Source organism: Hippocampus comes, unplaced genomic scaffold (genome assembly GCF_001891065.2).
Source record: "Hippocampus comes isolate QL1 unplaced genomic scaffold, H_comes_QL1_v1.1 scaffold348, whole genome shotgun sequence".
Lineage (NCBI taxonomy): Eukaryota > Metazoa > Chordata > Actinopteri > Syngnathiformes > Syngnathidae > Hippocampus > Hippocampus comes.
In genome coordinates, this window is record NW_017806071.1 from 358536 (window position 1) to 428471 (window position 69936).

The window sequence follows — 69936 nt, forward strand, 5'->3', positions numbered from 1 at the left end:
AATATTATTCGGCCAGATATTGGAATCGACGTGGGCCTCAAAAAAATCCATACGGGTCAAGCCCTCCTTCAATTTGTACTAAATTAAAAGTGACTTTTTAACATCACGGTCCACTTTTCTGTCTGGTTCAGTGAGTTGTGATTAAACCGATTCCGGTCCCTTCGAGGAAAAAAAAAATCTCTTTGCGATTCCGATCGGGGATGGTATGTTTGGAAACACTTGGACGGATACTCAAACTCTCATTGTTTTGATCGGCCAGTATAAGCGCTTTTAAAATTGGTTGATTTTGCTCTGTTATAAAAGTTAAACAAAATACTATTGGCCAAAATATTGTGAAAGAGTCAAATCCGCATTAGTATCTTTGTAAAGCGTTAAGGGACCAAAAAAGAAAACATTTTATTCATGATTTATTTCTTTGTAATTATTTTTAATCTGCAATTAATTTTAATCTGCGATTAATCTGCAAACGGAATATTATTCGGCCAGATATTGGAATCGACGTGGGCCTCAAAAAAATCCATACGGGTCAAGCCCTCCTTCAATTTGTACTAAATTAAAAGTGACTTTTTAACATCACGGTCCACTTTTCTGTCTGGTTCAGTGAATTGTGATTAAACCGATTCCGGTCTCTTCGAGGAAAAAAAAAATCAGTTTGCGATTCCGATTTAGCAATCAGAGGATGCGAGCTGCCTTGTCTGAGCGACTTGGTGTCTCCCAAGCCTGTCAGGTATACCGCACGTGTACTGTATGCCTTTTCTTGGCGAGTAGCCGTTTTCCTGCTCTAAAAAGAGGGACACCGAAAACTATGCCAGCAGCTCTACCACCTCAGACCATAAACAGCTGTGAATGTATCGAGCCAGCATCCGAGCATGAACGACCAGTGGGAGCACAAGCGGCGTCACGACGCAAAGGTCACGGCTGCAGCGTGCGAGCGCGCAAATATCCGCAACACTGGTCGTCCTCTCTCTCTCACTCTCTTTTTTTATTTATGCAAAACAACCGTCAGAGCATCGTCCGCACAGGTTCGTCGATTTAGTTTCTATGCTTACGTGATCCACACTGTGAAGAGGACGAGTTGCTCGGAAAACGGTTCAGGAAACGAGCAAGTTGTAGCCCACCGCTCACCTACAGGGATTTCAATGTTACACAATGAGAAGGCTTGGGTCCAAAAGTGCTCGGAAAGGCTGCAGTGAAGCTCTTGTGGTGTGAAAAGTAGCAGGAAGCTTTATTACCAATGTTTCTTTGTTTGTTTTTTGTCACTTTTCAAATGCCAAGACTGCACGCGATTGTCCATTCGCTTTGTCGTAGTCATCCTGAAACTGAACATCATCATCATAACCTAAAAAAAAGATCACTTTTTAAAAAGAAAATACCTCCATTTTAAAGACCAATGTGTTTTACCTCACTGTAAATATAGTCTCTATTTGTTTACTCCTATTTGTTTTTATTTCTATGAAATGCTTAAGAAATTAAAGAGAAGTTTGGGTTTCTTTCTTCTACGGTACCTTTTTTTTTTCGTCGCCCGACATCGTGTTGTGTTTTGTGAGTCCAAACATTGACTGAACGTTTCCACGTTGCCACTCATGCTCTGTGTGTGACCCACCTCGGTAGTGTTGTTCGACGTGAGCTGTACAGTTTAAAAGTGCTTTACAGATGTCAAACCCCATTTCTGAGCTCTGCTACAAATGCCTTGTTCAATATGCTCTTTGTCTTAAAAAAAAAATGGAAGGTGGAGGAAAAAAAGAAGTCAATGTGGTATTTGAGGAGCTCTCCTCGCCACATTGACCCTCTCTTGGATTTCTAAACATATTATCTTGACTTTTTTTTATATAGTGTGTACAGATGAATGAGAGTTCATAGGAACTAGAGGACTGAAACATGTTAACTTTTAACATAGCTGGAGTAGAAAATGGCGTGAATAAAGAATGTTTCACTACATCATTGGTGTTTTTATTTGTCACAACGGTGTATTAGCATAGCTAAGATCAGTGTTTACAACAGTTTAGTCGACCACGTTATGAATCTTTTTTCCTTCATACATTTACAGCTTTTCTAACATCGTGAACTGTAAATGCCAATTTAGCTCATCGGGTGCAGCAGTCATTCGCTGAAAATTTGTCGTCGACAGACCGTCATGAGTGTCAACGTGCGGTTGGGGGACGGACGGCAGCCGGAGGCCATGATGTCCAGGACCAGTCTGGAAATACACCGACAGTTTAGGGAAAATCTTTATATTTTTGCTAAATTCCTGATTTTTTTCATCTGAAAAGGAATAACTTTGAGGAAACAGTAAAGCTCCATTACATGTGCAGTCGCGGTTGATGTCGTGAAATGCTTTAAAAACAACAAATATATATGCGTTCACTTTTCAATCACCAAAGTCGGTTTCCCATACTATGTCCCCCTTTTTTTAAGCTTTAGAGTCATGCAGATAAATGAGCATTTGTGTGCTTCACTTCCTCTGCGCGCCCCACAGCAGAGCACAGCCGCATCGGAGCCAACATCCATACGCCGCCATCCATCACCGGCATACTGTCTGCAGCCTTGACAAGCAATTCTTCACGTCAGGACAAACAGTGCCCCTCCTTGCCTCGCAACTAACATTGCACAATCTCCATTTGCTCCCAAAGGCGTAGTTTGTGTTACGGTGCAATATCGTCATTACCCACAAAACACAGGGCAGAGAACTCAAAATGTTTGGCCTTGCAAGCGGAGGAAACCGAACGCCATAGTGTATTCTTAATCGGAAGTGCAAATGTATGTCAAGAAACTTGGTTCAGCTGTAGTTCGACTTTTCCCAGGGGAAATCTGTCCACCCACCGCAGCACATTAAGACACTGAATAAATGTGTGTGGCGTCTTAGACCAAAGACATTAGAAGGCGATGAAACTCCGCGGCCGCTCTTGCAGGGTAATGCAGCAGTAAGCAAGCGCTGCAGTGTGCAAACAGCCTCCTGAATGATCCACTGCATCCATTTGCGATCGACTTGCGATTCCCGCGGCATCTGTTATTCTTCACAAAAGCCGAGATGAGGAAAGTGAAAGGAACGAAGGGCAACGGAAAGCACGATCTGCACAAAAGAGTGCTCTTGATATTGGATGATCTTTGTCACATTATTTTGTGAGGCAAAAATAGTAATAATAATAATGGCGACTTTACAAGATATTGACGCTTTGGGCACACTTTGGACATTTTCACCTCGGGGTGTACCCACTTTTGTTCCCAGCGGTTTCGATGTTGATGAGTGTTAAATGACTTTCGGGTAAGTAAACTCCATCCTGTTGTACAAGCTGTGGACTGACCGGACAATATTACAAAACGCAATCAGTCAATGAATGATGAAGTAGTTAACAGCCAGCTGTTTAGTTCGAACTTTGTGGGAACAAATTATGGAACTCAGTCTGTTCCACTATGTCTATGCCAGTACACAAAGCAAATTCCACAAGGGCATCCGAGTTTAGTTAGTTGAGGTGTGATTTGTGAGTTGACAAAAATCCGTGATTCCGAGAGTAGTACGCAGGCTCCCTCTAGTGGTATGTGCGAGTATCACACGCTTTGTGTTCAAATTTCATAATGAGGTTTTACTGTGGCTTCTGCTATTTTCTGTGTCTGTGTTTAGCAAGCTTTCTCATGGGAAAATTGGAAAAGGATTCAACAAAGAAAGTTTACCAAAAATCCAGACCCCTTTTGTCATTTTCACCAACTTGACTTGATTGTTCATGAATGACTATAGCGAGAAACCGTCTCATTGCAGTTACAGTTACTCGCCGATAGAGGGTACTGCAGCTCAAGAGATCATTTCAACAATACAGCAGTTCAAAACATTGCTCTTCTACTTCCTTTATATGACTGGAGCAATATGCAGACATGGACAAATGGCAAGTATGTTTTTTTTGTAATTTATGTTTTTTTTTCTCGTTTAGATTATGCTTGGTTTGAATTCACATGACTTGTTTTCTTGTCTTGCTCGTCAGGTTCTTTGTGTCCACCTGGTTTTGTTAACCGGTTCTTTGTGTCAACCAATCAGCATCCTCAGTCACTCGGGCCTTGCCCAGGTGCACCGAGTTGTCTCATCACTTTGCTTGTATTTAGTTCCCAGGTTTTGTTCAGTTCTTGATGGCTCATTGTTGCTGCTACGTTGTTCTAGTCATGATATGGTTCATTTTGTTGTGATTTTATTCCCTGTGTTACTTTGTGTTTGTTTGTTTGATTGATTGTTTTGTTGTGTGTAGTTTTGTTGTGCAGCATATCTTGTTTTCTTTGTTGTTGTGATGTGTTACTTGAGTAAAATGACCTTTAAAAAAATGTGATGAATGAAGCCAAAGAACTGTAAGATACATTTTTATTTATAGTGCCAATTCACAGATAAATTCAAGACGCTTTAGATGTGGAGTCGCTCGACATACAGGCATGCCCCTCTTCCGTTTTAGAAAACTAAGTGAACACCAAGCACTTTGCGATCCAGGCACTGAAATCCTCCCTCTCATTGGAAGAAACCTCAAACACAACAAAGATTCAGTGTGGGGTGGCAATCTGCCTTGAGCAGTTGGGGATTAATTTTGGCGGATAATTTGTACAAGTAAGCCTACACTTTGGGAATATAGTGCTGAAGTAGGTTGATAAGGCAAAACAAGTGGTTAGTAGTACCTGCACTGTTTACAAAAAAAAAAAAAAAACAACTTGATTCACTGTGCACGTTTGACAAATCACATGTGGAATTAAACACTGCATCAAGCAAAAAAAAAAAAAATTATAGTCCAATTAGATCTAAGGAAATATGTGTCTAATTATTTTCTCAGTCACGTGCAGGTGAACGACACGTTTTGAGAAGAGGAGCTCATTTAAACAATTTAATTATCGATACAAAATAAGGCTATGTTACATTGATTGACATGCATACCTAATGATCTGGCAAGTGATGCTGCATCATCTGATGCTCGTGACCCTTGTACTGCAGAATCAAAATGGTCCATGCTGGTGAAAGGGAGAGGGGTGGGGTGCAAGTGCACTACGGAAGGATGGGTGGCGGCATGTGTGGATTTATTTGCAATGATGTCTAATCCCCGACAGCAAAGCATAATACACCAACACCATCTGCCACCATTCATGGTCGGAGTCGGCTGCTTGCACTGCGCTGCTGGGTACTGGCGGGTACTGATTGTTATAGGGATGACTTGAGTGGCGGTCGGGGGAAGGGGGTTAGATCTTCACCCGCAGTGTGTGTGTGTGTGTGTGTGTGTGTGTGTGTGTGTGTGTGTGTGTGTAGGAGGGTTGGCTTTTTATTTGTCGAGCGGCAGCCGCTGCAGGGTTTGAGGATGCTGGGGGACTGCAGCTGACGGAGGCTTCTTGTCCCGCCCGATCGCCCTGACTGCGGCTTCCAGTTTTCACTGACTGTGGAAGGGATACTGCAGGCTGGGGATAAGGGAGACGCAACTGGCTGCCAATATAGGATCATTCTCATCTATACAAACTCTGGAGACACCATAGCCTGTTCATCACAAATCGGTAATAGACAATTTTGCCTCAAAATGTCTTTTTAAGCGTTTGCGTTTGCAAAGTAAATGTAGGCCTGCTGAGGATGGAACACCGGTGTCAAACCGGATTGTGATGGTTTCCCTCAGAGAGATTATGGCTGTGAAACCATATAAATGTACTGTGTAATTACCTTCATCACATTATTGCATGTACACAATAAATTGGTGGATTAAGTAGTTTTCAAATCACGTGTCGGCGAAAATAAATTGTTCAGCCACTGTTCAATTTATTTTAATAAGGGATTTGATTCAAGTAAAAGTAAAGTTCTGTTGTGTTTAACTTGAGTTGAATGCAGTTGCATATAATGGAAAATATACTTTTCAGAATTAAAAGATCACATTTTCAATGAACACCGGATTTTAATTTCGATGATGATGGTTGTACTCGATTTAAAAACTTTGAGAACCATTACTACAGTCAGGTTACTAATATGTGAGGCCCACGGCTGGACGAAATAAGAAGCAGTTTAGTGATAAAACACTCTTCCGCATAGTTGAATCATCCAGAAGCAAACTGAGTCGCTTATGCAGTGCCAGTTAATTACTAATTTACACATGTAACAGTTTTGCATGCTAGTCCCCAAAAGAATAAAAATAAGGGCATGGATTTGTCTCTTCACGAACGCGTTTCTTTTTTAAATTGTTCCGGTGTGTCGGAGAATTTTGACCCTCTGGTTTTGCCGTAGGAATGGGAGATAACATGTCAAAGCGTCTGAAGCTCATCTCGGTGACGGAAGCTGAAATGGAGGAGCGTTCTTTCCCAAATCCTTACACCGACTGGGACCAAGGAGTCCTCACGTCCAGTTCTGGAGCAGAAGTGGATTACAATGAACCGTTTGACGGGGAAGGAAAAGTGAGCTCCTTTGTCGTTTTGCAGAATGTACGCCAACATAAACAAGGGCTGTCTAACTTGGACATTTTCAGTTTAAAGACCTCCTTTGTTTGAATACTTACTTATGTAGGTCTTCAATCGAATCTAGGCCATGTCTGCTTTTTTAAAATTCAATGCAATCATGCACGAATTTTTATGACGAAGTTATGGCGCATTTATAACTGTCAGTTGCGTACCAGTCGAGGGAATGCACTGAATTAAATGTAAAAATCCGTTCAGGTGAGCTCCTCCTTCCAAAGGAAGGTTCAGAGTAAGATAAAAGATCTGCTTCAGCAAATGGAGGAGGGGCTGAAGACTGCTGACCCCCATGACTTCTCGACGTACACTGGCTGGACAGGTCTGTCACTTGTGAAGATGTATGCAGTGCATCACAATCTAATGTCTGGTTAATAATCAACGCTACTCTTGAATGAATAGGTTCCCGCATAATTCCCTCTCTCCTATCCAGGCATTGCTTTACTGTACGTGCAGCTGTATCGTGGGTCCAATGACGTGGCGCACCTGCAAAGGGCGTTGGACTATGTCAAGAGATCAATGAGGATTCTGAATGGCCGCAAAGTGACTTTCCTCTGTGGTGACGCCGGGCCGCTGGCGGTGGGCGCAGTGGTCCACCACAAGCTGGGCAACGCCGCCGACAGCAGCGATTGTCTTTCCAAGTGAGTGTTCCTGAGTTAAGATACAGTTTTGCAGACACTTGTCCAATTACATTGAGGGGTTGTTTTTTCGCCCTCCTCAGGCTCCTCCAGCTGCAGCGGTCAGTGCTCAGTGCAGATTCGGAGATGCCGGATGAATTGCTGTATGGGCGAGCCGGTTACCTGTACGCTCTGCTGTATGTCAATAAGGAAATAGGAGGCGACACTGTGGACGAAGCCACCATTTCAAAAGTGAGACATGTTTTGTGCTTTTAAATGAACATCTAATTCACATGATTTATTTTTACGAGTAGATGCCAGTAGTATCTGAGGTAAAACTAACATTTTGTTTTGGAGTAGCAGGTTCCCGAAGCACTGCAGTGCAGGTCACCATTATTTGTGCTCATAAATCCGGCCTGGGCACCGCGGCTCATTTTCTTTATCAAACGGTTGCCTCGGGGTGCAGTTCGCGAGTGTTGTTCCCGTTGTATTTTTCTTGCCTTTCCAGGAGTCTGCAATTACCTTTGATCGTCGCTTCATTGGCCAGCTGCGAGCATTTCACTTTATGGCCTAGTGAAAATGTTTGATTGGAAGCAATGTTTCTTCATTTATTATTACCGTATTTTCCGGACTATAAGGAGCATCTAAAAGCATTCCATTTTCTCAAAAACCAACAGCGCGCCTTATAATCCGATGCGCCCTATATACTGTGTATATGTATATATATATATACATAAAGCGCTTGTTACAGCTGCAGCAGTTGTGAAAGGGCTTTATAAACAAAGCTGTATTGTATTGTATTGCTTTAGTGTAGCTCCATCTACTGGATGCATAATGCTACTGCAGCCACTGTTGTGGCTTCTATTCTATGCGCCTTATAATGCATTGCACCCTATATGTGAAACACACTTTTAAAAAAGGCCATTCATTGAAGGTGCGCCTTATAGTGCGGAAAATACAGTATTTTTTTTTTTTTTTTATACGCATAAGCGTAAATGTGCAGCACAATTGGGAATGATAATTTTGGTTTTGAATGATTAAATCAAATCTCAATCAAAGTACCATTGCATTTTTTTTTTCCGATGCGTTGGCCATCGAATTGCATTTTGGGGCTCTTCCTGTCACCGGTTCCTTTTTGACCCAGGTAGTGACGGCCATCATTGAGTCAGGGAAGAATCTATCAGCAGAGCTGAAGAAGACGGAGCGCTGCCCTCTGCTCTATGAATGGCACAAGAAGCAATATGTTGGCGCTGCCCATGGCCTGGCCGGAATCTTTTACATGCTCATGCAGGTAAAAGCAGGCTTGACGAAGTCCACTTTCTCTTTCGATTCTTTACTAGCCAATCCAGCAAGTGACGATTCAAAAGCATCCAAAATGTGCTTGTGTAAAATGTCTCTTCGTTCAGCCGGGGGCGAGGGTCCACCCAGACGTGCTGTCCGAGTTGGTTCGGCCCAGTATCGACTACATCCGCCACAAGAGATTCCGTTCGGGTAACTTCCCTTCGTCGCTGAGCAATGAGAGCGACCGACTGGTTCACTGGTGCCACGGGGCGCCCGGCGTCATCCACGTGCTCATAATGGCTTATAAGGTACGACAAATGAAGCCACTTCAATGTCATGCTCATCAATTGTCTTGTTTTGAATGGCCCCCTGCTTCTGACTCTGCAAAAAGTTGGCACGCAATACCCCTATTGCAAGCCTCATTGAACAGGGAGTAGTCCTCCCCCCTTCCCCGCCCCCTCCACAGTCAAACTGTGATTCATCAGTTTATAAAACACAGTCAGGGCGAAAGAGATGAGAAGACTGAGCAAGAATCCGTGCAGAGGATTTGTGCCACGCGCACGATATTTCATTTTTTGAACAGCCTGACTTGACACATCACCCACGCGCGGTTTAGTTATAAATTACGAGCGAATTCCCTCCCCGCTTTCCCTGGGAGCCGCTCGGCACACAATGTGCCGTTAGCGCTCTCGCTGCAGTCGGTGAGAGACGCATGAAGCTCAACATTGAAAGTATCCTTAAAGGGGAATCTATTATGAACAACGTCCGTCTTGTATTTCTGTCCCAGCATTGCAGAAATGATCAAAATAAATGTGACGTGCAAATTTGAAATAAATGTACATCATTTGACCTTCAGATGTATTGAACAGCAACATAGCAGACTGTCGACTGGGGTGTGTGTCCTCCCCCCCAGGTTTTTAAAGAGGAGAAGTACCTGAAGGAAGCCCTCGAATGTGGCGAGGTGATTTGGCAGAGGGGTCTTCTCCGAAAAGGCTATGGCATCTGCCACGGTACCGCCGGCAACGGCTATGCTTTCCTGTCCCTGTACAAACTCACCCAGGAGAAGAAGTACCTGTACCGCGCCTGCAAGGTAACAAGCGGATCAAAGCTACCTTTTTAAATTTGGACTTGTCTGTGTACTATAAATACACATGGGGGGGGCGCTTTGTGAAGATAATCAAGCGCACACATGAGCATCCAAAACGACCTTATACGGCAAAGTGGACATTTGAGCCATGACGTTCTGCTTCGTTCTTGTTTACTCAGTTTGCTGAGTGGTGTTTGGACTACGGGACTCACGGCTGCCGCATCCCTGACAGACCCTACTCACTTTTTGAAGGTATCGAAAAATCACTTGACAGTTGATACATTTTGCGGTCAGTATTTCTCTGAAAGGAATGAATCCCTGTTTTACCCATCAGGTCTGGCGGGGACCATCCACTACCTGTCCGAAATGGCCGCGCCCGAAGCTTCCTGTTTCCCCGCCTTTGAATATTGATCTGCTGGAGCCAAGAAGGGGCTAAAGTTTTGAGCAGATCTCATTTGTTTCACGCCGCCAAAGTGTTCGGAACCTATTTTTTGACCAAAGTACATGTTATAGGTCAACTATGAATGACTGTCATACATGAACTGGATGTTTCGTGAACATGTGCTATTTGTATTCACGTGCATGCTCAAGTGGTTCTTCATGTCCTGCCAGTGATGTGATTTTTTTTTTCCATCCCGTATGTCAAATGTTTGTCTTTTGTCTCAAACTGGGGATGGTTTTTTTTTGTTTTTGGGGTGTGTGTTTAGTAAGAAGCCATACACATGAATGCATGTTTGATAACAACCTAGAAATGAAATAATTAGCCTCTGAAATGGTGGCAAAAACATAAACTGGCTCATGAATAATTCATCCAGCGTTGTTCTGTTCAGCGGAAGTAGTGGGTCACAAAGTTTTTACAAAAGTACACCCTCGAAAACAACACTTGGCTCTTAAGTACCGACAATAGCGTTTAAAAAAAAATAAATACAGGAACTTAGTACTTAAATGAAGACAAAAGAAAACTATTTCAGCAGTGATTCAGTTAAAATGTTTTGCCCAGTAAAGTTCCATATTGCACCCAAATAAAAGGTTTGCAAACAAATAGTTCCGAAAGGTCACATGCAAATAAATTTAAAAAAAAGAAATGGTACTATACACTACATTCTGCTACTAACACGAAAGTCATTGAAGCCGACAGCGTATGAATGCACACAAATGCCTCATTCTCATGAAATGTTGTCCCTCACTGTGTTTTTATCCAAAACGTGTCGTGTTTGACCAGCCAGTGTGTAATGATATTGTAGAAACTGTGTAAAAAAATTTAACACTTGTTTTGCAGTAAATTTTACCAAAAAAAAAAAAAATCCACTGTGGTTCAAGTCTGTTTATTGTGTTTTGTAAATGGGACAAGAAGAACCAATGAATGTTTTGACAGTTTTGAAAGGAAACAAATGAGGGACTTAACCACGACCCTGTGGCACACCTAATTGATGTGGCGTTTGTCAGTTTGTCAGTGTTCAGGCTTTTTGTCCAGTCTGAATGGACTATAAAAAGGGAAGGCAATCATTTCAGGATGACATTTTCTCCAAACAGGGGAAATGGGAACAAACATGAGCCTGTCTTAACAATAATGTAATAAATGTATTGGGACCATATTTGGTTCCTGAAAAGGGACACTTGACCTTGTATTGTTTGGTCAGTAGAGTTCCTGCACACACCAAGTGTGTCAACACCAGTTTTTCAGCACATGTCATAAATTGCTAGAATATCCAGGGCTACTTTCAAGCAATGGCCAGACTACAGTACAGTGAAACACTCATTTGTAAACATTCCAATCTCCCCCAGGTACAATGCCATTGTTGTCACCTTTAAGACAAAAGGTTTTGTTGAATGTGAAGATTAGCGTTCGCTAAATGCATTAGCTTCTGATTAACAGCACACACTTAATTGGTCAAGTTGTCGAGACGGTCGTGGGGTGTTGCTGTTTGGTGACGGGTCTATTTGTCCCAAACACAACGTAGTGAACTTTTTTAGATACTGCAAGTGCCTCCATCTGTCAGAATTTACTTTTCACACTTTTTGAATTAGTGAAAAAAAAAAAAAAAACTTCTAAATACTCCCCAAAATATTAAAGCCGTCATGGTGGTAGCTGAAGTCGAATCGTATCGGTACATCGGCCTTCAACAAAACTTCTCTAGTTATTTATCTTTACGGCAGATCATTTGAAAATACTAAAAAACAAACAAAAGTTTTTATTGAGTCTAATGACATCCCGTTTTTTTTTTTGTTTTGTTTTTTTTTTAAATTACATGGCACGTTTTGATGGCATTATACATTGTGCAGCTGGGAGGCAAAAGGAAGCTGGTGAGTGTGAATCCAGCTGATCCACTTGAACGAAGAGAAAATAAGTGGTGAATGCAAATGAAGGTGTGACCGTGCATCTAGATTGCTGTGCCTGTTGCATTTTTATTTATTTCTTTATTTTTAGTCTTTTCTCCAGGATAACAAACAGGGTGCCAGTGTTCTCACACAAAAAGTAAAGGTTCCAACAAACGGCAGGCCTTCCTTCTTCCTTCTTTTTTGTGCTTGCAGATATTACTTCTTGTCCCCGTTGTGGAAAATTTGTTCATAGGACGGTGGTGGGTGGTTGCAGTAAGATGGCGGTGGCGGGTAAGGGGCCAGCATCATGTGGGCGGAGCCGGGCTGCGGCGGGTACGCGGGGTGCGTCATGGCGAGCGCGGGGTCACCGGCCGTCATCCCGTTCACACTGAAGCCCTGCACGCTTCCTGGCTGCTGGGAAACTACACAGAGCAGAGAAAAGAGATTGATCGATTACATGCTAATTTCCGTGAGCCCGTCAACAGCGTTTTGCATTTTATGTTAGCATTGAGCTGGTGGATTTTGTTTGCCGAGCTGATGTGCTTTGGGTGAACTCGGCATTTAAATATACAATGTTTAATTATTTTGAGCGGCGTGCATCAATTTGATCTGTTTACCTGGCGTGGTGACGGCGTGTCTGGTGAAGGACACGTTGAAGGCAGGCTCATCTCTCAGAGACGACGGGTACATCCTTCGACGGATGAAGAAGCCGGCGCCGCAGCAGAACAGCACGCCCATCATCAGCAGCACCCTGCGATGAAACCACAAAAAAAAAAGCAGATGGAGAATTGGGGAAATAAATGTTTGGGATGCGGTTCTGAAGGCAGAGTGCTCACCAGAAATACCAGAGTCTCTGGATGGACAGAGCTCTCACGCAGCAGCGAGTCCCGCAGCAGTCCTCGTATGAGCGACATCTGGATCGATCACAGATAACGTTTTGGCAGAAAAAAAAATACCATTTGATGTTGGCTAAAATGATGTAGCCAAAGAGGCTTCCTCATCAGCTTTCCAGTTCAATGAGTCGCATCATGATGGTACTTACATGAAGTATATGGGGTATCCGCCTTCAAAATACCAGCAGTACTTTTTGGCCTCTACAGCCTGCCAAAAAGAGAGAAAAAAAAAACCAAAACACATCAAATTAACTTACCATTTACTCACACGTCACAGCAGAGTCCAACAATTTTTGTTTAGTTCTAAGCATTTAAAGGACATCCGCTTACTTTAGCTTTAATGCCAATTTAGCCCATCTATAGTTTCACGTTGTTAGCATGAAGCTAGCAGACTTTCGTACGATGAAATTACATGATTTGGTTTCAACATTTTGATCTCATATGTTCAATGGAATATTGTTTTATGTATGTTTTTTTAATGACTTCATATATTTATTAACTTTGTCGTATACTTAAAATTAAACTTGGTTTTATTTTTCATGTGGGTCCCCCGCCCCCAGACTATTTCTGTTTATCTATTCTTGTGCTTATTTTCTTTTTTTTTTTTTTTTTTTTGGAGTTCAAAATTTTTAAAAATGCTCATTATGATGCATTGCATTTCCAATACGACCCAATCTAAACAGCAACAAATGAAAAGGGATTGAATTTTAGACAAAGCAGTTCAAACAACCTACTTTACCGCACATCAGCAATCCGGTTAGCGCTTGTACAGTACCCAATATGGAAGATTGTGGAGTGCCAATTAAGAATCTAAATGTTATCGCGCTCATATATATCGTATCTTCTGCAGGTGTACCCGATGAATTGTCCGCTGACTGTCCATCATAACGCCCTTCCGTATACAAACTCATTGTCTCCTCTCTGATGAATCTCAGAATGGCTCCAAAGAGAGCAATGATCCCCCTGCAACCCGCGAGCGCTCCCTTTTGCCCATCGTGAGCGTGCCGAGTGCCGCTGCCGGCTGTCTGCTTAATTAACTGCCTTTGAAACGACCTCCCCGTACACGCGTGAAACTGCCGGCTCGATCAGATTTGTACACAAAGAAGCTGAGAGTACAGAGGGGCCCGCAGAAGACGACGTGGGCAAAGTATGACCAGAGGGCCACGTTTGGCTCATCGGCAACGTCTCACCGGCACTCGCAAGGATCATGACGAGATCAATGTAAAATGTATTTACCGGTAAATAGGCTGTGCTTTTATTTTTGTATGCGAAAACTTGTGACCTTCATTGGGGCTACTTTGCAAAAAAAAAAAAAAAAATGCTGGAATGTGGAAAATAATGCGGTCTCACTCTGTCAAGCAGCAGGCTCATCCCCACCCAGTATGAGATCACACAACAACAACAAAAAATGCCATGACCTTGAGGAGGAATTTACATGCCGCAGCTTTGTGTTTTCAGCCACGCCACATTGTTTTCAAGGTCACCAGTAGCCCACAATACAAAATATACTGTAGCCTGACATGACAGACTCTCTTTCGCAATACAGTGTACGCCCAGATCCTATTTAGAAAAAAAATAAAACTAGTATGGATTTTTTTTGGCCGATTCCTATGTAAATTTCCGATAACCAATCAATTGACCAATTAATTTTTAAAATACGTAATGAATGAAATAACTTTTTTTGTGTCTCTTAATGCTTTCAACAAAAAACTTATTGTTGTTATGTAACTTTACAACTGAGAGATAAATTGGCTAATTGTGGTAGGACGGAATGTTTGAATGTCATTATTTTTGTTTGATGTTGTAATCTGACAATGTGTGGAAATTTAAAATATTGTGCCACCCCTTCCCCCCAAAAAAAAATCTGATGATTACAAAACAGCTAATATGAGTCGACTAATCAATTGTGCCCTAAAAATGTATTTTTTTTCTTTTCCCAAGTCATAATTTAAAAAAATAAACAAAACAACAACCCCCCCCCTCCCCGCCTGCTAAACACAAACAGCTCAGACCAGAAAGTTTTTGTGGCACATTTCCAGACTTAACCACTGTTCATTTTCCATGATTGGACTTAATTGTCATCCATTTACCAGCAATGGCCATCATCCAGCTCTGTTCATTGTCTTGTTCCAATTAGACAGAGCGAAAGAACCGACAGAGGAAGAAAATGCCCCCCCCCCCCACCGTGCTCCCGTGGGACAAAAAAAATGACTCTTACACAACCAGCAAATGTGCTCTGCTGCTTTAAAAGCTGCTCGGAGGTTTTAGCCAGAGGACATTGGATGGGGGTTGAATAGTTCAAATGGTTCTACACTGAACATTAAGCCCTTCGAAGTGCAAGTGTGTGTGTGTGTGTGTGTGTGTGTGTGTGTGTGTGTGTGTGTGTGTGTGTGTGTGTGTGTGTGTGTGTGTGTGTGTGTGTGAGAGATCCGGCTGCTTCGCCTTTGTAGTCGCTACTTGTGAAAGGCGTGCGATCAATAATGAAGCTCCCTCACAGACATTGCTCTGATACTACGAGCCTCCCTACCTTGCACTCTCAGGCCTTATTTCAAGTACTCGTAAAGGATGCCGATATCAGGCACCGATACTTAAGACAAAAAAAAAAAAAATAATAATTTTTCCCCGTAGTTGGTATAGACTGCATCCATTTGACATTGAAATTTCATGTATCATGAGTACTAATGGTATCGGTCTTGTGGTATCGACCAAACCAAAAAAATAACTCAATCGTAGCCAAACAGTTGTTTTCTTCAACTTCCAGATAATACTTTCGAAAAATCCTTTCACTGAAGTTGTTTTTTTTTTTGTTTTGTTTTTTTAATCGATTTGACTTTATATTGTACATCTCTTAATGCTTGTTTCCCCTCTTCCGGTACATGCTTGTCCCATCCACCGATCGGGCATCCATGCTGTCTTATTGATCGCCGTTGACCACACGGATGCCCGAGCCATTAGCGAGCCGACAAGAAACATTCGATTGTCAAGAGTGAGCTGAAACAACACATCAAAATTAGAAACGACGTTGGAAATGAAGCGAAAAGGAAAAGCTGGGGGCGAGGCGGCGGATCGATGACGCCGTCAATGGTGGCTTCTACTTTTGGAATGCTCACATTGAAACACAGAAATCAAACAAGTTCTGTTCCACTGTACGGCTGCGCTAAAGCTGCGCAAAGCATGACAGCGCCTGAGATGAGGCGTACATAAAACATGAAACATTTTCTATTTTCGGATTCATAGAAAATAACGACAGAAAATGTATGCGGAATAGATACACCAGCCAGGCATCACATTATGAACACTTTGACGTAGGCTTTTAGCAACTAATCGAGGTAGCCAAAATGTTAGCGCTCTCAGCATCATGCAGTACATTTCTACACCCTTAAAGTGTCAATCAAAACTGAATATTACGTTCACTTTGTGAAGCCAGAATACTCGTAAACAGCTCTTATGTTGAGCATTTGTTTGTTTTGTGTCACGCCTGGTCAGTGTAAACGCGGTATAAATAGAAGACAAACAACGCTGGCCATATGGTCACACAATAATGTCATCAAGTTCTAAAAATAGGAACGGGAAGGGAGACAGGAGAGCCACTTTTTATTCATTTCAAGTCTATAACGGAGGAATGAGCATCTGGCATTTTTTTTTACTTCTAGCCAAGTGAGTCCTAGTCCCGTCTGACTCAAGTCAAGCCACCTCTGGTTTCACCACCGATCAAAGTAAACGAACGGTGTTGGAGGGCTTGATTCCGACCACACTGCCTTGTGTACATTTAAAATGGATGAGCTCAGTCAGCTGAGTGACGATAAAATAATCATGATTCAAGTGAATAATAAATGGATACCAGTGTCAGCGGAGAGGTTTCAGGGGAAATGGGGATCGTCACCATTTCCTCTAGAACAAACCATATATGGCTCATTGTGTTGCCCCATTGTCATGCAGGGAGGACCTTCGAAACATTTATTCATTTTCTGTTCCCGCTTATAACTGTCTGAATAAAGCTCCTCAACTCACTTCAAAAGATGCCTAACACCATGCTACCACCAAATGGCACCAGAGCGACACCGTTATTACTTTGGCCTGATCAAAAAAAAAAAAACAGTGGGCTAGTGACCACTCCAGGGTGGATACCGCACCTCCTCCCTTCAATTCAACACCGTCACTCGACAACAAGATGCTACCGGTCGGCGCCAAAGCAATGTTTTTATGATAGGGATGAAAACAGCAAATATTACCCGATTTGCACTGCAAGTGCAAATCTATCTTCAATTGTCTTACTTGCGTTCATAAAATTTTACACAAATAAATTAATACACCTCATATCTGAGGTTCGTTGGATAGCGTGATTCATTTGAAATCTTCAGAAGGTCAGGGGGAACATTGCTGACGTCCCAAAATAATGAAATACCGGATAACATTGAGCCATACATAGGCCCAACAACCTAATGTGGGGCGAGGGGGACTGGAGCCCCAAGATAAAACATCAAATGAGAATCATTCAGAGACAATCGAAAAATAATCATCTTTGCATATTGCACATGTTACCTCTCACCTTTCAGCACCGATTTTTCGTGAGATTCTCGCTCTCACTTGACATGACGGTGGAAACAAGCTGACTTCCTTGTCTTCAAAGTCAGGATTTGTTTCAAATCAAATGTTCCGAGCGTTTTATTATTTTTTTTTAGAAAGCCGATTTGACAAAAACATTTCGTAATATCCCAATGATGCCCTAATCCGATCTCTCCGGATCGTATCATGTTTATTCCTCGGGAGCCAGTGTTAAAATTGCTGTCATTCTGACACGGACTCAGCTGGCATCGCTCTACATCTAACACAGCACACGTGACTGAAGCTTGGCGTGATACATTTTTTTTTATGATGATTATTTTTTTTGAACAACAAACGGAGGATCAAAACCGCCTATTGTCTGTCCAAACCCGTAAAAAAATAACAACGCCGAGCTTCACTCACCTCTATGAATAGCCAGAATGTCAAGGCTAAATCGGTCCGAGGAATCCTCATCTCTCCGCCGGTCAAAGTCAGCGCTCCGCTGAAAAGGGGCCGACGCGGAGACTCGACGCTCCTTTATGGCAGTGTGGCTTTCATTCCTGCTCCCGGGGAGCCGCGGAGATCACATCCGGACGGTCCACCGCCGCCACCGGAGTGCGTCTGGCGCCCGGTAAAGGAGGGAGGGAGGGAGGGAGGGAGGAAGACAGGACAGCCTCGCTTCGGTCAGACGCAGGATTAATGGCGAGGCAGGACTGTGGCAAAAGATCGGGTAGCCTGTGATGTTTGCTTCCAGCACGCCCCTTTCGCACCCTCGTCACCCACCAAGCTCACGCGTTTCGTTTACAGACGTGACTTCAGAGCGGCATCATGACTAAACTCCTCGTTGAAATGAATGGAAATGCCAGTAGTCCCCCCCCTCCCAATACAAAATATCAGCAGAAGATTTAAATTCGCCATCCGTCCTTTAATCTTTTATCCGGAAGACGGTAGCGAATAATGCAATAATTTGCAATATAACGCAAAATGATTGCGTTATATCCCGCAAAGAATAAAGTATTCCACAAAACCGAGGGGAAAAACTACACTTACATAGAAAATTACACTGTACTTTGTAAATCACAACACAAGACAATGTCAAGAACTATTTTTTTTGTGTAATTACTCAGTCACAACAACTGTGTGTGTGTTGCATCTGAGGTCACTGAAGCTGAATCTCTGACATTCTTGACTTAAAATACAATTTGTCATCTGAGAAAAAATATGCTTCAATACTACTGCACCGATACCACTTTACCAGCCGAACAAATTCCTTCCAAGCAGGTGAAATCACCCATGTGGAGATCAGATAAACACAGATGATGACACTTTATTAGCCAACTGCAAATTATGTTCTTCAAAATGGAGGATGAACTCAACTTGGGCGGCAACGAGGGCGGCCACCCCACAAGTTGTGGTGGTGGGCACCAAGTTTCTTGAGCCCCATCGTCATGTGCTACACCAGCCACAATCCCGCTATCTTTTTTTTTTTTTGTTATATTAAACTAGAGCGATCAGATCACAGCACAGATGGACGTGGTCTTCTTTTTCCATCCTGTTTTGAATTTTGCATGTGAATAGCAGATGGTGCCATCAAGAATGCAAAATAGCATTGGCCTACAAAGAACTATTTTCAAATTAATCTTGAACACATAAAAATGAACACATGGTGCACACGTTATTATTATTATTATTGTTATTGTTGTTGTTGTTATTAAACAGTGGTCCCCATTTGTTACATTTGATTTTGTCTCAGTCCACATACATGTTCACTTCCCAAAATATTTCTTGAGAAATCGAATCGGTAACTGTTTTGATCAAATAAGACACAACCTCATGTGTGCAGTAAAACTAAGGACTTGAATCAGACCAAGGGCAATTCTGAATATATATCATACAGTGCACTTTGTATGACATTGAAAACATGATCCCATACTGGGCAATTTTTGGTCCAGTGATAAAAATGCCTGTGTGAAGGCTAATTAATTAAGAGCGGATGTATCATGCAGAACAGGACACATCATCAGCATTTTCTATTTCTGTACCACAGTGTGAACAGTTGCTCTTAAGTGAGAAACTAGCACGCTGCTTTCTTGAGGCCTTCACACACTAATAATTCGTTGCAAAAAGCAAAAAAAGACAGAATTTTACTTTTTTGTTTGTGGGTCGGCAAATATCTTTTTGTTGTTGACTTTTCAACACGCTCTCTCCAAATACCAGAAGATAGTCGAAACAATAACAAGACAGTCCACACCTTGTCATCAAGTTTTACAGAGCATAGGAGACAGTATTTTATCATCTGTTCTCCCCAAGACAAGGGGAAATTTGCTCTTATCTCGTTTTGAAGGACAGGTGTTCAGGTAGCTTCCATTCATAACTGTCTTGTTACCAAAACATTACTGATACATTATTGTATTAAATTTGCCCTGACGAACATTATTTCCATCATCACATCCATGATTATAGACACAATTACATTCCTTAATGCGCAGTTTTTGGGGTCCAAACTCAACTCAGTTTTGTTTGAGTGTAATTCTAATCTCAGCCACAAGGCGGCGTCGCTGTATTATGTACAACGCTGTCAATAGAACTACTGTACATTATACAGTTGGTACCATATGCAGCCCAGAATGCAATGTTTGTTTTTAGCGTTTCAAATGAAACTTTCTTGACCCTACTGAGCAGAAAAGAACCAAATTCAGTTGAATTCTACCTTCATTCAACATAGTTGAACATTCTCAAAGACATGATATTCATTTTATATGTTGCAAAAGCAGTTCTTTATCGAAATGCTGGAAACTTTTGACCTGAGGTATGTGCGTCCAAGTCGCAAATATTTGGCTGCGGTCACGCTACAGGAGAAAAAAATATATATATATGAGAGCTGCAGATGCTGCATCATATCCCAAAAAATATTAAATCTATATTTTCAAAAATCACAAGTGTAACTCCCAACATATTTATTTGCGGTACAGGACATTCATGTACAAATATTTTCCCATTGTTTCAAACATGTAATTCCAACAACGTGGAAGTCTAGAACGCTCACAGTCAACATGTACAACTCAAACGAACATTTATTGGGTTGACAGGCCTCAGCCCTTGAAGGTTGTACCCTATACTGAAGGTTGCACAAATACCGGTACGTGACATGTATATTTAGCAGTACTGTACTCTTAAATTAAATGAACAACCATCATTTACAAAAAAAAAAAAAAAAGAAATTGAACAATAAAAATGGATGTTAGAAGGCAAATATAAAACACAAAAACCCTTAATCAAGCACCAGAAACAAAAAAAAAAAAAAAAAATACACCATGCGTGTCAACGTGAGAGCAGAGTTGCAGAGTTAGGAAGAGCAGCTTAAAGAAAAAAAAATATGAAGAAATCAAGACAGAAGTATATTAGACCAACCAAATGATGGAAAAAAAAGTTTTCCCCTGTATAAGCAAATCAGACGTGTACTGTACAGTGTATTTACATAAGTGCTATGTTAGGTGGCATTCCCCCCTCAATGAGATGAAAAGAGAACACACTTTTAGCTTATATTTACACTTTTAACTTGTGGTATAGTTGTTTTAACTCAAGTATTTTTTCATTAGAACTACATTTTTTTATAATTAATGCATTTATCATTAGATGTTTTTTTTGAAGCTATACATGAATATACCTAGTTTGGCCAATAGAGGGTGCTAACACCACTTCCCCCGAAGTGATATCCGTAAACATTTTAGAATCACATTGTTTATGTACGTGCGATGAAGACATTGTTGCATCCCTTTTTTTTTTCACGATGATGCTTTTCGATTTGCTCCCGCGGGTGGGGAGTTTTCAGTAGATGAACTCCCCAGGGAGCTCCTGCAGGACGGTGAAGGGCTCCTCAAACTTGAAGCGCTTGGAGTTGGCCTTCTTGTCGGCAACCCGGGCGTCCTTCTCGGCGGTGGACGACTGGCGGCACTGGCCCAGGGTGTAGGCGGCCACGACGATCAGGTCCTCAGTCACCGGGCCTTCATCTTCCTCCTCAACACTGTTTGTGCAAGCAGTCGAGGTGGTGGTGGGACTTTCCGGGCTACCGGCGGGACCGCCGCTTGCGCTGGATGAGTCATGGACTCCCAGTGGGGGCCGTTTACCGCGTGTCTCCGTTTCCTGAGGATCTTCGGAATGAAGCCACGGGTGCTGGAGACATTGTTCGGCTGTGGCTCGAACCCTAAGCTCATACGGAAAACATGTCATGCATTGACACCATGAAAAAAAAAAAAGCAAAGAATTGAAAGCATGCACATGACTCAGTTGAGAAACCAAAACTATTTGGACTGACTGTGGCTGTTTACAGAGCAGAGTCTGGATGAAGGACACGGCCTGGTCCAGCTCCTGCAGTTCCTCCTCGTCGTAGCTGACATTCATCTGGGAAATGTTGAGAAAGGTCTCCTGCTTGTCTTTGCCCAGGAAGGGCGACAGGCCTGTCAGCATCACGTAGGTCAGAACACCGATGCTCCTAAAAGCGTGACAGGGAGAATGATGGACACCGTTCATTCGAAGAGGAGAAATCCAAAACTGGACACCGTTTTTTTTTTTTTTCTTCTCAATATTGCAATTGCGATTTAATAAGCGAGGATATTTTCATTTCATTTTTTTTTCTTCTTACCACATATCTGTTGCTGTGCTTATGGGTTCATAATTTAGAATCTCCGGAGCTGTAAGAGGAGGAAAAGAAACTACCTGACGTGGACAATCCAATAACGACAATGATATAATGACCATGAATAAACAGATCGAGGCGGTAGAAGAGAGGAACGCCCACTCACCAACGTACTCGGGAGTTCCCATAATCTCTCTAAGCTCCTGCTGGCTGCTGACGATACGGGACAGACCGAAGTCCACAATCTTAATGTCGCCCAGAGGAGAGTTGCTGGTCAGAAGGATGTTCTGAGGCTGACGGAACCCCGGACAAGATCAAATGTTAGAGCGCGTTTGTTCTCAAGAGCTGCATATCTCACGCTTGTCTTTGGGCAAGAGATCTCAATTCATTTGGTCCGCACAACTGAATTGCGTACGACTCGATCCGCAGACCTTCAGGTCCAGATGGACGACGTTCCTCTGATGTAAGAAGGCGACTCCTTGCAGGATCTGTCTCATGAGCCTCTTGACGTCATTCTCGCTGAAGGCCTCGTCCTCCTGATCCGACACGCATTGGTTGAAGATTTCTCCTCCCGCAGCGCTGGCCGCGGAAACGTGCACAAATGGGATGAAAAGTCACGCGCGGCGCACGGCCAGAGGAGGATCACGTACACAGATATGCTCTTCCCCCGGGTAAATATAAATATAGATCACTCACACGTATAATTACATAGTAGTGTCCAGCAAGGGGGGGCGGTGGCAGAAATGTCGAGCAAAGTAGCAAAATCAAGCCTGACATGACAAAAGTTGTCGGGAGAGAAATCAAGCAGTCTGGAAGTCAGATAAGGTATCGTTCATTTCTCGTATTGTGAGCGTCGCAAACTGACAATGAGTGAAAAGGAAAACAGGGGCAGGCGAGTCAGGATTACAAAGTAGCATCCCCTTCGGCGGCTGTTGAAATACGTTATTTGGACGTCGCCTGCTGAGATCGGAATATCACGTTGTACTCACTGTCCGCTCACGCGTGTAATTGAGTTGTGTTGGGGGGGGGGGGGGGGCGGGAAGGGTGGGTGAGCCGGCAAGAGATCTCAATTCATTTGGTCCGCACAACTGAATTGCGTACGACTCGATCCGCAGACCTTCAGGTCCAGATGGACGACGTTCCTCTGATGTAAGAAGGCGACTCCTTGCAGGATCTGTCTCATGAGCCTCTTGACGTCATTCTCGCTGAAGGCCTCGTCCTCCTGATCCGACACGCATTGGTTGAAGATTTCTCCTCCCGCAGCGCTGGCCGCGGAAACGTGCACAAATGGGATGAAAAGTCACGCGCGGCGCACGGCCAGAGGAGGATCACGTACACAGATATGCTCTTCCCCCGGGTAAATATAAATATAGATCACTCACACGTATAATTACATAGTAGTGTCCAGCAAGGGGGGGCGGTGGCAGAAATGTCGAGCAAAGTAGCAAAATCAAGCCTGACATGACAAAAGTTGTCGGGAGAGAAATCAAGCAGTCTGGAAGTCAGATAAGGTATCGTTCATTTCTCGTATTGTGAGCGTCGCAAACTGACAATGAGTGAAAAGGAAAACAGGGGCAGGCGAGTCAGGATTACAAAGTAGCATCCCCTTCGGCGGCTGTTGAAATACGTTATTTGGACGTCGCCTGCTGAGATCGGAATATCACGTTGTACTCACTGTCCGCTCACGCGTGTAATTGAGTTGTGTTGGGGGGGGGGGGGGGGGTACGAGGTGAGGATTCGCGCTAAAATCCGATACATCAGTGGGTCACAAATGACTGTGATGTTTCAAATATCGACTCCAAAAAGTGGAAAATACTTGTCCCGGTTGCTGCTAGCGGGCACGTTTCTAGAATGGAAAACCCCACGCGAGCAGCCAGAGAGTAACCGTGCAGTGTGGGACTCCTCTCTCATCACTCATCAACTCTGCCACCTCGCCGCCACACTTTTAAATAGGACGCAGACCTCATTAATTCCTCAACTGGAAGGAATTTTTCCAATCAAGCAGAATCAAAGCGTTCCAATTACTCCAAACGTGTTGCGTGCTCACTTTTTCACCAGAAGCAAAATGCCCAACTATGAATTACTCAATTAAAATGATTATACGTTGAATGAACAATCGCCAGTTTTTGCGGCTACCCGACAGGAACAAAAAGCAAGAAAAAGCCGACTGGCCCGCTGCCCCGATGCCTCAAATGAGGCTTCGAAACCTGGTGCCGGGTCACGTTCATCAACTCACGAGACCCCGCAAAGTCGGATTGGGGAGTTGCTAAATCGATGGAAATGAAATGATGCGGCATTACGACGTGGTGGAAATGGATCGATTCGACTTTGATCACATACTGGCTGTGACTCCGCTTCACGAGTTCGGAGGGAAAGAAACCCAGTATCTGACCTAAACACAAACACATGACAACAATGTACATTTTTCCAAGACTCTTTGCAAACAATAGCGGGGAACGAAAAAAATGCTTATTTTACAAGTGTGACAATACTGAGGAAGACGTTAAAAAAAAAAAAAAAAATCCGAGTGAGGTCATGTGAATGCCTCAGCGTGCCCCACATCCTGCACTCATGAGTTCTTCAGCAAAAACACACTCCAGACAAAAGACGCTCATTTGCCCAAATACACACAGCGTGACGTCACGGGGCCCCCATTTGGGCCAATTCACACTAATGAGCGCTCCTACACATGGAACGGACTGCTTTGCCGTGTATTTATGCAATACATACACAAACACACTTTTTCTCAAGTATGAATATCAAGAGGATATTAAAAAAAAAAAAAAAAAGTCTCCATACCCTAAACTTAAATGCCAGGTTTCAAATGGTCTAGTAGGCTTTTCCTAAAATTATTTTGTACCAAGAAAATGTATCGTGTCATTTTTTTTTTTTAATCATAAAACCTGCCCTTAAAAACAACTATGAAAATCCAGTAAATGAGCTATATGTGCAAATGTTGCACTAGCACATTTGAGGGTGAGGGAAGGTCAACCATTATTTCATTGAGATTTGTCATCTGATATTTTGGGATTGATAGTCAGAGGACAGACGGTGATCCCGATATGTTTTTGTAGGTCAATGCAGACGTGAAAGATATCGCTGAACATTCGTCAGCCTGGAAAATCTGCTGTGGAGAATATTGACAAGTTCATTCGAACTGTCAGCCCGCTGTTTTGTTTTGTTTTTTTTTTTGTTGTGGCCTCACGTGACCTCTCTCTTTCTCTGGGTGAGGGGCCACGCTTTGGCATGTCACGCGCGCTTGTCCGCCTCAACTGTTTGAACGAGAACTGGAGTTCAGCCAGCATGGATCTCAATTTCAATCTTTTCAACATGCGAGTCTCCCCACCGGATTAAATTTTTTACACCGGCGATTCCGATTCCGACCACCGTACCGTTCATCTATCTATGCTAGCAACATATAGTGACTAGTGTAACAATTAAATGCTCTTCCACTAAATGTGTTCAGCTATCGTATACACTAAGCTGGGCTGACACACTCCTCTGGGTCCATTTTGGGGGGAGAGTAATGCCGATTCATTTAATGACTAACAGTCAACGTCAAAGCTTGGGCGATGGCGTTGACAAACAGGCAAGTAATCTTAAAGCTACATCCAAGTGCACGCCTGCGAATGCCGGTGGGGTGGTGTCATGGATACGTAGAGGTCAGAAAAGACAGATCCATTGCGGGTCGATACCGTCTAATTTAGTAGCCGAACGCAACTTTGACCCCAATTTGTGTATGTGTGTGTGTGTGTGTGTGTGTGTAGTGGGAAGAGTCACGCTAGTAAGTGACAACATGAAAACGGAGAGTTAAAACAAAGTTGAGACGGAGAGACCTTCTTCTGTGGGAACCAGGTCAAGCATGGCCCCGGCGTGACCACTGGGATGAGATCATTGACAACTACACTCAGCAAGATGCTGGATGTGTGTGTGTGTGTGTGTGTGTGTGTGTGTGTGTGTGTGTGCGCGTGCTTGGCTGGATGCAGGCCAGCCACATTGTTCAAATAGTTTGTGTTAGCTGGACCATTCAAATGGAGCCCAGTTCGTCATGTTGAAATTTAAAAAGAGCAAACACTCAAGCAAAAGTGCTCGACATAAATGAGTACATCCTGTTTGAACGGTACATTTTTGAAAATTGATTATTTCTTCGTTCTTCGGGTACCGCGTGACGTGTGTTGTGCCGTTGTCCGGCTGTTGGGGCGGAAATAATCCCGTGAGGAACAAATTCACGCTTTAAATCAAAATAGATGGCCATGTTCTATGTTGTGTAGCCTTTTTTTTTTTTTTTGGTCGTTGCCCTGCTCGTTAGGTTTTAGTTTGCGCCTGTTCTCATCCAGCTGTCTCTTCCAGGTGGACCTTGTTGTCTCGTCAGTTTGCTTGCATTTAGTTCCCTGGATTCATTCAGTCAGCGTCTGTTCATTGCCGATGTTGTTGTTTCTGTCTTGTTCCTTACCGTGATGAGTTGATTTCGGTTTGTTACATTTTATCAGATTTTTTTTTGAACTTCTGTTGATTTAACATTTTTTTTTGTGTGGGAGTGCCATGTTTTCATTTTTTTTTTTTTTTAAATAAATACTATTTTGAGATCATGCCTTGCACCCCCGCAACCCCTCCTTTGCAGCCCTTGGGTCATCTTCACTCAACTCTGCAAACCTCAAACCATAACAAACGATACACGCGTTGGTGGGAGTTTCCATTCCGAGAAAACAAGATACTTACAACTCCAGGACGAGCACCATCTCGGAGGCCATTTCATAGACCTGGTGAAGACTAACCACCCGCTGACTGTCTGTCGCCAGCTCGAGCACGGCAATCTCGTGGATGATCTCCATGCGGCAGTCGCGCCCTTTTCGCCTCTTCTTCATGAACTTTGCGGCGTATTCTTGACCTGTACATTTCTTCACGCACTTTCGGACCACTGCAAATTTGCCCCTGTCGACAAAAATACAATTCTGTCAATATTTATGTGAAGACTTTTTGTATAACGACTCCTCATGACACTCGTACTTTTTATTTATACGATGCAGGGATGCCTATGCTGCATTTGTTCTGGTTGTAAAAATGTTCCGATCCGACGGTATCGATACCACTTCACTAGCCAGACGTGAACTTGATTGTAGGAGCTCTGCGCATACTTTTAGGGTGAACACTGATGACAACGCTTTAAGCCGCCTCGCAAAATGGATGATGAGATCCGCTGCGGCAACGTAGCTGCCCCCCCCCCGCCCCACCCCCGTGTCATTCGGCAAAGGTCAAGTTTCTTGAGTGTCTGTAAATAAAGCGGTGCAAATCTATTTCAATGTGAAATTGTGTTTCCAGTTACATCTCTTAGTTTGGAATCAAATGTGACTTGTAGGAGGACAACCCCAAATAGCCCCGTGACGATCACATGAGACTTGGAAATGCTTCAGGCTGGGCTCTGTTTGGCGTCAAGTTCATCTGTATCTTAATGCAAGCCTTTTAATTTGAATTCATGGTGCCCGTTTTGCTTTCAGTTAACCCTTGTGTTCCAATTATCAGTTTTGTTTGCTTGCCTCCGAGTTAAAGTTGGGTTTTCCGGGGACCACAGCTTTAACTCCCCCCCCACATTAAAAAAATAAAATCAAAATGTGCTTTTTATGCACGTTGTTTGGTTCCGCATGTGGTCGCGGCACTGGACTGTGACACGCACGCAATGAAAGTCAACTCCTGCTAAAAACGGTGGGTAGCGGTACGTTTTTGGTGTGGCGATAACTGGAAACGGCCGTCGCGCTGTTTGCTGAGTGGTTTGGGAGACCAGGCCAACTCTTTAGAAACCATACTGGATGACCACAGCCTGTTCCGAAGCCGTGTCAGCACATTTCTAAAGCCGGCAGCCTCGCTTAACGGGCTACACCCTGATGCTTTTGTGCGATATAAAATAAGTTGCAGTCGGTGCTGATGAAGAGGAAACGGCAACTTTGATTGTTTCCCCTTGCGGGGAAATGCGCTCTGCTTGCTGCGGGCAAGTGGCGGGCGCAATCACTCAAAAGCTTAGTCGAGTACCACATGAGCTAATACGAGCGTAGCCCTCCTGTCACGCAGCTTTTGTGTCTTAACCATATGGAATTCCATTGTAGGCTCACATTTGCAGACTCTACGGAATGAGCTTGGCCACGGGGCCATCTGGGACTCCGCGGCGGGGGCATATTGAGAGTATTATCTTCAACTACATCCTCAAGCCCAGCTCGGTAGCCATCTGGTGGGGGCTGGGGGGGGGTTCATACGGAAGGTTGACTGATGCATGCAAACTAGTGAGGTCTATTGGCGGAAGCATTCAGGGAGGGTCAATACAGGAAAGTATCATAAATAGAAGTTCTCATTATTTTCATATGGCTGTGCTCTAATAAATATGAGGCTTGAAAATGTGAGCAAATGATTGACTTCGTTAGCTCTGCAGGAGCCTGTTAATGACTCGATTGGAGCGTATCTGAATTCACGGTATTGAAATGAGCCTGGTGTCCGTCAATTCAGTGCTCAAGCTTGAATTTAGCTTCATTCGACAAAGTTAAAGATTGATCCGGGCAGGAGGTTACACATCTATAACCTCAGTTTGATATTTGACAACTCGCTTGACGCCGCAGCATCGACTGCCTGTCAGGGGCCACTTTGTTCACTTCACAGTCCAAAATTCACTTTACAACATACAAGCCAAGGAGACAAATACTGTAATGTTTTTTTTTTTTGTTTTTTTTAATCAGTGCAGCTATGAGACCAAATGTGCAGAAAATAAGCTCCAGTTCAGTCCATAAGCGCAGGCGGTTTCCAACAAAACGGGAATGCTGTGAGCTGAGGGATGTCCATCCATGAAGCTATTCACCAAACACGTTGCTTGCTTTTCTCACACAAACGCTTAAAGAGACCAAATGTTCTTTTGTCTTTTTTTTTTCTGATCCACTTATCCGCCCTGGAGTCGCGGCATGCAATGCAAATCAGGTTTCGAAACTAAAAAGGGCCAATCATTTCCTTTCATGAATGTTTAACTCACTGTCAACATGCTAATACAAAAAAAAAATCTAATGTGCTTGTGTGGGTTTTTTTTTTCATCTGTATGTCGAGTCTCAGAACAATCTGCAAAGGTCGAATCAAGGCAACTGGACCCTGATTTGTTGAATTACTTTCATTTCTTGTTTTTTTCCCATTTAGAATGCATGCAAAAAAAAAAATCGCCAGTGCAATTTGTTGATTGAGCGGTCTTCGAAGGCTCAAGGGAAATTTTGTCAGATGACTTGGGGGCGACAATGCTGTACTATGTATGCTGAGTGGTATGGCCACTGCAGATCAACTTAAACTTTTTGATGTTGATCTGGTCGCTAAGCTGAGTCACAATGTCAGGCCATACAAAGCCAGACACGCGCACGCACACGGTCATGCAGCTCTTCGAGGAGGAGACCGAATTAACTTGGATTCAGCCAACAAATCTTATCTGAGGGGGTTACATCGAGGTGAACAGACACTACTGGCAAAAAGAGTCGATTAACACCAGTCAGTGCGGCTGATTATTCCTTCTCACAGAATATTCCGTGCAAAACTGTAGAGGGCTCGTGACTTTATGAATGATCATCACCCAGAGGAACTGAAACACGTACAGAAATTCATTTCACTTCTCAGCAGCCTCACTAAACTGTATTACAACAATAGAGATCAGGACAGACCACCCAGAGTGAACAATGGAAACATTCCGAAGTCAATACTTCCAGGATTTAACCTGTTTTGAAGTGCTTTGAGCACATTCGCTGACCAAAGCGGCGGTTCAAGGGCAGAAAGAGGGGGGGGAATGAAGTCATGACTGATGCCAACCTGCAGCAAGCCTTGGAAATACCACTGGGCCTCCAAAGGGTCACATGTGCTTCAACACATCCATTCTTTTACATTCTCACTAAAGCCATTCATTGCATGGCAACAGATCATCATGTGATTTCGGAAGGGGGGAAAAAAAAAGCGGGTGGAAAAATAAATTCATGCAGATGCATAAAGATCAGATAAATATGTTGCTTTCAGTGAAGCCTGACATGCGTGTGGGTTTGGCGTGAGTGTTGTTTTCCAGTGCGTGTGCAGCTGTTGCGCTAGTGGGAAGATACGCATGCACACATCACCAAATGAGGGTGGCTATGAAAAAAAAGTACATTTCTATCCAATATTGAAAGGACAAAAAAAACCCAAACGTGTTGACACCGATTCAAATCTTGCAGTGATGTGGCCAAAAAAGAACTTCTCATTCCGCAAATACACGTCGAGTTTTTTTTTTATGATGCAATGCTTAAATTCAACACAATACATGCTGATTTGTTTATTTCAACGTGATTCTCTTCAGATCAATACAGTCACTTCCAAAGTCAAAACTGTCACTATTGTAAAACAAATTAGAGCCGGAATGTTGTGTTGGTTGAAAGGTGTTATTGCTTTTGCATTAACACAGTCAAATGGTGTTGTTATTATTATTATTATGATGATTATTATTATTGTTGCCCAACTGGACAGCCGTTGAAGCAGTCTTACCTTCCAAGCTCTTTTCCGGGTATGATGGTGTAATGATCGGTGAAAGGTTCATTTTTGATGACGGTTGTAATATGCCTCAACAAGCCTCCGACGGCGGTACTCATCTGATTCGGTTCGGCAGGCGGGCTGTTCTGGTATTTGGTCCTATCGACCGTCTCCACAACACTTGGACATTCGGGGATCATGGCGCCTTTTGGAAAATGAAAACGTTGAATAAACCAAAAAGAAGTTCCGTTGAAACTGCTGTGAAGTCACTGCAGAGCCAGAAGTTGAATCAACAAAATACACGACCAAAGGCACTGAAACATTCGCCTAAAGGTGCACCGTTGGTTAGAAATGAAAATAAATCGTAATGTTCAGTCAAAAAAAGGCATCGAGGCAGCTCATCGTGCGCAAGTTATCAGTCCGTTGTGTTTGGCTTTCCATTTGTCAGCGGTTCGCTCCCCGACTCTCTGGCTGGGAGTTTGCAGTAACTATGGAAACGTCTGGAGTGACAAGTCAACTCACCAATCGGATTAAACAAAGGAGGCCGTAACAATATAATACTGTATACAATACTCATTTCATTTTTGAACAGCAAACGTATCATGGTTGTCAGAATTTGACACAGATATTATGATAGTAGTCTGTCTGCCCTTCCTTTCTCACAGTTGAAACTATAAAGAAATAATAATTTTTAAAGCATTTCTAACGTACAGCGAGGTATAGATATGCCTGTACAGTACTCTAATATATCGCATATCAATTGTATTGTTGATGACCCATATTGCAAGAAAGATGGCCACTGCACAAATATGCTTTTAATAGTAATGCGTGCAAACAAAGCGAAAAAAGACACCAAGTAAATGAACCACCACTTTTTCTCATCTTTTTGTTTTATTTATTTTTTTAATTTAGCCAGAGCCATGCTGTTCTGACACATTATATTCATTTCAATCTTCACATCTTAATTGCAACATTTTTAGTCTTTCAGTCCTGAAAAGTCAGCCAAGTATGGAAAGACTTTTAGATCCATCCCTGTGTTGAAAGGGAAACATGGTATATACAATTTGTTTTTAAGGCAGCATAACCAATGTTGGCATGAACAAACAAAAACATTCAGTTATGACAAACAGGACATGAATAATAATAGATACATACAATAATATGAGCCAGGTGAGGTTTCCTTGTTATGAAGGAGTGTACAAAATGTATACTAATGGAATTATTTTGAAATACTGTATTAGAACAATAAAGTCAAAATTTTGTGAGGAGCAAGTCCGAATATTACAAGACTAAAGTCGTAAAAAGGGAGATTTTTACATTCACGCTATAAAATTCAGATTTTATTCCCATAAATACACAACTTTATTTTAAAATATGACTTTTGACTGAATTCTCCTAAAAATGCAACTTTATCCTCACAAATTCAAATCATTTTTTCTCAAATTTGACTTTATTCTTCCCACTGTGGCCCGAATACTCCTTTGTACCCTGAATTCATCTGCCTAGCACAGTAATACTGGTCAATACTGGGACATGTGTGCTGTATGGGCACTTTTAGATCATGCTAATAACACAACGCAAATGGATTAAAATCACGTCATTACGATCATCATGCACAAAAAAATAACATCTATTTATTTAAAAAAAACATGGCACACATGATATCTTAAACATTTTCATACTTATACAAATACAGAGAACTTTTTTTAACAAGAAGATATTGCATTCGTAATAATACTTCATAAGACACTATGATGCAAGGCATACAGTGGAAATCTTCTCTACCCCAGAAGGAGTATAGGTAGTGAGAAGCTGATTGTCTTGTTATCAGATGGCTTCTAGTTTGTACTGTAAATGGGTGAAATCCCTTTTTTATATTTTAAACTTAAGAGCTACTGGCCTCACACACAAAAAAAAAGGGGGGGGGCAGGGACGATTCCAGGGTTTTTATCGGGAAGGAGCACACCTTAGCCAGTATAACTATGATCATATTGTATCATGTCATCTGTGGTTCGAGAGCAGCTTTGCCTGGGACATGAGAATGACATCATCCACCTTTTTGTTTTTTATTTCTCAACCCATAACCCACCACCATCTTGTTAATGTTGCAAACCTTCATATACCCAAATAAAATGGCTCAAGCCATCGTATCCTCATCCCATGCTCAAGTCCTTATGTTTCAGGTCCTGTGGGTGGGGGTGGGGGGTCTGCGTCAACCGGGACCATAATACTAATAATAATCAATCAATACGACTTTCTTGTATTAAAGCAACATTTAGTGCATTTCCTGAGTCGGTAACACCGCCCCCCCCCCCACCCAAAAGAAAGAAAAGACATGAAAACAATAGTTCAGAATACTTAAAGAGACAGATATATATATATATATATATATGTGTGTGGTTTTTTTTGCTCTGTGGTTGAACACAACGATAAGCCGGATTGCGCGAAAGATTAATGTTCCTCTCTTCTGTCGGTTCTGAACCTGAACGTAATACTGTACACACCAAGAAAACGTGTGCTCTTTGGAATTCTCATTCATTGAGTGTGCCAAATTCAACTCAGGCATGTAAACTGGATGACGCAAAGAGTTTACATCACAAAGGCCCTAAAAAAAAAAATAAAAAAAATCTAGAAACACCTGAAAAGCCACCCAAAGCATGTGTAACGCTGTAATAGCGACATTTAAAATGACGGCTGTATAATTGCACCCACATTTCATTGTTGGACAGTTTCCATGGGAATATATCGTACTGGAATGAACTCCAACTACGAGAACACGTTTTAGTAAATATTGTGTGAAACTTTGGTGGACCCAAAAGATTAAGGCAATTTGGAGATTTTCACATGCAGGCAACAGGGTATCGTATAAACCAACATACAAAATACATATTGTCCTTCACCTTGATGATGCCTCCGACATATTCATTTACACCCCCTCCTCACAGATTTAGGGATCTGTAATCCATACACGTCTGAGATTATCTTTGGTCAAGAAAGTGAACTAATGTGTGAAGCATGTCAGCACTACAATGAATACGATCCGTTCCTTTTTGTTTGGGTCACCGGGAAGCTGGACTTCATCCAGAACTAGGTCACCAGTTAGTTGCAAGGAAAATGCACATTTATTCGCACACCAGCTGCATAAACGTAAGATACACTCTCAATGGAACCTCAAACACTGCTGAGCCTTGTGATTCAAACGCTAATAGAGGTATACCTCACATTTGGGTCGATCGCCGGCACTGCCGTACACCAAAATACGGACGCTTCAACAACAACCGGGCTGACATGTGTGTGAGAATTGAAGAGTAAACACGTAAAAAAAATAAGTCTTACATAGACCCTAATGGCTAATACAATTCTGAGCAAACGAATGTCAGAGAAGAGCTTCATGCTGGGATTTAACACTGTTCATTTGAAGCCGGATGCTTCTCAAACAAACCACATAGTCACACACACTCAAATATACAGTGTTCCACCACAATTTGTGGGGGATTAGGATCGACCCCTGACACAAAAATAAAAAATTTGGCCCCCTCATTAGGTTTACCATTTGCCTATACATGCCACACGATGGTCGCCAAGCACTACTTTTTTTTTTAAATAGAAAGCGTGATCGCCGATCTAAATGAATCTCCTCCTCGCACCTCAACATAGTTCTTTGGCACCAAGATGCCACAAGAGGTTTTCACAGCGTAACACTGTACTCACAGGCCCACCTGTGCATACCATAAAGTGAGGAACTCATCCACTCATAATACTGTATATACAAAGCTTTTCATATTCATAGATTTTCCACCTTGATTGTTTTACACGCTGGCAAGTCAATTAATTATGATTGTCCGAAGGCGCCGCCATGGTTTCCTTCTGCAAGATGGCCATAGAAATGATAACAGGAGAAAAGAGAGGGCAATAATGGGTATTTACAGCAGTTGGGGACTCAAGGCTGCAGCCAGGAAGAGACCCAGGAGAAAGCACAGCGTGGGGTGCGGAGGCGATCGTCGAACCCCACCGGAAGAGTTGACGGAAGACGTCTGGGTCTCAGAGGCAACGAGAGCAGAGAGGGGAATGTGGGAGACAAGTGTTGGACTGGCGTAGTTGATGAGGGAATCGATCTTTTCGGCTTCTTTGCTGCAGGCTTCAATCTGGAAAATACGCGTTCAGCATGCAGACATCAGCAGGGCGAGAATCATAGCGGGTGTTTGTTTTTTTTTGTTTTGTTTTGTTTTAATTTCCAAGCACAGCCCTATTAATCCAGGAGTGAGTGGGTGTGTGTGTGTTACCTGCAGAGGCGTTGGATGCTGATCCACAGGCGCAATGAGGATCACCAGCTCGTGATCAATACTGAGGTAGCCAAAAACATCGCACTGTGGGACCGACACGTGAAGTCGCAGCATTTGCAGGACATCGTGGACTGACACTGGCTGGTTCTTATTTAACTGTAGGAACAAGTATGAGGTCAAACCACTCTCTGAACACACAGAAATTAAGCGAATACATCGAGAAAGATTTAAACAAAGTCAGGAATAATGAGGCAAAACCACCCAAAAGAAAATAACATCTTCACATGTATTTTGAAAGGCCAGTGAGTGTAAATCCATTCAGCGAAGGTGCCGCAAACAACAAAAATCTAAAAAATTGACTCCCTTTCCCCAATGGAGTTTTGAAATTGCACATACCGGTAGGTGCCACAAGATGGGGGCCAAGTACTTCCCACACAGAGGATGATAAAGCAACAAAAACATGCTTCGAGCATGCACACAATCATGTTCTCATGTTACATGGAGGACAAAAAAAAACATACACAAAATGACGAAAACTGAGGTGCATCCAAACCTTTGAGAACGTATTCATTTGTTCTTTGTTCCAGAGGACCTGCAGCATACTGGCACAGATTGGGCAGCAGGCTCCTGAAAAATGGCAGGTTAAGGCTTATGATGCATCCTCCACACTGTTAATATATGCAATCGTCTGCATCTTCTTCAACAGTTTAAAAAAAACCCAGGCCAAATTTAGCCTCTGCTTGCGCTAATTTGTCATTTCTCGTTGTTAAAGTTTTTAAACAACTGTAACGTTGACGTAGGCTAATTTCTGTTCGTGCAATTAGATGCAATTAAAAGGTGTGGTTGAAAATTTCAGAATTCAAATATACCTGAACGATATGACGTGATGAAAATTTCCCTTTATCGTCTTTCAAAACTTTGAGAAAGAGCTGAATGACTCACCTGGGGGCGTGACAGGCTGGCAGCCTGGAGGTGACAGACGTGGACAGGAAATTAGACTGCAGGCAGTGTCCGCTGCCGTGCCAGAAACGGCCCCGACAGCCTGACAGTGTCCGTCATAGTCGGGAGCCACTCGGTCTGAGTAGGCCTCACACACCGTATTATAGGTTTCACCATTGTGGCCACAAACTTGCTGCCGGCTCTCGCAGTCTTCCTAAAAACACATACCTCGAAATTAACTCACTGACCATAACATTACGTACAACCTATCTAATTATATCACATAGAGCGAGAGAAAAAAAGATTTAGAGTATTTAGAGTTCAGGTTTTGAATGGATAAAAATAGTTTTCAGTTTTCACTTCATATTACAGTAGCAGTACAGTTCTACTACTCTACGCTGTAAACAACAGCCATTAAAATAAAGTTTTGTTCAATTAAAACATTTAATTAATACAAATTCATCATGTGTGTTTTCAGAGTAAACCCATTTTTTTTTCTAAATCATTATACATCAAGGCAACGCTCGTGGTCGTGGCAGTGTGATGCCCTGGGGCTGCTTTGCTCCTTCAAGACCGCGACGACTTGTTGTGATTAATGGAACAATTAAATCTGCTGTCTAACAGAAAACCATGGAGCAGGTCCAGCGCATGAATCCCTGCAGAAAATAATTCCCAAGGAAAACGATAACGTAGAATCTTCACTTCTTTTTGGTCATCTTGAACACAACAGGGGAAAAGTCTTTGGTCTTTCCCTCACCTGACAGTGGCCCATATAGGCAAGGGTTTTGCCAGCTTGCTGTAGCTGGCACAGACTGGTGTGAATGTGACCGTCGGTATCGCAGACTGGCTCCACGTTGTTCTTGTCACAGGCCGACTGCCGGCCGACGCATTCGTACTGCGGGCAGTCCGACAAGTCGCTCAGGCAAACTTGATATTTTGGAATGCACCTTGAAACACAAAGTTTAATTTGATAAAATCACTAACTATGTGTTTTAAGAAATGCCACATGCTGGGATCATTTTTGTAAAACGTTGCAGTTCATTCAAGCAACCAAGTCGTACAACCAAATAGACCAGCAGCTAATTTATGAGCAAAGGAGAAGTGTTTTTGTATGCGTAGCGTTTCCACTCATCGTAAAAGAAAACTGCTTAGAATAGCGCATGCTAGCGAATGTGTATGTTTGTGAGTTTCTTCAATCAAATCCATCCAATCATGCAGTGATGACTGCGTGCATGTTCCTTTGATCGGTGTGCCAGGAAAAAGACTTTAGGGATTTTTTTTTTTTCCCCTGGGGGATCACAGAAATCATGGGGTGTGAATGAAAGTGGTAAACCAGCATGAGGGTGTGTGAATTTGAATGAAGAATGTATTCTGGACCACATAGATGGTTCAACTGAAAATCTTCAGATTAACTTTCCACATTATTTTTACCGTGCTGCCTTTTCTTATATAGATATACATTTGGATGAGTTTATCTCCTGCTTTACACTATTAAGGTCCCCTTGCTGATTCCTCTTGCCTGCATTCCTCCACGACGACCCCCACCCAATGCTACAAGGAACTACCGGAGTAGTTATTAATTAATCTGTGTTAACTAAATGGTTTATGCTTGATAATGTCACTCCTCTTTATGTTTGCGCATACATGCCACATGTATTAATCTGTGTTAACTAAATGGTTTGTGCTTGATAATGTCACTCCTCTTTATGTTTGCGCATACATGCCACATTTTTTTTGAAAGTCAAGATTGACGTTTCTAATTTGGGTCTGAAAACGTTTGGAAAACCCCGATGTGAGTTTTTCAACAAAGAAGTTCATGACATCAACGGTTTACTCGCAAATGGTTTCGTAAGGAATAACAAATACGTGCTATTTTATGGTTGGGAAAGCATATTGCCACACTGATGTTAAATAAGGCAATTTCGAAAGCGGCCAGAACTTAGAAACAAAGTAAACCCCAAAGTGAACTTTACAAAGGAATGACTTGAATCCGTGCCATAGATGTCTTAATAATAGGTTTGTCTTGAACTGTCAGGTTGAATCTATTTGTCACTGTCATGAGTTGCTGCTTTTTCAGCTCAAAAAATAGACAGCAGCTGTTACCAACCTCTGGTTTCTCTGGCAGGGTTTACTGGCGCAGGGATTAGTGAAACGGCACTGGCCAAACACAAACTGATGGTCCATGAAACCCATACAGCGAGCCACACAGGCACTTGGGTACGTGCGGCCGTTGGAAGCGCACACTGGGATGAAGTGGTCTGGACAGTTACATGGAAGACCTGAGGAAAGACGGTAAGGGAGGGGTGGGCAAGAAGTGAGTTAGCCTAGATGAGAAACTGAAGACTGGGTACATGCTGTCTTCGGATGACCTATCTTGGCTTGAACTGCAAGGATTCGTGCTACCTCACACAACAAGCATGGTCAAGTTTTTCGTATTCTAAATTTATGCATTGACTGAATGTTATCATAGGCTGTCTGAATAGATCATTTCAAGCCAAGCTTGGTTTGTTTTCCCAGATGCAAGTGTATTCACAGAATGAGGTGGATACCATTGACCACGACAGGATAAAGGATGGAAGGCAAGGATATTTTTATAGACAAGAGCATTTTGGTTTTGTTTTGTTGGCAGGGCACGGACAAAGATTTCGACATTACGATACGACGTCAGTAATGAGTGAAAATTTCGAATGATAACGACGTGATGTCGTCTCCGGTGAATTGAGAAACATGAGGAAGACCTGATATAGATCTTGAGTCAGTGCTCTGGGGAGTACTGGCGAGACATCAGCCAAACATAGTCTGCGTGTTTTACGACCCGATGTAAACCTGCGAAACAAACAACCTCCACACAGATTTCAAACTCATTCCCTTCCTCGCTTTGTCTCTTGCCATGCGATGAATCTTCGTCTCGGTATACGATACCTTTCGTCTATATTTCACATATTCGCGACATACAAATAGATGATATTGAGAAGGACGATGACAGACAGATGTGGAACGTCAACGTCGGATTAAACTTAAAAATCCAGACGCCCTCTCGCACAACCAGACGGACCAGTAAAATGAAGGCGGTCTTCGTCTGAGCTCTCAATGTTGAGACATTCTCTGTCGGAGCAGATTGGGTGGCCAGCAAAGCAGAAGCAGGTGTCACAGTCCAGTCGATAAGATACCCCGTGATCTGGTGAAGAGAATAGAAGAATAACGATGAAAATGAGTTGATGGAGGTGCATTGAGAGAAGAAGCTCACAGTGACACACTGCGACCGCTGTTTTCTTCTCTGATCAAAACAATGTTGTCTTCTATTCTGATCAAAACAGTGTGGCACCTAGCGGATAATCCATGAATTGCATTTTATTTAAAATCTTCATTCTGTCTCTTTAATGCATTTTTTCACTTTTAAATTATCCTGCGGACCAGATCGAACCTCCAAGGGGACCGGTTCCGGCCCGCGGGCCGTATGTTTGACACCGAGGTATTAGCGAAAGAGCATCAATGTTAAATTTTATAACACACACGCGCATAATGAGGATGCTCGGGGGAGAAGATGCTTGTTGAACGTGCCGGCTCAAGTCGTGAGGGTGTGACATTTGAAAACCAGTGAACCCAGACCCAAGAGCCAAGGCGTGCAGGAAAGCAAAACAACGTTAATTTAAACCAAACGTAAAACAATGGCTGGCACACACAAAAAAAACGCAAACCACAAACGTCCTGCAGACATGCTGCTCTAAAAAAAAACAAAACCGTGTTTCACCGCGATATATACCGCGTAATAAAACAGCTACCCGTAATCTCTCTCAATTCCCCCAAAAACAGACGCCCATTCGAAACGGTTAGTCACTAGGCCAGTGAGTCCTTTCAAAAAAAACAACAAAAAAAAAAAATGAACCCTGCAAAGACAAAGAGGATTCATCAGTACTTACTCATCTTCTGTCCTCCCACAACGCAAGCCTTGTTGGTATCCACGCACGGCATCTCAACGCAATTCTCCAGGCGCCCGCTGGCACCGCAAGTGCAGACCTCGTAGCACCCGGCCGGGCCGGTGCGAGTCGGCACTTGTAAGCGAGCGTCCTGCTGCACCAGAAAGTCTGAAGCCTCGCCGAGTTTACATCCTGAAAGGAGAAACTCGTAAAGAGCGCCGTTCTGCAGAACGGTGCTCGGCGTTGACGTGGAGGAGGTCCGACCTGGCGCGCAGAGAAATGGCTGGCAGTTGAGCTCATCGAGGCAACCCTTCCTGTTGACCTGGCATAAGTGGTTGCTCGGGCAAGGGTTCGGGTTGCATGGATGGATGACCTCTTCAACGACGCTGTTTCCGAGGGAACTTGGGGCTGATGGAAGAGACATAAATAAATAATCCACATTTGATCATTAGGGCTTAATGCTAAATTGTCATTGGACATCCGAGTGTGCATCAAGGTTAATATATTGAATGAAAACTACTTGTTGAACCTGATCCTGGATGGCTTTTTTTTTTTCCCTGTACCGTAAAATTATCACTCACTGAGGTATCTGTGGAGGGGAATGCAGCGTTCGGGGTCATCGATGGGCGACAGAAGCTCGCATATCCTCTCAGGTGTTTGTCCATCGTGGAAACGTTTTCTGTCCCCACACTGGGTCAGGATTTCCACACAATCCGACCTAAACAAACAAAAAAGCATGAACGTGTAAAATATATGGATATAAATGTATTATTGCCGTAAGTCTGTCGGAGACGAAAAGGATCGACATTTGGTACAGCTCAAGAACCGATGAGGTACTGATGCATTTCCACTATCGAATCCAGGAACTATAAGGATTTCTTGTACCTGGTCAGCAGGGGTTTCAAAACTTTTTGTGTTGTATTGTATTGAAGTGTCAACAACATACAAGAATATGACAACACGGACACATGATGTAGTCATTACCGCAGAATTAAAAAAAAAAAAAGAGGTTATTTTGTCTGCCGCAACCCCACTGGCGCTGATTGTGCAATAATTCTCTTCCCCACTTTTCACAATGATCGTTTTTCCTCCAACAAAAAGGACAGTGATAAGCGACGCGCTACGTATTACGCGTCGGAAGCAACGAGCCAAATACGAGACATCCTCGATTCGGCTTACTTGCATATGACGCTCCCTCTGGACTTGCTGTGACAGGGTTTGATCTGCAGGGAGCAAGCAACCGCCTTCCACATATCCGGCAGACACTTCCTGATGTCGAGCACAGGAATGTTCATGAAAGGCATCTTGATGGTTCCGTTGGACCACAGCTTGATGTCGTTCATAGCTCCCTGGTCCGACTGCATGTTACAGCTGCGAAACAGCTCCGTCGGCCTGCGGACAGAGATAATAGGAGGCGTCCGTCGGTCTCCGCAGAGTGAGCTAATTGGCGCTTCAAAGCTGGAGTGGCTTCTATTTAGCGCTTTTTTGGGTGTGTTCCATCAGGCTTTGTTTATCTTGAGCGACTGTTTGCGCGTGCCTGTACGTTTGCGTGTTGACACGCAGCAGCGTGAGCTTGACTGAAAATAAATATAGTCAGCGTTTCCCTTTCATCCAGCGGTGCAGCATTTTGAAATTTGCGAAGGAAGGTGATCTTAATTGCATGTTTGACTTTCAGGAAAAGGCTGTTTGTTGTTGTTGTTTTTTTTTTTTTGAGGTCCAGCAACAGTATTTGGCTGACAATTGTATGCCGATTAGCTGTTCGAGTACTTGGCTAGCACAAAAAGAAGCAAGTCCTGACCTATTGTTGAAGTTGGTGCAATAGGAGAGCTCCTTGCAGCCCAACTGGCAGGGCTCCCTGACATCAGCCAGGCAGTTGATCAGCTCCGTCTCCACCGGGTTGTACTCACACAGCTGATCAAAGTCTTGCCACGTCTGGCTGCCCCAGTTTGTGCTGATCTCTTGACACATGTCCCTGTCGGAGAACGAAGAGATGCGAATTTAAAACACGGGGGAAGTGACACGTGTTTTCATCCTTGTCCGTAGGACAAACAAAATATTGAGCGATCAATTCGACTCTGTCAATCCATCGCTCGCTTTTGCTGCTACCTGCCTGTCCTGATCTACCGATGCAGTTAGTGAGCTGGGAAAATTGATTGTCTCTTGCGCGTGGAACAGAAATATGGCTGATCTGCGTGTTTGTAGAACGTGTCAACCAAGTCATTTACTGGATAAGCTAAAATTTATCCTAGCTTACTTCTGTTTACTATTTTGTCATTTCGATTGGTCCGAATGCCCCGTGGCGCTACACTGCCTCTCACAGTTAACATCGGGTTCTATGTTCGACTCGTGCTTGCAGAGACGGGGACTCAGATGAGTGCGTAACCATATCGAGATACGGTTTGTCCCTATTTTCAGACCCCCCAAAAAGGATTCTGAAACCGTTAGGCAAGAGCCTGCCCACCCAAGCGCAGATGGCTTGTCTGTTTGTCAGCCATTAACTGCCTGCCATTACTACTGTTGGAATCATGCGACAGAGTCTGGTAAGCATTAAGCAAAGCACAATACGAGGAAGAGCCGAAAACCAAATGGGGGGTGAAGAATTGAATTTTCTGTAGCAGGACGTGGCCATCCCAGCACGTAAGGCCCGTACGGGTGCTGAGCGGTACCTGCAGAGTGAGGTGTTAGCCTTGGAGCAGCAGTGCAGTTTGGCACAGTCCATTTTGGCAGGATGCGGGACTTCTTTTTCGGTCGGGGAAGGGGGATGGGCGCTTCCCAGAAAGCACTGCCACATGGGGTCTTGGGGGAGAGGCTGGGAGCCGCACTCGTCAATCAAACCCTCCATGATCTCGTGCTCCGTGCTCAAGGTACGGAGGATTCGCCGGCAAGCCACTTGGCAGTGGGTAGCCTCGGCTCGGTCACAGCAGTACAGACCTGGCGGGGGCGGGGGGGGGGTTGATTAGCTGGAGAGTAGCCATCAACTAATCTGGACACATCCATTGTCTAATATATTCTGCAAAACTAAAATGGACAGTGAAGTAGAAATCGGAAGACGCTGAAATTGTCATTCCAGGATCCTGGACCACAAAGTACATCCGAATAATGTAACCGTCAGTGAATTTGCCGGTGTGTAAGTAAGTTCCAGGACGTACAGGTGGGACTTACTGTCTATAGGGCTGCGTATCGGGTAGGACTTGGTGAAATTGCTGACACAGCTGAGCAGCTGAGCGCTGTGGCTCTGACAGTACTCTTTGACGGCGTTGATTTGAGACACGGTCGGGGTCGAGTCTGTCCTGAAGATGGCCTGACAGTACTCCCGACAGGTGGTGTGACGCCCCGCATAGCTGCAACACGTGGAGCCCACTGGAGAACCACGGGCACACATCGTGTAGCGGTCACGTATTGAAATCAATAAAAATAAAACAACGCTAAGATTCCTACTGAAGAACTTGTGACTGCGTGGCTCATTTGTAACTTACTTTCATTTTTGGTGATACAGCTGTGTAGAGGATTCTGCAACAAGAAAAATGCTTTTTGAAACCGATGGACTACTACTCCCGAATGTTTCAAACATCCAAATGTGTCGAGCAAGACTTCACGACTCCGTTCCGCGACTTTTAATTTTCATGCCGACGACTCCGTCATACATTTCGGTGCATCTGCGCCCGAACGCTCGACTTACCTCGGTGACTTTTTTGCATACTTTTGTTAGGTCATTTTTGGATGACGCCTGTAAAAAAAAAAAAAAAGAATCCCGAGACAGAAAGCAACGACACGGGGTCACGTTATATCACGACAACAACGTTTCGACAGGATTTATTTACAATTCGACATACCTGTCTGCATTCCCTGCGGCACTCAGATGAGATAGCGAGCTCGCAGCAACCGAGCCCTACCCAGCTGTCTGACTTTCTTGATACTCCTACAAATCAAAACCACAGAATGACCTCGGTGTCCGAAGTATTTAATTTTTCCGAATTTTGATGACGCGGTGGAAGTCTGTTCGAGAGTTTAATGCTGTAGTTTAAATCTGGGGGAGTGGTCCACTTTTTACGAGTGGGAAAGATACTGCTTAACACGAAGAATGTGGAATTGTACTGATATCAAAGCCCCCCAAAAATGTTCATCCACGACTTTTGAGTCAAAATAATTTTTCATTTTGTGAATGGGTGTCTGTTAATATTGACAATTTGTGTTTTGAATGCAACGTGATCTTACCTGGAAGTGTCGAGTTGATGCAAACCCACAGCTCATTCTGCAGGAAACACAAATTGGAATAAAAGTGATAATTAGCGTTGTAATGTCAGGTGATGAAGAGTGTCACACCCTGAGCTTCGCACGGAATGTGTCCATTCTGATGTATCGCTCAAAGGTTGTCGAAGGACATCTGATGTGTTCCGGCATGTCGTCGTGCAACGGGGCCATCGCAGCTTGTAGAAACAGACTCATTCTTTCTTCTTGAGTCATGACCTACATCGCCACCCGTGCCGTCGTCGTCATCAATCACGTTCTGGTTAAACGCTAAACGTAAACTAATCTGTGCTTAACGCTGCAGCTTTGCTTACCATATGGGCTTTGAATTTTTTTTTTTTTCCAGTGACGTGTTCATCACACGACCGATTGGTTGGTTTTGTTTGCATACGGTGAGTGAGAGGACTCACCATTGACTCTGGACAGTAACTTGGCAACCTCTGCAGGAGATGCTTCAAACGAGACTCACTCTTTATTGTGGCGAGCTGCGGGAAAAGAAAAGAGTCGTGAAAATATCATTTTATGCAAAACTGTTTTTTAAAATGGGTTTTAATTGCCCGTGGCGCAGAACGACTTTTGAGTCTCCGATCCAGGACGGCTTTTAACTGTTCAGCTGTGCCGCCTTTGACAAAAGAATCGGTGATACATACAGTACATGCAATATCATACGTCTTAGTAAAAGTTGGAACACACACACACACACACACACACACACACACACGCACGCGCAATCTTCTGAAAACAAAAGCATACTTGAGAGCCACAGCACGGACTATCATGATAAATCTCTTCAGCGTTCTAAAACACTCAGACGGAAAAAAAAAACGACAGCAGTGCGGATCAGTACCAGGCGCCTCAGGAATTGCTCAGCAGAATGTTTTGTATAAATTGAAGAAATGGAAGTAGTGGACATCATGTACATTGTTTAAAGACATAGTGCATAGAGTGTTGCCTTTTTGTTTCACTTGAAGTCAAACACAGTATGAGTGGAACATATAAAGCCGAATGAATTATTTTCCTTCCTTTCTTTCCTTCGTTTTCATACGCAGCGGCCGTGGCAGGCCTTCGGCTGCGCGGCTTGTCACGACAGCAGTGCGGATCAGTACCAGGCGCCTCAGGAATTGCTCAGCAGAATGTTTTGTATAAATTGAAGAAATGGAAGTAGTGGACATCATGTACATTGTTTAAAGACATAGTGCATAGAGCGTTGCCTTTTTGTTTCACTTGAAGTCAAACACAGTATGAGTGGAACATATAAAGCCTAATGAATTATTTTCTTTCCTTTCTTTCCTTCCTTTTCATACGCGGCGGCCGTGGCAGGCCTTCGGCTGCGCGGCTTGTCAAGAACAGCTCCTGTTCAACGGGACTACGCGTTGGAGCGGCGCGACACCGAACAAGCCGGTTCAGGTCCAGTCCTTCTATTACCGAATTAAAAACAGGAACCAGACTCGGATCAGCCCTTTGATTTATTCATTGGTGCCATTCTGTTCTAAATATAGCAAAATGGGTGTCACCAGCACAAAAGGGAGCTTTCATGCCATGTAAAATAGAAACGCTGATTAGAATGTGTGTGCCGGGGCACTTCGCCCCACCCCGGAGGGAACACACATAAAGTAGCCCACACCTCCCTAACATTTTGTGGTAACTGCGCTTGTAAAAGACCAACGTCCTTCATTCTCCATCTTTTTGATCCTCGTCTATTTGTTTCTCCTTTTTTTTTCCCCTCTTTTGTGGCATTTGCAAAAACATGCAAGAAACCACCTCCTCAACACTTCCACTTCAAGAGCATGAATTAGACTAAGCCTGTTTGCTGGTTTGGGGGCGGGGCTTTCTTTGTGCTTCATTTCATCATGTCCTGTTTTGTTAAGGAGGGCAAAGTGACGGCTTCAGAGTGGGACATTGTGTCACCTGCACCTAATTGAAGCAGGGCGAGAGATTTTTTTTTTTACTCTGCACTTCAAAGTGTAAAAAAAAAAAAATACACCCCCCCCACAAAAAAAAAAACAACTTTACACCACCCCCCTACCTTCAAAAGCATCTATTCATGACCAAACAAACGGGGCTGAGGAATGGATTCGTGTGTGTGTGTGCGTGTGTGTGTGTGTGCGCGCGCGTTGAGTTTGAGTTCATACCTGATCACAAGCTTCTTTGCAAGGGGAGAACTCGGCAGCATGGTGGCAACAGGAAGGATCTGCAAGCAGACAACGCAGACTTACAATAAGAACATACTGACAGGATGATTACAGCTTCGTGTGATGTTTACCGACGGTAATTTGTTTGCTTGGACTTTTCTCAGCTCAAGATCCATATCGGAAATGTGTCTCAGGAATGTATCTTATTCAAATAGATTAAGTATTAAGCCTTTTATGCAGAATGTAATCTCATAACATGGTAAGCTGTCCACTGTAGTAACAGCTGTCCGTCAAAGGGTTAAAAAAAACAATTTTATTGACTAATTGAAGGATGGAGATTTTTTTTTTTTTTTTTAAAGAGGCTTTGGCGAAAGACACAAAAACGGTGAATTGAAAAGCTTTTCAGTGCATAGCCCTTTGGAAATATGAAATAATTGGGTAATTTAAAAAAAGATATATTATTATTTGTCAAATTTATAATCCATCTCCGTTAAAGTTTCACATCGCACTGAAAACTGATGAATAATGGGGACGAGAATGTTGCTTTGAACAGAAAGCGTCGATGTAGCAGGTTATAAGCATACAGGTAACTATGATACCGTGTGTATCGAAACAATGTTCAGTTTAATGGCTGAACCTATAACCCCTTGCAGGCGTTGTCCTCGTCTATAAAAAAAAAAAAAAAAAATTACGAGAAACAAACACACAGGAGCAAAAGAGGGTGTGTTTTGTGGCAGAGAGAGGTTCAAAACCACAGCACGGCCCAGGGTTCCAGTAAATGTCTTGGCTCCATTCGCTGTCAACAAACTTCTCCCGCCTGCTCAATGTGGCCAAACACTTTGAACGCAGTCGTGATCTTGGACTAGACTTGGCCATTTCGTCGCTCTTGAGCAGTTACTCATGTTGACAAGTGGAGCTCTACGAACAACCCAACCTTCACAACCTACAAAATGATCGCAGACAACTACAGTGTGTTCCCTGAAGCTGGACGTCGTATTTAAAAAAAAAAAAAAAAAAATGACACAACAAGCCAGAAGTTTAAAACATACAATGAATCAAATAAATGACCATGTGGCACTCAGACATAGTAAGAAAGATGAAATTCTTCAAAGCGAGACTTTTATCATATCCCACAGGTTTGACGGATCGGACCAGAACCCATTTTCGCACATGTGCATGGAAAATTTAGTTCTGAGCCAGTGAAACCAGGGTTAAAGTTTTTTTTTCGTTTTTTTTCCCAAAAGCTACGTTTGGCGCAAACGCAAGGCTGCTCACCAAAAGAACACCATATCTCCGTGGTGATGACAGCAAAATGTTTTGAGTCTGTTTTATATCAGCTGGAACTTGGACTTCAGTCTTGGCGGAGGCAAATTACAAGCAGTTCTAAGTGTCAGTCAGTGTTTGCCCAAAAACTTCAGAAAATCCCCCAAAAATGTCAGGAAAAGCCTACTTGAACAGCAGAACTTTCGAGGGGAGGGGGGTGCAATTGACCAGGGTCTTTCAACTTTTTATATTCACTGTATAATATTTTTGTTTGCGACAAAGTATTTTCGACCAATCCTCGAGAGTTTCCAAAGCGAGCACGAGCGTAAGAAAGGGGATATAACGCGGACACATGCTTTTCCATATAAGGCGCTTTATTTTATTCCGGTCACCATCATCTGCCCGCCCCCCCCCCCAACCCTTTTGTTCCGTTCTCACTTCAAGTGACCAATTGCGGCAGGCATTTAAAAGACATAAAAGAAAGCGAGTGCACTTGACAGGTAAGGCATTGACAGAAACCATCACACCCACTTGTCAGTGTGTCTGTGTGGACTTGGATAAGCACACTTGTGGCGCCATTTATGAGTGTTGGAGAAAGGGGGTAGGGGGTGGCACTGTTAGTGTGTCCTCAGCTGCTTGACACAGGGGGGGATTCTGGATTCCATCAGCAGGTCCAGTTGTCTTTGATGCTTTAAGGAGGAGCAGACGTCCACTGTATGTGATTTGTTTATACAGTGCGAGATTTCGAGCCGAGGAGCACAGTGCCCTGTTCTAAACAGGCCTCTTGAAGAATTGGCCCCAAAGATGCTCCCAAGCTGTTCCCAAGATAACGGCGGTACGATAAAAATGCGGTCGGAGGAGCTGTCGATACAGAGCGGGATTCAAAATAAATCGGATAACTCAAATGGGTAAACAGTCTTTTTTTTTTTTTTTTTTTAACAGCTTCAATTGAGCATGGCGGTCACCGGTTCAAACCTGTTCACTTTGAAAACGTGGACTTCAGTCCACTGAAAGAGAACCAAAAGCCGGAGTGTCGATTCGCTGGCGCATGCGTCAAAATAGTCTCTGATCTTTATATTACTGTAAATTATAGTTTTACTTGGTAAATTCTTGCGAAAGGAAAAAGTCACATGTTTGATTGCGATCAAACCAAAATTCAAGGTATGAACAACTAAAATTTTTTTAAGTTGGTCCAACATATTTTTTCAGTGCATCGTATTTTTTTTTCAGGACATTATGGGAGTTGAGCAACTTCTGCTCTTTCGTTAACCTCGACGTTGTTGCTCTGTCAGTGCCGTTTGTGAACCAAAATTCATTTCGGAGACCGCAGATGAGCGTGTGCATAACTGCTTGTTCAAACAATGGCAAGCGACAATTATCCGAGGGCGAGGAAGGGACGATGGAGGCCATTCAGTCATGTAAAAAAAAAAAAAAAAAAAAAATCTCTTGCTTGCTGAGAATGAGCGCCGGCCCCATTTGGGCTCAGCATACATGAGAACAAGCACCCCCCTTCAGCAACGCTGTCACATTGGTGCTCAGTGCGATGAAGGCCGGTGCTCGCGGCCAACATTCTCCCGTCCAAAAAAAAAAAGACAAGTAACACTTTCTTGACAAACTATTAAACAGTAACTTTTAGTGCCGCCGTCCAGGGTTGCAAAACTTCCAAGTTGGAAACTAATTTATGGCCAAAGAGGAATTCGCACAATATTTGCTCAGTGCTGTCAATTACGTGCGGGTTTTTGCTCTTGGCCAGGCCGCTGCTGAGTTCACCGTATGAATATCCGCGTAACTCACAACCCAGATGAAAAGGTCATATCAGGATGACCTTTGACATCTACGGAAGGTGAAACATGTGGTCCAACCGTGGGGTTTATTTAAATCAGCGGATCCCTGGGGGTTAAGTGAGTGTGTATATTTAGGGGTGTTGTGAAAAACAAAGTTGTAAGGAGGGGGCGGGGCTGCAACAACAATGGCGGAAGATTTCAACAGCCTCCGTCGCTGTAAATCAACGATGTCTTTGTTGAAATGTCAACACGGTAGTCACATCGACGTGATTCATCAAACAGCAATTGCTGCCCCAATTGAGTTGACTTGAGGACAAGCTGAAGCATCATCTACACGCTATGTTCTTTCGACCCCCCCCCCCCCAAGAAAACAAAACATCAAATTTGAACCGTATGTGACAAGCGAAAGAAAATTAGAACATATCCGGCGGGACCGTAGCATTTGATGACACTTTCGTTTTTGTACAAAAACGGGATACACCATGTAAATGTGGCTTGATGAAGCGTCACAAAGACCGTTCGAAGCTTCAATTTCCTTCCGAATGTAGAAAGCACAAAAAAAAAAACCGGGATGTTTTTGGGTTGCTCTGGCTGTTCTCAGTGTCGTTCCGAAACGGCTTCACCAATTCTCCCAAAACATCCACGGTCACACAATACTGCCAGCAGTACCCGAGAGGCTCTCCTAACACTCTGCTTCCTGCATTCCTCAGATCCGCAGCAGACTCTCGGGGGGGAAGATTTTAATGGATGGGGGTCCAAGGTCACTTCCTGTGAATTGATTAATTATGAATGGCCATGTATTATCTGGTCAACAGAGTTTGCCAGAATCAGCGACCAATTCAAAATACATGGCAGATGTGTTTTGTGGAGTATGAATGAGCCAGGGTGTAAGGGGGGGGGCAATCCAGATCTTGTGTGCATGAAAATATGAGAACCTAGCAAAATTCAGGAAGCGTTTCGAATACAAATGCTGGATTTGGATATCAGGTTTCCTTGGAAAAAAAGATTTTCACCTGAAATACACAAATAAAAAAGAACCGGGAGCAGCAGTGGCAAATTAAGCCAATTAAAAGTTGTTGTCAAGATCTGTGTTTTGGTTGACTCCATTTTGATCCGTTTCAGTTCTATTTCATTTGTTCATGTTTTTTCCTGTCCCGTGTTTGTGTCCTGTTTGTTTTTTTTTGTCCCCACTTGCTCTCGTTAACCCTGTTTCTTGTGTCGACCAATCAGCTCCCTCCAGCCACTCGCGGCTTGCCCAGGTGTGCCTCGTTGTCTCGTCAGTTTGCTTGTATTTAGTTCCGTGGTTTTGGTCAGTCTTTGGCAGTTGATTGTCGTTGTTAGTCACTGTTAAGCCTCTAGTGTTGTGCCTCCTTTTGTGATGAGTTTATTGCTTGTTTTTTTTTTTTTTTCAAGAGGGTGTTTATTTGATTTAGTGTTTTGATTGTATTCCATATCTTGTTTGACTTTTCTTTCATTTTCTTTTTTTTTTTAATAAATACTTTAAGACTTATGCACACCTGCCTTGGCTCCCTCATTCCAACTTGTATCACTAATCTTGGTGCATTAGTTGTATCGCATCAGCTAAATCTCCTTAAATCCATCTTAAGTACTGCATTGGTGGAAGTAGGGAATTTAATTCCTTCCATGGATTTCTTTCTTGACTTTCTAGCAAGCTTTTGTTGAGGTGTCAATCGTAGTGGTACGTTATGGCGTTTGTTGATCAAGAATAACACAAATGAGACAAAAGTAGAACTGTCGCATCCGCGTTCCAAAAGAACGCACGTTAAAGGCCCTCTCAGGTTGCAGCTGAGTCGGCCGGCAAATTGTTGCGTCATCTCGTCGCATCCAAGATGGTGGCAGAGTGATTTCAGAGTGGCAAAAGCAAGGCAGTTTAGTGGCGTTAAAAAAATCATTGTAGAGGAAAAAATGGCGTCATTAATCACAAATGCAGTGTCCAAGGGTCTTGACGGAGGTTGTATAGTGATGTTGTTAAAAAAAAATGGTGGGGAAGTCGTTGGGAAAACGGAAAAGAAGCGCCGAGGAGAGCAGTCACTGGGCATGGAATCAAGTTTTCTGTTTACTGTAACAACAGGCACCCAGTGTCAAGATTGATGTGCCACATATCACACCACCATGAATAAGAGTCATCCTTTGACCACAGCCCATTCATGCCACGGCGTTGGCACCGAAGCAAGCAGCGACGACATGGAGCAATAACTTTCAACCGTGAAGATACAAAATATTATTCGAAAAATTCAAAGCAGCTGCACTGTCAGTGTTGTTGATCTGTTTTTTTTTTGTTGTTGTTTTATTGTGGCTAAATTTTACTTCCAGTGTCTCTTCCGTCACAAAAACTTCAATACGGATTATATTCTCGGTGGTTCTGTTTAGATCCGGACTTCATGAGTAACAACTAGTCGAGTCCACAACAGCCAACCAGCTGTGGATAGTTAAAGATCAATAGAAAAAAAAAAAAGAAGAAGAGACTTGTTCACAATAACAACCCAACTGCCTGTTTTCGATCGGAACAGCTGCTTGAAGATGCTGAGATAATATTTGATAACATGACAACAGACGGTTTACAGGAAATGAGCAGAAGATGCAATTACGGCCAGTGCCGCCATCTCCTTATTGTGGTTGCAGTCGTTGATTGAAGACCTCGAAATTGTTATGTCCACTGTTACTCGACTGAATAAAGTTCGAATAAAAACATATTATATAAATATTGACAATTGATAGGTCGACTTTTCATTTGGATAACAAGAGGAACAATTGAAGATGAGTTCACGTGGTTGATTTACTATTTCATATCTTGCAGGGGCTCACTTCTTTTTACACTTGTGAGACAAGTAAGTTTAAAAAAAAAAAAAGTTCCTTCTTCCACGTCGAAAAATTCTCAAAGTGAAGGCACAGGGAATGGCTCTGAAATTATGAAGTAGACAAATATGACTGGCTTGACACGCAACACTCGTCGACACAAAATCAAGCCAACATTCTTTGAGTTTTGCGAAAGGGTTGCGGGCAGACGATGTTGCAACGGTGCCGCCATCTGCGACTGGCTGCATGCATTTGAAGGCACGACACACGAGCAATTTCTTTTGTTGAATAATTAGTCGTTTAAATGGAAAGACAACAGTGGCAATCCGAAAACAATTTTCCATTTTCATGGAACGACGAAATCTGTTCTCGGTTAAAAATGGCCTCGTGTCGACGTGTGAAGACAACAGAACACACGCAAGCGCCACAAATGTTGAAGTTTTGAAAACAATTCCCTCTAATTAGTCAGACAGATATTACATTTGGGATCCCCCCTCACCCCCACGATCTCTCCTGAACATGACCAATAATAAGCTTAAATATTTGAGTGCCACAATTTTCCTCCGCTTCTGATTTCAAATTTGTTCTCAACAATGCACAATCCATCGTATGGGCAGTTATGTACATAACAACCATGTGATGTGGTGACAATCTGATACCTGGTTCACACGCCACGTCCCCTTCTGAGGGAAACCAGAAGTACTGTGTGACCCAAATGACTTTGACAGACATGAAGAAACGGCAGAATCGACAACAGAAAAAAAAAATGGCGTCATCGAAACGTTTTTTTAAGAAACAATGCAGACAGGTGCAGGCCGCGTTAACTGCCGCCGATCCCAGAGTCGCGTACGATCAGATTACATCAGATGAAGCGGAAAGGTCATTTTGGAAGCGGAATGTTGACTTTTCTCGTCTCTTGGGCTACATCTCGCTGTAGTCGACGGCACCATATATTTAGCTTCCGCTAGTGTTGAGCAATGTCAGAATCAAAAACAACATCCATCCATTTTCTATACCGCTTTGTTGTCATTGGGTCAGAACGTAGTCCAGCTGCCTTTGGGCATGAGGCGGAATACGCCTCTCGCATTCGCCGGCGTGAGTATACGGAGAAAAGCAACCACGAGCGCAGGGAGAACGTGCAAACTCCTCACAGGAGGGGCATGAGCAGAGATTGGAACCTCCCGCCCGGGGAGACAGACGTGCTAACCGCGAGGTCATCCTATGGCGCAAAAACAACATTTCAGACTCAATTCGACAGTCACTCCGGTGAGAGACGGCCAAGAAACTCCCCTCCAGAGCGCCGCTGCTTCAATCTAATGTTGTGAAAACTATAATTTGGTTTGCGGGATGGCAGCCCATTCCTGATTACAGTGGGCACGGAAAGAAAAAGGGCAGCCGTTCACGACTCTCCTCCCCCCCCACCACCCCTCCTTTTCCACCTCCTCCTCCACCCCTTCTGCTTTGAGGAGTCAAATTGGTTCCAGATGCATTCTCTCACGGCTTGCCTCCACAACAAAATCACAACATGAAAGACACGACGGAGGAAAAAGTTTGGCCAAACTCGAGCGAGGCAAAAAAAAAAAAAAAAAAAAAAAACGTGAGGAATTCTGCCGTAAAAAATGTGGAACAGCGGCAATATGGGCTCGCCCGGAGCAAAGCTTGCTGATCACTTAACCGTATGGTGATGTTCATTGTGCCTTTTAAAGCCTTACGGAGAGCTTCTGAGCCTTCTATTGACTCTTCCTCGGCCTCGCTATGTCGTAGACAATGTGCACCCCAAATGAGGATCTAAGAGCTGCATTACTTTCATGTTTCGGGCAGATGTGTGAATGAAAAGAAAACAGATTCAAAGTGATCGAGCAAATCCACATCCTTACCCCATGTGGACTTGCACTCCAGAGACGTACATCTTCTTAATCATGTCGACGGGACCCTAGCAGGCAATTTGGCGATGCAAAAAGGTGTTGAGGAGCACACCTTTCCCAAAAGGCAATGTGAGGCCATGGCTGACGCCCCCCACAGGAATGAATTTGATTAAATTTAAAGCCAGAGCCCCAATACACATCTCAGTGTTTGTCTGTCCTGAAAAGTACCAGAAAATTAACATACTGAACTTGAAAGTGCAGTATAAGCACCAATTCAATGGAATTAGATATTCATAATGTTTGTAGGGAAAATATCGTCAGCCTCTTAAAATAAAGGCCGAAGTCATATAATGACAAAAAGTATTTTTGTGGCTTCGACATCTCATGAAAATCAGCTGCATCCTTCGTGAAACACATTGTTTATTTCTCACCCTGAAATTAGATTATTCAGAAATATAATCAGAGTTCGGTTACGTTATTTAGCATTTTCTGAAAAAAAAAAAAAAACAGTCCAGTGTTTGAGGAGTGTGATGATACGACACATTTTTGTGGGGTGAATGAATTGAATTCTAATCTTTTATGTAGTTATGAAAGCGCCTTTCACTTTTTTCCCAAACCAGAGAGCAGTCCCATAACTGAATGCTAGCGATAATGATTAAAAATGCACTTTTCAACATCATGCAATAGATCACTCATGTGAATCTCATAATGTGATATTAGCACCTGTGGCACATGAAAATCACAGAATTAAATGTTCAAACTGTGCAGTGTTATGCCTCAAACGTTTTTTTTTTTCTTGGTTACAGTTCAGTTGTATTTAAATCTAAATCCAATAAAAGTGCATCAATCATTTAGATTGTTTATGTGCACTTATTTTTACAATTAGACTGACGTGCGATACATTTTCATTGGGTCTTTAAGTCATTTTATTTTCCTCTATATTATGGTCAGCGTTAACGTTCACACTGTGCATGTAATGTCATAGCTTACTTTTTTTTATCAAAAAATACTCGTGAGGAATAAAACCTGTCGAGTTTTTGATGAACACTTGTGCCGACTACGCTACTGTATTTATTTGAGTCATTGTGGTGGAGAGACCCACCGAATTAAATGTTCAAACTGTGCAAAGTGTTATGTCTCAAACTTTTTTTTTTCTTAGTTACAGTTCAGTTGTATTTAAGTCTAAATCCAATAAATGTGCATCAATCATTTAGTTTGTTTATGTGCACTTATTTTTACAATTAGACGTGCGATACATTTTCATTGGGTCGTTAAGTCATTTTATTTTCCTCTATATTATGGTCAATGTTAACGTTCACACTGTGCATGTAATGTCGTAGCTTACTTTTTTTTATCAAAAAATACTCGTGAGGAATAAAACCTGTCGAGTTTTTGATGAACACTTGTGCCGACTACGCTACTGTATTTATTTGAGTCATTGTGGTGGAGAGACGTGTATTTTCGTGAGTTTACATTCGCTAATAAATGCATTATTATTCACATGACATTGAACGCCCAATTTTGGAGCTAAAACCACTAAAATGATGATGTCATTATATGACGAATGCTTCGAATGTCGCGCTGGAATCCAACATGAGCTCTTGAAGCGGTTCCGTTATTCAAACTCAAGTCTTCCGAGAAGTCTTCTTCCAACTTTATAGCCGCAAATATTCGATTCGATTCAACCTAAATGCGCTATGCCAACCACAATAATTCACACTCAGAGATGAAATTGTATGATCAATATTTAAAACGGGGACATACCGAACAGGACAACAGGATGTCAGCTGCCAAAAAAATCACAACAACAAACTTGGTGGGGGGGAAAAAAAAGAGGTGAACACTCAAACTGCAAACATCTTTTTTTTCCCCCCCTTCTAGTGAATGTCAGGAAATAGGCGGAGAATGGGAATAACTTGACAAATGACTTCGGTCGTGCTGAGCAGAAGTCCGAGAGAACATTGAAACAAGACTCACCCTGAGCTTGGAGCGGCGGGAGGTAAAAGTTTGCGGCGAAGAGGAAGCCGATTATCTGCAAACACACACGCATCTTATTGAAATCCTAAAGTGCATCGTGGACGAGAAGACGCGGGGAAGGCTGACGCTGTGACATGGTCCATGAACCTCTGTTTCTCTCGCTCTCCCCTCTTAGACAGCCTTTCTTCCCCTCCCGCACCCCCACCACCACCAAAACTGCCCCCCCCCTCCCTCCCTCCTTCTCTCTCCCTCGATGGAACATGCGCAGATCGAAGGGTGAATCGGTTTAGCCCACCCCATTTCACACACACGAGGAAATAATAATTATAATTCATCCTTGAAAACCTGAAACTTCTCCTCAAAACCTTTTCTCGTCTTTCCAGACAATGTTTTCCACTTTCAGTTGGACTCAAGTAGAGGTACAGATAATTGTATGTAAAAAGACAAGACTGGAAGAATTTACAAGTGTTAATTCAACTCCCTTATTTCCATTTAAAAAAAAGTACAGACTCTGATATGTGCTTACAGTAAGTACACATCAGTAGATAGGTAGCTACAAGCCGCCGTTAATTTGCATCAGCATCTTTACCATTTGTATTTTCACTTATGGAGACAGCACTTCATCACCAAGGCGCTGAATTACACTTTTGGGGAGGCGAGCATTCCAACACTTCCTGAAAATGACGTATAAAATCAAACATGCACAGTAGTGGTGCAATGATTAATCAATGAATCAGCTGCTTGACTTAACAAATGAATCGATAATAATTTTTGGAACATCGGTTAACGTGTTTTCTTCCCCCCGAAATGTTTTCATCAGAGATGCCCGTAAAGTTTTCTAGCTACATTTTTTTAAGTGAAGGAAATTTGCAATTAGCGTACACATTATCTTCCAAAACTAAAACCAAGAAAGATAGAGGGACTTTATTTACATTAGAAGGCAAGATGATGTGTTGCAGTGACCCCCCCCCGCCCCCCCCCAGCGATACATGTGAATTTTATACCTGTGATTTTGAGCACCCTTTGTGTGCTTTCTGAAATAAAACTTCAAACATTCAGATAATCCCGATATCATGAGAGTGGAATGAACAGAACAAAACATTTGACAGGGAGAGTGAGGTGGGGGGGAGTGGCAAGGGCGGGGAGGGGGGGGTCATGAGTTTCCAAGTGTGTCGCCTCATTGTCCCCGTTAATACCCGTGTCGGCTGAGCCGGGGGGCTTTTTGTGCCACATAGAATTTAGCAGCAGGGAAATCTGTGTCCAATGAGACGCCCCCTTTTGTAATGGGTCAAAGGTCAGCCCGAGGAGGATGTCAAGGGCTGGAGTCAGCGCATTGGCTCCATGTGAGGAGACGACATCATGTCAAGAAAAGAATTGGAAAAAAAAGACGTTCACGCCGTTATAAAGATATCACAAATCTATGTGGGACTGATTGATTTAAAACATAGGCTTTTGTCTTTTGTCTGTCGCCAGTTTTTTTTCCCTCCAAATTTATTAAATATAGCTTCAGTAAACACATGCCTGCGTCACCATCCCTCCAACTACAATCAAGGGGCGAAAAAAAAAAACTGTTGAAGAGAGACTCTGTTGTTTGCGCTTGAATGTACAATGCAAACCCAGAAGCTAGTTGCACCATCACTCCTTTTCTGACCCGCAGATTGAACATAAAGGTTCATTGTCCTAGCAGATGTGGTTAGACAACATCAACGATTCAGTGTTGTTGTTGTTGTTTTTTTTGGGTTTTTTTTTTTCCCCATCAGGCCTGTTGCTGAATCCACTCATGAGATATTACAAAAATAACTACATACTAGGCCCTGTTTTGATTTCGGCTACATCTTTGAAATTTTTCGCAAGGGATCATCAGCTCAAAGTCCTTTTTTTTTTTTTTTACATCTTAGTGGCATCTTGTCTCGTTGTGGCTTGCTTAAAACCTTCCTCACAAGCTTTTCATGACAGACGCTGCATCTGACATGTCAGTGCGCGGGGTTGCCATTCCGACATTGCAGCAACTTTCTGTTTATGTTCCACAGGCAGCAATTAATGGCCTTTCAAAATCTGTCAGAATGTGTTGGGGGGGGGAAAAAAACTCTACACAGTCAAGTCCGAATGCCAAGACAGGTAAATGGAAAACCTGCATTTACCAAAGCAAACAGCTGTCATGTTCGCACTAGCTATACAGTCGTGTTGATATGTCTGGAGCTGCACGGTTTACACACACTCACACAATCACTTCGCATAGCTGTCTTACTTTTTGCTGCCGCACAACAAGAGAGGCGGCAAGACAGCACACTGACAAAGAGGAGCCTCTGTCAGTGCCGGAGTGTCAAGTAAGATCGATGACAAAAAGGAGCATATGGTTTGCTTTTAGCGTGGGGCTGTTAACTTCATTTCCAAGTGTTTGGGTTGAGATTGGGTTGACACGAGTGGGTCAGAACGTCACGCCACTAGTTTGTGAATGGAGAATAAAAACAAATGGTACGAGCCACAGACTTGAGAAGGGCTCGCCGACGTAACATGCTGCTTTTATAACAATGCAGACGGCTGTGGAAAGTCGTGTGTGCATTTATTCCATCTCCATCCTCTGTTGTCCTCACTCGGAGGGCTACTTTAGCATGCCGGTGGGAGGCTAAATTGTGCACTTGCTGATAAACGTCTACCTCTGTGACATTATAAAATTGTTCAAGTTAACATATGGCACTTCATTTGTATTACGAACCAAGCACAAAAGACAAGTGATGCACACAAAGCCTGAAATCTGATTGGACACACACACAAAAAAAATAAATCTTCAGCCAACAGAAATACTGCAAGATTAGGAATAGCGTTCTAAATGTAAGTCAGTGCTTCTGATGATGTTTAGGCTGTGAATAGAATTTTATTTGTATGCCTGGGTACTTTTTAATGGTGGTTGGGGGGGGGGAGTATTTCTTGTGTGGGGAGTTTGGCTGTAGGGGTGGAGTGCACCTTGAGGCCATATGTGGACCAAACCACAAACGGCATAAAAGTACGTTCTCACGGGAACATTGATATAGCCTGTAGGTAAAACTTAATAGAACGTTGTATCGCTTTTGGTGAAGACATTCCAATTATTGAATCAGAATTATATAATTGGCTCTTATTTCAATATATGCCCCTTATCTTGGATGCGCAGTATATCGGGAGCATCATTTTATTGATTTTGTTTCTAAGAAAGAAAAATACATGTCCCAATGAGTGATGTTAGTAATGAAGTTGGTAACCGTCTGCATGTGATTTCGGCTACCTGCAGCTGCTTGTGAGTGTTCTTATTTTGTATTCCTGTGTTTGTATTGAATATTTTGAAATTACTGTCACAATATCAATACAAAATAACAATGCGCTGCTATTTTTATTTTATTTTTTTCCCTGAATGATTGTGTAGAGTTGCAGTCGTTGAGGCAATCATGCTGCAGTGCAACTTCGCTAGTAAGGTATCATCAGGCAACTCAGTTGGAATTAAAAACAAAAGTAGCAAGCAGCCTGTAAGTTGTGGCTAAATAATGTGCTCAATATGACGCCCTGCATCATCTGTGAAAAATAGCCATGGAGGGGAAAAAAGGCTTTTGAGACCATGGTTAGCAGCTCTGTGACTTGTTACTACGTTGAACCAAATACTGCATTGCCATACTGGACAAAACAGCTGGGACACATTTTAAATGAGGCAGTGTGCGACATTTATTTTGAAATTATTGTCACAATATCACTACAAAATACCAATGCGCTGCAATTTTTTTTTCCCCTGAATGCTTGTGTAGCGTTTCAGTCGTTGAGGCAATCATACTGCAGTGCAACTTTGCGAGTAAGGTATCATCAGGCAACTCAGCTGAAATTAAAAACAAAAGTAGCAAGCAGCCTGTAAATTGGGGCTAAATAATGTGCTCAATATGACGCCCTGCATCATCTGTGAAAAATAGCCATGGAGGGGAAAAAAGGCTTTTGAGACCATGGTTAGCAGCTCTGTGACTTGTTACTACGTTGAACCAAATACTGCATTGCCATACTGGACAAAACAGCTGGGACACATTTTAAATGAGGCAGTGTGCGACATGTGGACAACCACCTTGTTTCGCTTTGCTCCATGTGTTTTTCTCTTGGGTTGGATGTGATCTGTTGTCATGACAGCCAGACACTGAAACGACACTGCTCTAAATGACTGTAGATGGCACAACACAGCGCAAGATTCATTCGCCCTTGCTTTCAAACAGAACTCGCCAAAGTGTGACCCTCGCCTGTCAGAAGGAGCACGTTCAAAAAGCAGTTGTGTCTTGCGCATTAAGATAACTTGATCCATGGCAAAGTCGAGAGCAAAACTCAATATAAATGCAGCAGGATATCACCGGTGGAACATGTATTCTTTTATTCTTCCTCTGTATTTAGATATTTGTTTAAAAAGACTAAATAAAATATATGTACTTATTTTTGAATACGTTCAGGCATTTTAAATAAAAAAAACAAATTGCATCTGTTCAAATGAATTTACAATTCAAAATTTTTAAAAAAAAGTGTGATAATTTCATTCAACGTTTTTACATAAAAAAAAGTTCAAAACATATAAAAGCCAAAAAATAACGTACTAAACGGAGATATTTTTTTCAAGTGAATGCAACATCAAAAGGATCAGGAAAGTGATTTCACAAATTAAAATAAATATATCTGTCGATGTAACTCCAATCAACAATGCAAGTTTTATTCTCCAACAGAGGGTGGCGGTAATGTACCTAAACCCTGTATGAGAATCACATAAAATGAAGAAGAAGAGGATGGGTACGCCTTTCTGCGTCATGACGTCATTCAATACGTACTCACAGAGTTCCATAACCCAGTCGCGAGCCTTTGACTCGTTGACATTGGAATAGAACGTGGGCAGAAGTACTTCACTCCGTGCTTGTTTTGATCTTTTGTTATCACGCTCCACGTTATATGTAAGTAACCCCTCGAGACATCTTTTGCCCATTGTGTATTTTTCACTGGGCGTACCGATTTTTGTTAGGAACTTCTGTTAATATTAGCAGTGCTGCTAGCTTGTCTGTACTTGTAAGCATCTATATAAGCTATTTGATTGATTTATCACTGTATTGAATTTGCCAATACAACGCAAGTATGTTTGTTTAGAATTTCAAGTGGCGCTCCTAAAGTGCTAATTGTTAGCAATGACGTTATTGTGCGAGCAAAACTCAATATAAATGCAGCAGGATATCACCGGTGGAACATGTATTCTTTTATTCTTCCTCTGTATTTAGATATTTGTTTAAAAAGACTAAATAAAATATATGTACTTATTTTTGAATACGTTCAGGCATTTTAAATAAAAAAAACAAATTGCATCTGTTCAAATGAATTTACAATTCAAAATTTTTAAAAAAAAGTGTGATAATTTCATTCAACGTTTTTACATAAAAAAAAGCTCAAAACATATAAAAGCCAAAAAATAACGTACTAAACGGAGATATTTTTTTCAAGTGAATGCAACATCAAAAGGATCAGGAAAGTGATTTCACAAATTAAAATAAATATATCTGTCGATGTAACTCCAATCAACAATGCAAGTTTTATTCTCCAACAGAGGGTGGCGGTAATGTACCTAAACCCTGTATGAGAATCACATAAAATGAAGAAGAAGAGGATGGGTACGCCTTTCTGCGTCATGACGTCATTCAATACGTACTCACAGACGTTCCATAACCCAGTCGCGAGCCCCTTGACTCGTTGACATTGGAATAGAACGTGGACAGAAGTACTTCACTCGGTGCTTGTTTTGATCTTTTGTTATCACGCTCCACGTTATATGTAAGTAACCCCTCAAGACATCTTTTGTCCACTGTGTATTTTTCACCGGGCGTATCGATTTTTGTGCGGAACTTCTGTTAATATTAGCAGTGCTGCTAGCTTGTCTGTACTTGTAAGCATCTATATAAGCTATTTGATTGATTTATCACTGTATTGAATTTGCCAATACAACGCAAGTATGTTTGTTTAGAATTTCAAGTGGCGCTCCTAAAGTGCTAATTGTTAGCAATGACGTTATTGTGCGTTTTAAAAAATAAATGTCCATGTATCATATCACATAATTATCATTGTTTTTATGTCATACGCGGATAATTATGATGCACATGCGTGCGTGGTAATTAATACTCTTGAGGTTACACAATGTGTTTTATTTGCCGTCAGATTTTGGTTGTGACGTAAACTGAGACCGGTCAGTGGGAATGATGAAGTATTAATACTTGCAGGTCCTTGTATGAGGGTTGATTTTAAGCTTGCAGTATTTTTTTTAACTAACACGGAAGTCTTGCTATGTCCGAAATGTGAAACATGGTATTAACATTCCGCATTATAGTACAGCGTATTCTCATCTTTGTGTGTGTGTTTGTTGCCACATCAGATCAGGCGGGATGGGGGCCTCGACTTCAACACCTGCTGCTCCCACAGTTCAAGCAGAGGCAATGGTTGCTACCCCTCCTCAAGGCTGTCCTATGCACAAAGAAAATCAGTCTGTTAAAGGTGATGATGCATAATGTAATAGCATGGAAACTGTGGTATTATCTAATTTGTGTATCTCTTATGTTTCTTAAAAGTAGTCTCCCCCCCGTCAGAGTGTCCCATGCATCAAGCTAAGCCAGTTATAGGTCGGTATAGCGTTGATAGGTCGAGTCCCATATGCATTAAGTTCCTTAATGTCTACATTGTTTTGTGAAGTCAAATCGCTCATTCCTTCTTCTCTGGTGCTCCGGTCTTGTTGCAGTGTCTCCGCCTTCGGAGTGTCCGATGCACAAGGCCGAAGCCGGCCCAGTTCACCAGGATCGGGCCTATGAATTTGTGGAGTGTCCCATGAAAGCTGCAGCTGGCAATAATGACATCGACCCAGCAAATATGGTACAAGAAATACTCGATGCTGTTTCTGTTTGTTGAAAAGGCAATGAAATGTTATATATTCAAAACAATGAACAGCGGTCACTACAGTGGACAGTTTATGACGTTATCAGGTTACAGGGTTCAGGAAAGGGTTAATTGCAGTTTTAAGCCTCAATAGGATTGTTTCGTAACATTTCTGTCACGACCCATGTTCTTAGATGCCTCCTCCAAACCAAACGCCGGCCCCAGACCAACCCTTCAAGTTATCCCTCGCCAGAGAAGAATCGACGATTCCCCGCCATGGCACCGAAAAGCACTGGGTGTACCCATCCGAACAGATGTTCTGGAACGCCATGCTGAGGAAGGGGTTAGTGAAGCGGAGATGTTCCTCCTCTATACAGTAGTGGTTATAGCTCATGATGTATTTTTCGAGGTGAACATCAGCTCTCACGTTTTTAGCTTTGCACTGAATGAAACCAGTGGATAGAGCAGCATCGTCGAACAGCAGACAGTTTTGTGTTATTGTGCACCCAGGTGGCGCTGGCGCGAAGATGACCTCGCTGCTGCCGACATGGGCAACATCATCAAAATCCACAACAAGAACAATGAACAAGCCTGGCAGGAGATCCTGAAGTGGGAGGCGCTGCATGCAGGGTGAGTAGATGGGCAACAAACCATCCCCCTGGCCACATTTTAGCTACATCAGTTAACAGCAACATCTTCCTGCAGCGAATGCCCATGTGGTCCAATGTTGAAGCGGTTCGGCGGTAAAGCCAAAGAGTACTCGCCGAGGGCTCGCTTCCGCCATTGGATGGGGTAAGCTGAGCTTTACCGTGATGTGAATATGGATGCCTACCAGATATTTGTGTTTTACTTTATTTTGTTTCTTCGATCCAAAGTAGAGTAGCAGCATCTAGTGAGATCAAACACAAGAGCAGCATTTACTTTTTTCTGCTCTGCTCTTCTGGAATAATCATACAAACAATGGATTCATTTTGTCAGAAACAACACTTGAGCGCTACCAAAAACAAACCAAAAAAATGGAATGCCTCATTTGCCTCATCTCTCTCTCTCTCACAGCTACGAGCTGCCCTTTGACCGTCATGACTGGATCGTCGACCGCTGCGGAAAAGAGGTGCGCTACGTCATCGACTATTATGACGGAGAAATCGACAAAGAAACGTACCAGTTCTCCATCCTGGATGTCCGCCCGGCCTTTGACTCCTTAGGTGCCGTCTGGGATCGTATGAAAGTGGCCTGGTGGCGATGGACCTCCTGAAGAACTCTTGCATGAACTTGAAACACACACACACACACACACACACGTTGCTCATTTCTGCTCTTTGCAAGTTTTGTGGTGCTGTGTGAAGAGAATCCGCTTTTTGGAAATAATCATGGCTTGTAAGAAACTCAACTGCAGCTAATTATGGAACTGTTTTTTTTTTTAACAGGATATGCATCTTAAATTTTTTTTGTGTACAAATTACCTCAAACTCTTACATAAACTACACAACATCAAATGCTCTGTAATAAATAGTTATTGATTGATTCATGTCAAAGTACCTCTCAGTGTTTGGAGACCACTGTTTTACGTGAATGAATGTACTGTAATACTGTAACGGAATACAAATATCCACAAACCTATTGTACACAATGTTAATGACTCAAGTTATGTTAACGGGTTTTCCTTAGCGGGATTCAACGTCTTGAGTTCACATTTGTGTTTGGAGAGGTCTTGTTTTCGTATCTCCAAACTATGACTGACCAGCATATTTTAAAATGTTAATATCTTCCTCTATAATCTTCGATACTGAATTGTGAAGTCAATGCTAAAGAGTTTTAGGAAAAGCGTAAGGCGCAAGTGATTCAGAAACAGCGACCCTCCAGCCTTATGGATGCAGTTTCAAATATGAACACAAGAGGGAGGTGTTTCACCAAGATTTATTTCTTGATTTGCAGTCATGGCAAACGAGTTGCGCATAGCTCGTAAACAGTTGCTCATGGCTGGTAGCAAGCATTATGACTACACTCACACAAAGTAGCACAGGTTAAAAAAATGAATTTAAAAAAAATCACTGTCAAAGAGCCAATCTGAGCAGCAGGCAGAGAATGGACTTTCGCAAGACAATACCAAAACCAGATTACAAATGACAATATTAAAATGAATTTAGGTAACGGATCTATTCATGTTCTTAGGAGGTGGGAAAAAAAAATGTAGTCAGAAGGAGCTATGCTCTTCCTCATCATGACATGAGCGTGTGGGTGCGTGCATGTGCGGTAACGGGTCGATGGCGGATGGTCAGCTCCTTGAAAAGTCGCTTTTCAGTCACTCCCGCTTGACAGTAAAAGACACATTTTGAAGCTTCGAAAAAGGCGACACACCCGGGGTAAAGAGGACGTTCGACCATCTTAGCCCACAACTGCTGGGAAGCTGTTTTGCTCCCTGCTTGTGTTGTTGACTATAAAATCACTTCTGTCCACAGGCAGTTGTGTACTTCTATAGCATTTGCGTCCTTCACAGCAGAGCTGCTTACAAGGCCACGGGAAGCCTGCTCGTGGATGCCTGCGGCGGTGACTATTGAGTTATACTCGCTTTTTTTTTTTGTGCACACCACAACAAAATACGATGTAATGTGCTCATTCGTGAGCCTCAGTGGTGCTGGCAGGCACGTTTCACGTCTCGAACCAAGCAAGCAAGCTGCGTTTACTGAACAAATGTTATACACTCCATTTACACATTGTGAAAGTTATCCCAATTGTACGCGAGAGTTTTTGCATAACAAGCCAATAGGCGTCAAGTTACGTAAAAAGACACATATTTTAAAATTTTGTAAATGACTAGGCAATCAACAAACATGTCACAAAACTTTATTACCAAACCCACCGTCACATATAGGATCCGTCTTTTCGGAGAAACTTGTTCAGATGGTTCAGGACACAAGGCAGGGGGAAAAAAAAATAAGTCCTTAAAGCTGAATCTCAAAACAATTTCCATGTCCAAACAACTGTCTATATTCTGGAGTGAATCTCTAGACGATGCCCTTGACAGACCGAAGCTACAGAAAGAAGAACCATAGCTGAAATCTTGAATCTTGAGCTCCTTTCGAAAGCGAAACAACAAGGTTATTTTCTTTGTGGTCATAAAAAGAGAGTGTACGCTTCACTGTACATGGTCCCGATCTTGGAACTGATGTATTCCTTCCTACTTAGTTTTCAGAGCGTTGATAACTGCACAGGATGCAAATAAAGTGAAACACCCAACCCAACATGCCTCGCCTGTTCACTGAGCCGAGAGGCCGCTCGCTACACATTTCCCAAACATTCGGAAGCTCTGATTATGTCTGCATTATGTTTTCCTATCCTCAAGTGGCTTTTGTGGAAGAAATGCCAAAAGGCACATATGGCCATGGTGAATTGATGATCAGCTCGGGGTTCTTTACGTAGGTGGGCAGAGAGAAAATCTGCTCCGCAGTTAAGGCAGCAGGCGTAACATGTCTTCGGGCTTTTGCATTGCATTATGTCAATGGAGAATCGGATTTCACTGCATCTGTGTTTGCAGTCCTGTTGGCGTGGTGGGTCATGATTGTGTTCTAAATCTAAAAGACATCGTGTTGAATAATAATAGAAATGTCGATGATAAAACTACAGTCGACAACAATCTTTCACCTCCCACGAACCAACCGTGTTTCAACACTTGAGTTGAAGCGTGACTTTCCCGCCTGTGCGTCGAGCTGCAAAACACACGAGATGTCCAAACCCGCCAGCAGTCCATTAAAAATTCACTTATTAAGATGTTTTTTGTGCTCGGGTGTACCGTAGCGTATTTCTCTATCGCCACCTGGTGGCATCTTGGTGCCAATGGGGTAATTTTACAAAACGAAAATGTATTTTAATTGCCAAAACTTGATAATGTAATCGAGACTGACAGTTTGGTCAATGTTTACAGAGAAGAGTCTAAAAGTAGAATGAAAAAACAATTTCAATAGCCTGATTAATTTGTGCCATCTCCCGAGATGCGTTTCACCTCACACCCTGTGGTCATATTTTGCTGTGAGGCTAAACCGTCGTATTGAAGCATGGCTATAAATGCCAAGAGAATATGTTCTTGTTTAATTGATGCCTTCTTTTCAAGTGCCCTGAGGCAATTTGTTTTTACTCCCTGCCCGAGGAGAAAGATCACATAACGTTGCACCTGCTGCTTCAAGATGGTGCCGATAGAATATTAAGAAGGTTCGAGGATGACCAATTCACTGTTGGTCAAGATGGTTTCCGGGATCGTTAGGGGCACAGCAAAAGACCTTTGGCTTGCATGGATGGAAAAAAAATGTGTGAATATAAAATCAACTCTACAATTCTGCAGTCCAAAATGGAATTCACAAAAATGAATGCAGGACAAATACATTTCCGAAAAGCAAGCTGTATGTGTTTCTTGTTCCACTTTTAAGGCTATGTCAAAGGATTCCCGCAAATGGAACACTTGTATTATTACAACAAAATAACTTGTGGTTCGTGATATGTTCACACCTTGACGAATACGGAACATAAGCACTCATAAAGCAGCGTGAAAAAGGTTTTCTTCAGACGGTAACAAAGTTTTTTTTTTCCTGGGCCGCTCCCTACAAAGCATCTCCTCTACCTCTTGGCAGTGATCGAGAATGGCTTTGACAACGAAGTAGACATCTCAATCAGAGCACGGCGCTTCATCACATATCTCCTCGGGGATGTAATCAGTCCTTCTCCAATTTGGCATAAGCTGCTTATCGTTCTACCGGGAGCAATGACCGACGACTTTTATGGTGTGGGCCACTGACAAACGGAGAGATATTCCCCATCTGCCTACTAGTGTCTTTTCACGATCGGGTTGATAAACTATCAGGGTTGAGGCCCTTTATAATTACTTCTGCAGTGATCATCCCATTTCACCCGGTATAAGGGATCAATATCGCAAGACGGCGCCTTGATGACTTACAAAGTCACATAATCTCACTTGATACCGTCTTCAATGAGGGGGCGAGGTAGGAGGTCTTTATTTGAGAGAACAATGGGCTATGGAAACACACGGATGAAAATAGAGTTGTGGCTTCACTGCTTCCGGGCTACTTGTTTTGTTCAAATATAATGCAGTGCAACTCAAAGTACATAAACATTTGATTCATCGGACGCATTTGTAACACTATTAAGAGTTGAATATGTATGTAGGGTTTTTTTTAAATGTCATTTTACTATAGGAAGTGGAGTATTCGCATGTAATATTACAGTGGCTTCCAATAATATTGAATATGATTTTAAGGAATATACGCCTCTGTGTCGTTTTTGATGATCAAGTGGCACACTGCGCTATTGTAATGCCATGCTGGTCATTATGGTGGCACTTGGAGAGGCAAGAATTTAATGAGGTGGTACGTGCTGTGAAAACTTTTGAGAATCGCTGACAAAAGTCACCCCACTCTTGCAATATAAATTCTGTTTTCATCGTCATCCTCAATAGCGATGAGTTATTCTTTCCAAAAACTTGTTACTTTTCCAAAATCAACAGTCTCATTTGCATTTTTGGCACCTTTCTGAGCAGGAAGGAGTGGGCGGGGGTATGGAAAGGGCACTAAAACAGGTCAAAATCCCAACGTCTTCCTCGAGGAATCGTCAAAATTCGGGTGATTGAGGATCACCGGAATAAAGTTTAAAATTGCCCGTAGGTCCCACAAGATGGCGGCAAGACGCTAATTTTATATTACACGCACCATTGGCATTGGCTTTGTCTTTTTTTTTTTTTTTTGTCTATAAATATCATTTTGTATGATGTTACAATCAGAACTATTCTTTAGACATAAACAACAACATAAATACACGAGAGATGCTCCTACTGATAGAACTGTATTTTATAATTAAAGTGTTGACAGTTTCATGTTCCTCATCACTTTGTCCAATAAGAGCAGGACATGACCCAAACCACATCAAAAGTGAAGTTGCAGCGAATGCATTTCAGTTGCAAACCACAATTACTTTTGAATGTTTTTTATTTTTCAAAGCACCTACCAACATTGTTGTAATATTGAGCACGAAATTAGATTCTCAACACAAACACGGCATACGTGCATCTGCTGTAGCATTCCATTATTTAGATGCAGCCCGCTTGGCTTTTATCTTGTCAGACCAGACTACTGCACAATCAAGCCGCATTACCTTTTGAAAGTGTCTAGAAAGGACTGGCAACAATAGCAACATTCACCTCAATTTTACATGCTGCAAATATTCGATGAGTCCCCACACCAACAAAGACAGACTCACCGCTGAGCACATCCTCCAAAGTGCTTCAGGACATGAGAGGAAATGGCAAAAGCACTTGCCCCTTATGCTAATCAAAGTGGATCTATTTAGTATTCTCTCCAGGAGCTCACTATATCCCCCCCCAACCCCTCTTAAGTTCACAATAACACAAAGAAACTCTGATTGTGCCCCCGATTTTAATTCTCTGGAAAACTTTGAACTCCAAATTGTACCTTGCCTCATGTCATCTCCATTTTACCATGCTCCAAGTAGTCAATTCACAAATGCGAAATACCAAGAAAGAATATTAGATTAGGAATTAGATTTATTGCTTGGTTATTAATTATTTCATCTGTTTGTTTGTTTTTTGGTGAAAAGACCACGTGGCTATTAAAAATGGGGAAATGTGTGACAGGAAAGGGAAATAGAACAAAAAGTATGTGATGCAAACAGGCATACGGTTTCATCCTTGAATCTGAACCTAAGGTTTGCAATTACACTGAAATACTGAAGAAAAAAAACAAATATATATATAAGAAAAGTCAATCGGCTAGCTTAAAACATAATAAAAAATGCCTTGGATGACGAAAATTAGCACGGATATTATGGTCATTCTAAAAACTTTGAAACTACTTCGGCACACACAGAGCAGCAACGCATACAAACAGAGTGTTATGCCTCTTTTTCTTGCTCTTTATTATGCCGCTTCTTTTCCAGTAGAACTCAGTGCTGCCGCGCATGTTGTGGCAGAAAGCGGTACTACACTTCTTGGCGCTCGTTTCATTTTGTGTTTAACCCACTGAATCTAAATTGAATGATGATAGAAATACAATTTCGAGTCCATTCCCTTCGGTTTTTTTCGTCGCACCACCACCACACAGATTTAAAATTGCCGTGAACGAGACGAAACAGCTCAAGTTCATTTGAATGCGCCGACAAGCACATCCCTCGGCCTTCTTTGTTGTGGAGGATGCTGTGAATCGGATGCATTTGTGGTCCGCAGCCAACTTCCAGTGGGGTCAATCAGAGTGGACCGACGCAGGGTCATGCTCACACACGGCTCTCCCAGGCTTTCATTAATATTATTTTGCTGCCGAGCCGTGTCGCTGGCTTATTGCTGCTCTATTGCGCGCTTCACATTTCAATGAGGCATACCTTTGTGCTTGAAGATATTTCATGACAAGGAATTATTCATTTTGGATGAAAGGCACACGAAAGCAGGGGTGGGAAAGGAATATGAGCTGTTAGATGGCAAT

At 42.7% G+C, this 69936-nt stretch overlaps 5 protein-coding genes across 10 annotated transcripts; 2 read left to right on the forward strand and 3 right to left on the reverse strand.

The window, feature by feature from the left end:
• The first annotated feature begins 5052 nt into the window (after positions 1-5052).
• Positions 5053-10676, forward strand: lancl2 (LanC lantibiotic synthetase component C-like 2 (bacterial)). 3 transcript variants are annotated; one of them, XM_019893899.1, is made up of 11 exons: positions 5053-5141; positions 5267-5505; positions 6221-6387; positions 6646-6763; positions 6875-7082; positions 7163-7310; positions 8203-8349; positions 8465-8647; positions 9253-9429; positions 9606-9678; positions 9761-10676. In XM_019893899.1, exons 3-11 carry the CDS (start codon positions 6223-6225, stop codon positions 9835-9837), a joined length of 1296 nt encoding a protein of 431 aa, XP_019749458.1. In that variant the 5' UTR covers positions 5053-5141; positions 5267-5505; positions 6221-6222; the 3' UTR covers positions 9838-10676. The 3 variants fall into 3 exon arrangements, with proteins under 3 accessions (XP_019749458.1, XP_019749457.1, XP_019749459.1); XM_019893898.1 differs by having other exon boundaries at positions 5081-5505; XM_019893900.1 differs by lacking the exons at positions 5053-5141; positions 5267-5505 and having other exon boundaries at positions 6194-6387.
• A 1266-nt stretch (positions 10677-11942) lies between these two features.
• vopp1b (VOPP1 WW domain binding protein b) lies at positions 11943-18039 on the reverse strand. Its single transcript, XM_019893901.1, has 5 exons — positions 17607-18039; positions 12788-12846; positions 12582-12659; positions 12363-12496; positions 11943-12167 (listed from the first exon to the last, which is right to left on the reverse strand). Exons 1-5 carry the CDS (start codon positions 17655-17657, stop codon positions 11962-11964), a joined length of 528 nt encoding a protein of 175 aa, XP_019749460.1. The 5' UTR covers positions 17658-18039; the 3' UTR covers positions 11943-11961.
• A 2086-nt stretch (positions 18040-20125) lies between these two features.
• On the reverse strand, positions 20126-30781 carry stk17a (serine/threonine kinase 17a). The gene is made up of 7 exons (XM_019893906.1): positions 30337-30781; positions 26539-26751; positions 22937-23084; positions 21986-22112; positions 21826-21874; positions 21499-21675; positions 20126-21387 (listed from the first exon to the last, which is right to left on the reverse strand). The coding sequence occupies exons 1-7, from the start codon at positions 30519-30521 to the stop codon at positions 21012-21014; spliced, it is 1275 nt and encodes a 424-aa protein (XP_019749465.1). The 5' UTR covers positions 30522-30781; the 3' UTR covers positions 20126-21011.
• A 447-nt stretch (positions 30782-31228) lies between these two features.
• Positions 31229-55745, reverse strand: reck (reversion-inducing-cysteine-rich protein with kazal motifs). Its single transcript, XM_019893888.1, has 21 exons — positions 55547-55745; positions 45841-45899; positions 44119-44193; positions 43676-43712; positions 43294-43379; positions 43140-43187; positions 42937-42970; positions 42623-42820; positions 42127-42391; positions 41259-41432; positions 40640-40852; positions 40042-40178; positions 39725-39868; positions 39464-39652; positions 38599-38721; positions 37651-37822; positions 36301-36490; positions 35547-35757; positions 35158-35231; positions 34605-34760; positions 31229-34466 (listed from the first exon to the last, which is right to left on the reverse strand). The coding sequence occupies exons 1-21, from the start codon at positions 55617-55619 to the stop codon at positions 34245-34247; spliced, it is 2880 nt and encodes a 959-aa protein (XP_019749447.1). The 5' UTR covers positions 55620-55745; the 3' UTR covers positions 31229-34244.
• Positions 55746-60423: 4678 nt separating this feature from the next.
• hccsb (holocytochrome c synthase b) lies at positions 60424-64063 on the forward strand. 4 transcript variants are annotated; one of them, XM_019893860.1, is made up of 8 exons: positions 60424-60486; positions 61947-62065; positions 62140-62190; positions 62307-62437; positions 62635-62783; positions 62951-63070; positions 63146-63232; positions 63497-64063. In XM_019893860.1, exons 2-8 carry the CDS (start codon positions 61957-61959, stop codon positions 63693-63695), a joined length of 846 nt encoding a protein of 281 aa, XP_019749419.1. In that variant the 5' UTR covers positions 60424-60486; positions 61947-61956; the 3' UTR covers positions 63696-64063. The 4 variants fall into 4 exon arrangements, with proteins under 4 accessions (XP_019749419.1, XP_019749418.1, XP_019749420.1 ...); XM_019893859.1 differs by lacking the exon at positions 60424-60486 and adding an exon at positions 61217-61351; XM_019893861.1 differs by lacking the exon at positions 60424-60486 and adding an exon at positions 61217-61351 and having other exon boundaries at positions 62143-62190.
• The last annotated feature ends 5873 nt before the right edge of the window (positions 64064-69936 follow it).

What these genes read in the sequence shown, in the direction of transcription:
- reck (XM_019893888.1), bottom strand. Translation starts at nt 55,619, where the DNA reads ATGCGTGTGTGTTTGCAGATAATCGGCTTCCTCTTCGCCGCAAACTTT. An exon ending in CCCGCCGCTCCAAGCTCAGG is followed by an intron (nt 45,900 to 55,546) that starts GTGAGTCTTGTT and finishes GTCTGCTTGCAG; the next exon opens with ATCCTTCCTGTTGCCACCAT. An exon ending in GCAAAGAAGCTTGTGATCAG is followed by an intron (nt 44,194 to 45,840) that starts GTATGAACTCAA and finishes CTTTTCCCGCAG; the next exon opens with CTCGCCACAATAAAGAGTGA.
- lancl2 (XM_019893899.1), top strand. Translation starts at nt 6,223, where the DNA reads ATGGGAGATAACATGTCAAAGCGTCTGAAGCTCATCTCGGTGACGGAA. An exon ending in CGTTTGACGGGGAAGGAAAA is followed by an intron (nt 6,388 to 6,645) that starts GTGAGCTCCTTT and finishes AAATCCGTTCAG; the next exon opens with GTGAGCTCCTCCTTCCAAAG. An exon ending in TGCTCATAATGGCTTATAAG is followed by an intron (nt 8,648 to 9,252) that starts GTACGACAAATG and finishes CCTCCCCCCCAG; the next exon opens with GTTTTTAAAGAGGAGAAGTA.
- stk17a (XM_019893906.1), bottom strand. Translation starts at nt 30,521, where the DNA reads ATGATCCCCGAATGTCCAAGTGTTGTGGAGACGGTCGATAGGACCAAA. An exon ending in TCGTCCATCTGGACCTGAAG is followed by an intron (nt 22,113 to 22,936) that starts GTCTGCGGATCG and finishes GGGTTCCGTCAG; the next exon opens with CCTCAGAACATCCTTCTGAC. An exon ending in AGCACAGCAACAGATATGTG is followed by an intron (nt 21,676 to 21,825) that starts GTAAGAAGAAAA and finishes TCACGCTTTTAG; the next exon opens with GAGCATCGGTGTTCTGACCT.
- vopp1b (XM_019893901.1), bottom strand. Translation starts at nt 17,657, where the DNA reads ATGAGGATTCCTCGGACCGATTTAGCCTTGACATTCTGGCTATTCATA. An exon ending in CATTCTGGCTATTCATAGAG is followed by an intron (nt 12,847 to 17,606) that starts GTGAGTGAAGCT and finishes TCTTTTTGGCAG; the next exon opens with GCTGTAGAGGCCAAAAAGTA. An exon ending in CAGAGACTCTGGTATTTCTG is followed by an intron (nt 12,497 to 12,581) that starts GTGAGCACTCTG and finishes GTTTCATCGCAG; the next exon opens with GGTGCTGCTGATGATGGGCG.
- hccsb (XM_019893860.1), top strand. Translation starts at nt 61,957, where the DNA reads ATGGGGGCCTCGACTTCAACACCTGCTGCTCCCACAGTTCAAGCAGAG. An exon ending in AACGCCATGCTGAGGAAGGG is followed by an intron (nt 62,784 to 62,950) that starts GTTAGTGAAGCG and finishes TTGTGCACCCAG; the next exon opens with GTGGCGCTGGCGCGAAGATG. An exon ending in TGGGAGGCGCTGCATGCAGG is followed by an intron (nt 63,071 to 63,145) that starts GTGAGTAGATGG and finishes ATCTTCCTGCAG; the next exon opens with CGAATGCCCATGTGGTCCAA.